Here is a 72,089-nt window from a genome sequence, read left to right as displayed (position 1 = left end):
GGATATATGTAAGGGAATCTCTATCAATGCACTGAATTCTATAGAGTTTAATGGATTGCTACACAATGATCATACTTATTATTATACTTTACATTTTTTCCCCTTAAAAATGTACTGAACTCCATAAAATTCAATAAAACATATTTAGAAAAAATCATTTTTTACAAAACCTAAACTACGACATCTACTTAAGAATAAAAAGTTCGTTTTCTACATGAAGATTTTAATATCTATTACTCTATATCTATTGAACTCTAGCTGGTGGCAAGACTGATATCCCATAATGGTTGAGTTTAATCCATTGAATGTCAACTAAACATTTCATATCATTCAACTCTTTCATTAAACTATATATTATGGATGCTCTGATATATACTTTTCTCATTCAAGGGTAATTAATTTTATAACTAACAACTGAGACATGCTAACTAATTAAAGATAAAGATAAACATCTATTTTTGAAGGGAATTTAAGTAAACTAAGTAACTAACCATTATAAACGAGGGTTTCAAAGAAAATAACCATATTCTTTCAGTTTTTGAAAAACAACCACTTTCTCCGAAATGCCTAATTCCGGAGTATTGCTACATTTCGTAATGTTTAATATCAACATTTTTCAATGAAATATCTAATTTTATGCACTTATATTGTATATAGTTCATATTACTCTGTTTATTAAAGGGAAAATGTCACTGTAGTCCCAGGAACTTACACATTTTGGTTTAAAAAGGTCCCCTATGTTATTTTTTGGTTTTATAAGGGCATGAATTCACATTTTACCTGCTTTTAAGGTCATTTTCTAAAAAGTGAAGGGGTCACCCGGTGACCCCCATCTCAATCAGCAGGTTTTCTTTTACATGTCATTAAAAAAAAAGTCACTTCATACATCCAAATTGTTGGATTAGTGTCTAAGCCAGTAACTATATTTGGTATATACTTGACTCGGTTATGCATGGTCCTTTTGGGTTGCCTTCACCAAAGCAACTTGACAAGGTAATTTAAGGAAAGAGAGATGATATTATGGTTTATTAATATATTATAAGAATAATATATTAAAAGAGAAATCATATTTATTTAATTAGTATTAGTCATAAATTAATTAGGAATTAATTTGGTGACTAAAAGAGATTAATTAAATAAACGGACTTAAACTATCAAGTGTGTGATAGTTGAGTTTTGGGCTGGGAAACCTAATGGACTAAGGGGGAACGAAATTATGATGAAGGATCATCATATTTTCGTCCAAGGGCCCTATTCCAGAAGGTTCCTTGGGCTGCTTGGTCATTAAGCTGTCCATTAGGGTTTAGACTGAAACCCTAGCAGCCTATAGTATAAATAGAGACCCTTGCATGCAATTTTCGGCCACTTGTTCCAAGAGAAAACCCTAGGCCGAAAATTAGCATCCTCCTCTCTCTCAAAGTTGCCTTCTTGCTTGTGTGGTGTTTGTGATCCATTAGAGGAATTACAATTGTGATTCTAAGCTCAAGAGAAGAAGATTCAAGCTACTATTTGAAGAGGTAAACATCTAGATCTGATGTTATATGTTAATTTTGATATTATGTATGCTAGATTAGGGTTTGTAAGTCTTGGATTCATTGCATGTACAATAGAGAAACCTAGATCCAAGCATTAGGGTTTGTATGAGCACATAGGATTGTTCTTATGCATAAAACCCATCAGTGGTATCAGAGCCTTGATTGGTTTCTGTTGTATGTGATGCAATTGTCGTTTTTCTGCTGAAAATCATTTTTCTTGCCTCTGCCCGACTCAACTCGGCGAGTCAGTATCTGGACTCGGCGAGTTGTCCCTACTCGGCGAGTTCAGGACTGACTCAGCGAGTCCGGGAGTCTGACAGAGTATGTTTCGGGATTTACTTGCTGTTTTGCTGTTGGATTGATGCCAAAATCGTTTTTTGATAATAAAATCCGAATTTTATTGTATGCAAATGATTATCCTTACCAAAACAAAAGATAATTCCAAATCTTTTGAATAATAGTTTCTTTATATGATAAATATGGATTATTTAAATTATTTGGTAATTATCTTGTGACTAAAATTGGATTAGGTCAAATATAGATAATCGCTAAATTAATTGTTTGATTTATATTATTTGTTATTTGATCCCTTGTGTTTTGAAAAGTTCAAAACTTGCCCTCAAGTTTTGAAATTTAATTTTTGATTAAAAGTTTAATTTTGAAAAATTTAAATTTCAACCCTTAGAATTTTACAAGTTTAAAATTCAATCTTATACTTTATCTATTACAAGATTAATATATATATATATATATATATATATATATATATATATATATATATATGTATAAGAATAAGCTAGTCTTATCGCTAGTAGGCCTCATTCACGAAGCCAGTCTATAAGGTGGGTATAAGGTTGCTGCCTATAAAATGACGCTTAATGGGTGTACACTCACACCCACCGCTTGCTTGACTGGTGGAGGGTCGTTAGCCGAACGGATAGGATAGGGCACTTAATTCCTCATTATAAGTATAATGGAAATATTAAAGTAACTACATTCTTTTATAAATTCCCAATCTTAGTTACTTTAGGGTAAAATGTGAAAATGATGCTATTCCATGGAATTACACTTTGTACCCCTGTCAAACGTTAGTGGAGCGTGTGTGGCTAACCGGCACACTAATTTGGGATTGACATTGGTGACAAAGGGTGGCTCGATGTTTATCATAGATCAATGGAGCGTGTGTGGCTTAACCGGCACATTGATTAGGTGATAGAGATATTGGGTGCACCATGTTGATTCGCATGGTTATTCACAACTTGTTTGCGATCCTCGGCATCCCAGTCGCAAATTTGAAGTGCATATCGAGATTTAAACATGCCATTGAAATGTTCAATGAATCTCAAAAGAAATCTAGGAATTTTCAAATACATTTAAAACTTAATCTCTATTTCGTTTTTCATGGTGAAAATTAGTGAATCGTCATTCACTTACCTTCAAATTATTTACTTTTAGATTACGACATCCCTTTTCTAAGTTGTAAATAATGTTGTTGGATCCTAGCCCTAATTTCTCATTTGGGTGTTTAATTGGGGATTCATTTCTAATCAAACTTTGTTTCTTTCTATTTCAGATGTCTAACGCAAACGCAAACAACAACACTTCTGGGTCATTCTCGTTGATGAACCTGTGTCAAAAGGTGACATTTGATGGGTCGAACTTCAACGAGTGGATGAGATACATTCGCATGATAACTCGTGACGAGGACAAAGAATATGTTCTCGATGAGAAACTAGAAAAAATCAACCCAGAAGAAGCTACTCCTGAAGAGATGGCCGCCTTTGAGGCCCACGAGCGTGATGCGACGAAAGTTCATTGCATCATGCTGGCCACCATGAACCTCGAACTCCAAAAGTCCTATGAGGACATGTATCCATATGAGATGCATCAAGATTTGTTGGACAGGTACCACCAGAGCGCGAGGCAAGAGCGCTATGAGATCATTACCAACATGATCACCGCTAGGATGGGGAATGGAGAATCCCTAACTCTCATTTGCGAAGAATGCAAAGGTATGTTGATCGTCTTCTCAAACTTAATGTTAAGTTTGATGAGGATTTGGCTATCGACATCATCCTCCACTCCTTGCCTTCCTGTTATAACCAGTTCAGAATGACCTACCACATGAACAAGGAAGAGGTCACCCTGAGTAAACTTCAAGGGCTCCTGAGGACAGCTGAGAGCAACCTTAAGGACAAATCTATTGCATCATCCTCTACTGTAGCTGCTCATGTGTTGGCAATTGGCCAAGGAAAGGGAAAGAAGAGGAAGGCTCCTTCTAAGAGCCACCATAAGGGTAAGACCCAAGATGGTTCCTCTTCTAGTGGGATCAAAGTAGGTTCTGTTAAGCCCTCTTCTGACCCCAAGGAAGCAGAGTGCTTCTATTGCCACCAGAAGGGCCACTGGAAATGAAGCTGCCCTAAATATCTGCAGGATATTAAGGATGGGAAGATAAATCCCACCTTTGCAGGTATGTATTTAATTAAATCTAATAACTCATCACTTGCTACTTCATGGGTCCTTGATACTGGATGTGGTTACCACATTTGTTCTGATTTGCAGGGGCTAAGAGAACGTAGGGAAGTGGAGCATGGAAGGATAAACTTGATCATGGGAAACAAGAAGTCTTCACCAGTAACCAAGATCGGAGTTTATTCCTTAGTGTTGAGTAATGGGTTAGGGCTAGATTTAAATAATTGTTGCTATTCACCAGATATGGCAAGGAACATCATTTCTTTTCATGGATTGTTTAGACAAGGTTTCAGATATTCGTTTGATAATAGTAATGGTTCTATTAATGCTTATTTGAATGGTGTCTTTTATTTCAATGCATTACCTTGTAATGGGATTTATGAATCTGTGTTAATTATAGATAATTTAGGAAATGATGTTTTGAATATTGATTCGTCCACAAGTTTGGACAAAGCATGCTTGTGACATTGTCGCCTTGGCCATGTTAACAAGAAACGCATAGCCCAACTCCAAAAGGATGGAGTCTTGGAGCCATTCGACCTTAGGTACGATGACGTGTGTGAGTCTTGTTTACTTGGGAAGATGACCAAGTCAGCCTTTACTGGCACATGTGAAAGGGGTGAGGGTGTATTGGATCTCATACATACTGATGTATGTGGACCCTTTAGATCCACCACAAGGGATGCTTGTCGCTTCTACGTGACTTTTACAGACGATTATAGCAGATATGGATATATCTACTTTATCAAGCAAAAGTCAGAAACCTTTGAAAAGTTCAAAGAGTTTAAGAATGAAGTGGAGAATCAACTGGGCAGTAAAATCAAGATGCTTCAATCTGATCGAGGGGGAGAGTACCTAAGTCTTGAGTTTCACGGCTATCTAAAAGAATGTGGAATAGTTTCGCAATTGACGCCTCCTAGAACGCCACAATTGAATGGTGTGGCTGAGAGACGTAATCGAACCTTGTTGGACATGGTTCGTTCTATGATGAGTCGTGCTTCGTTACCAATCTCATTCTGGGGGTATGCCTTAGAGACTGCCGCCCATATCCTTAACTTAGTTCCCACCAAGAAGGTTGCCAAAACACCTCACGAGATGTGGACAGGGAAAGCTCCCTCGTTAGCACATATTAAGGTTGGGGTTGTGAAGCTTTCGTAAGACGAGAGACTCACGACAAGCTAGAACCTCGTAGTGAGAAGTGTTATTTCATCGGCTATCCACAGAAGTCTTTTGGCTATCTCTTCTATAGACCAAGTGACAATGTTGTTTTTGTTGCTAGGAGAGGGGTTTTCAGAGAGAGAGAACTCATAAGTCAAGGAGACAGTGGGAGTCAGATTGACCTTGAAGAGCTTCAAGAGTCAGGAGATGAAGGAACCTCTAACACTGGCGCTCAACCTGAGGAGGAAACTCCTGTTGAACCAATTGACCAGTCCTTACCTCTTAGACGTTCCAATAGAGTTAGTGTTCCACCCCAGTTTTATGGTTTCCATATTACTACTGACGGGGATACGTTTATTAGTGATAGTACACTAGTAAATCTGGACGAACCTAATAGCTATAAGGAAGCCATGGCAGGCCTAGAGTATGCTAAATGGAAAGAGGCAACGGACAGCGAGATTCAGTCCATGTATGACAACCAAGTTTGGAATTTGGTTGATAATGTACCAGGTCGTAAGACAGTCGGGTGCAAGTGAATCTTCAAGAAGAAGACAGACATGGATGGGAAAGTGCACACTTACAAAGCGTGATTGGTCGCGAAGGGTTTACTCAAACTCCTGGAGTTGACTATGATGAGACCTTCTCGCCAGTTGCTAAAATAAAGTCTATCAGGGTAATGCTCGCAATAGCTGCGTTTCATGATTATGAAATCTGGCAGATGGACGTAAAAACCGCTTTTCTAAATGAAAAGTTGGCTGAGGATGTTTACATGAATCAGCCAGAGGGTTTTGTCGATGCGAAGTATCCAAATAGAGTGTGCAAGCTTGAGAAATCCATTTATGGATTGAAGCAAGCATCTCGCAGATGGAATCTTTGTTTTGACGAGAAGGTCAAAGAGTTTGGCTTTCTGCGAAACGAAGATGAGTCATGTGTGTATGTCAAGGCCAGTGGGAGTATAGTGAGCTTCCTCGTATTGTATGTCGATGACATACTGCTCATAGGAAACGTCATCCCAACCTTGCAGGAGGTCAAGTCCTGGCTTGGGAAGTGTTTCGCTATGAAGGACCTCGGAGAGGCTACATATATTCTGGGAATAAGGATAGTGAGAGACAAAAGTAAGAGACTGATAGGACTCAGTCAGGATACATACTTGGAAAAGGTACTAAAACGTTTTAGTATGGAAAATTCCAAGAAAGGGGAGTTGCCAATTCAATGCAATACCAAACTGAGTAAGACTCGGAGCCCGAGTACAGAGGCAGGGATAGCTGATATGAGCCGAGTACCTTACGCTTCCGCAGTTGGCTCGATTATGTACGCTATGACCTGTAATCACCCTGATGTGGCCTTCGCTTTGAGCATGGTCAACAGATATCAAGGGAACCCTGGTAGAGCTCATTGGATTGCTGTCAAGAATGGTGGGAGTGATGACTTAAGGGTGCGAGGGTACAGTGACGCTAGTTTTCAGACGGATCGGGATAATTACCGATCGCAGTCAGGCTGGGTCATTACCTTGAATGGAGGAGCAGTGACTTGGAAAAGTTCCAAGCAAGAGACCGTAGCTGATTCAACGTGCGAATCAGAGTACATTGCGGTAAGCGAGGCGTCAAAGGAGGTTATATGGTTGAAGAACTTCATAGGAGACCTTGGAGTTATGCCATCCATAAAGGAGCCCATGGAAATTTTCTGTGATAATGAAGGAGCGGTTGCCTTGACCAAGGAACCAAAGGATCATGACATATCTCGACATATCGACAGGAAATACCATTTTATTAGACATCGGGTAGAAGAGGGACTCCTCGTTGTGAAGAGGGTATCGTCAGAAGATAACCCAACAGATCCCCTTACGAAGGGACTGAGTAGGGTCAAGCATTTGAAGCACGCTAGGAGTGTTGGGCTAAAGGACGATATTAGTTTAGATTAGATAGGTAGGAAACTTGTAATGGATAATTTTGTATTCAACATTTGATGATTAAATAAAGGTGTGTTATTTATAAGAAAGTTTCTATCTTGTGTTGATTATTTATCTATTGTTTCGATTTTGCATGTTTTGACTTCCTGAATAATAGGATTATTCGAACAGTCCACAATCGTTCATGTGTTGGAAGTAGATATGAAAGAAGATTGTCATAAATTTGTTTGTAGATTGTCTATAAGGTTTTAGACATAGCAAAGATTTGCTACAAAGTTTATGAGTGCTTATGAAATATGTTTTGAGCATTGGAATAAACCCGCACTTGCTAGTATCACTTCATGAAAGTTATCACAAGTGATCGCAAGATGATAATATCATATAATCTTTAAACCTAGAGATATGGTTATTGTTTGCTAGTTGATTATGCACGCATCAGTAACTTGATGTTATAAAACGTATTATTGTGTGTAACTTAGCTAGTAGATAATAAAAGCATATAAGTCATGTGTGTATGAATCAGCCAGAGGGTTTTGTCGATGCGAAGTATCCAAATAGAGTGTGCAAGCTTGAGAAATCCATTTATGGATTGAAGCAAGCATCTCGCAGATGAAATCTTTGTTTTGACGAGAAGGTCAAAGAGTTTGGCTTTCTGCGAAACGAAGATGAGTCATGTGTGTATGTCAGTAGGAGTATAGTGAGCTTCCTCGTATTGTATGTCGATGACATACTGCTCATAGGAAACGACATCCCAACCTTGCAGGAGGTCAAGTCCTGGCTTGGGAAGAGTTTCGCTATGAAGGACCTCGGAGAGGCTACATATATTCTGGGAATAAGGATAGTGAGAGATAGAAGTAAGAGACTGATAGGACTCAGTCAGGATACATACTTGGAAAAGGTACTAAAACGTTCTGTTCGTTTTATTCTAAGAGTATAAAAGCGATATCTTGGCCACTCGATGATTTGGTTTGACTTATGTGCCGGGCCCGGTCAGGATGAGGTTGATGTGTTCAACTGAATTCTATGTCGAACGAATCAAAGATCGAGAAAAAAAATGCTGGACAATAAGTATTGTCGGCATGATATCTAGAACAGAGGATTATATGATCCCTTATCTGAAGGACAGGATTTTGATCAGAGTTGACAGAAGCGTATAAGAGCTACGATTGCTAACCGGATCCTGAAGTCGTATGTGAGATATAGTTACCAGACTTATCCAAGTGGGAGACTGTTGGATTAGTGTCTAAGCCGGTAACTATATTTGGTATATACTTGACCCGGTTATGCATGGTCCTTTTGGGTTGCCTTCACCAAAGCAACTTGACAAGGTAATTTAAGGAAAGAGAGAGGATATTATGGTTTATTAATATATTATAAGAATAATATATTAAAAGAGAAATCATATTTATTTAATTAGTATTAGTCATAAATTAATTAGGAATTAATTTGGTGACTAAAAGAGATTAATTAAATAAAGGGACTTTTGGGCTGGGAAACCTAATGGACTAAGGGGGAACGAAATTATGATGAAGGATCATCATATTTTCGTCCAAGGGCCCTATTCCAGAAGGTTCCTTGGGTTACTTGGTCATTAAGCTGTCCATTAGGGTTTAGACTGAAACCCTAGCAGCCTATAGTATAAATAGAGACCCTTGCATGCAATTTTCGGCCACTTGTTCCAAGAGAAAACCCTAGGCCGAAAATTAGCATCCTCCTCTCTCTCAAAGTTGCCTTCTTGCTTGTGTGGTGTTTGTGATCCATTAGAGGAATTACAATTGTGATTCTAAGCTCAAGAGAAGAAGATTCAAGCTACTATTTGAAGAGGTAAACATCTAGATCTGATGTTATATGTTAATTTTGATATTATGTATGCTAGATTAGGGTTTGTAAGTCTTGGATTCATTGCATGTACAATAGAGAAACCTAGATCCAAGCATTAGGGTTTGTATGAGCACATAGGATTGTTCTTATGCATAAAACCCATCACAAATCACATGCCATGTAATGTATCGTTAATTGAGACTAACCCTTCCTCTACAAGAAATATTCTTCTTTAGTCGGTTTCATCTGCCCCTTTCTTCTATTTTCTTCTACTGTTCCTCGAAAAAAGTCTCCCTTGGATTCTTGCTATGGCCATCTACATGAAGATCAATCTTCATTTTGCTGGTTTGTTTACGAGGTATCCAGTGATCAGTTACTAAAATGGAGTGGAGCAAAGGTTTGAGGATGTGGATTTTGCTGGAATGAACAAAAATGAATTTCTATTGTTCATTCAAAGATTCTCAAACGAGACATGCGTTAATGTGTACTTTTGCATGCCCGATATTGAGTTCCCTGATGGATTGAGGATAATAGCAACTGAGAAAGACTACCAGGAGTTGATCGAAGTAGGGTATGATTGTGGTTGTGTAATTTATGTGTACATGGATCATGTTGGTGTTAATGTTCATCAATGGATTGTTGATGAGATAGTTGAAGTATGCACCCCCGAGGACAAGTTTTCTGGTGTAGGTGAAGTAATAGAAGAGTTGCATGATGAGACAGAAGGAGGCATTGACCTAGAGGAAGTGAAGTGCAAGGTAATTTGGATGATAACATTGAAGATGGAGATTGCATTCCAATGAACAAGACCTTGAATGATGCGTTTTTGAACAAGCTCTGCCCCAAGGAGCAGCCAACTCCAGACAATCCACCTCATGAGGATCCATATGATCAGATGGATGAAAACGTTCCAATTCATGAGCAAGTAACAACTTTTAATGAAAATGTTCATTGGAAAAAGCAAAACCCTGTGTTAGGAATGATATTTGAAAGTCCTAAACAGTTAAAACATATGTTGTGTAATTATGTTGTTGCTAAAGGGTATCAATTGTGCTACAAAAAAATGATAGTAGGAGACTTTTAGTTAAATGTTGTTCAGGGCAATGCAAGTTTAGATTGTGGGCTTCATGGATGAGTGAATAAAATTCTTTCGAGATTAAGTCTCTTATAGATGAACATAACTGTGCAAGAAATTTTAAAATAGGCTCAATTGTAAACTATGCATGGATTGGTAGCCATTTCACAACACAATTCTTACAAAAACAAAAAATGAGTGTTAGGCTACATAAGGAAGAAGTGAAACAAAAATTTGGAATTGATGTGAGTATGAGACAGTTTAAGAGAGCAAAGAAATAAGCAATTGAACTAATTGAAGGCACACTAGTTGAGAATTATGCCAAGCTTTGGTCATATGGTGAGGAGATAAGAAGATCCAATCCAGGATCAACTATCAAAATGGATGTCAACAATATGCCTGATGGGATGACATATTTTAGTAAGTTTTATATATGTTTTGAGGGGCTAAAGCAAAGTTGGAAAGACAGTTGTAGAAGAGTAATAAACCTGAATGGTTGTTTCTTAAAGGGGTTATGTAGTGGAGAGTTGATATATGTCGTAGGAAGAGATGCTAACAATCATATTTTCCTAATAGCATGGGTAGTTTTTTGTGTGGAAAACAAAGAAAATTGGAAATTGTTTTTGGAGAATTTTAAAGATGATCTAGAAATGGAAAATGGTTTTGGTATTACCCTGATGTCAGATCAACATAAGGTATGTCACTTACTATAGAACTTAATGTTATTTATTAATGAATTTATATTTTCTTAACATATGAATTTAAATTGTGTAGGGGCTGTTGGAGGCTGTGAAGGAGGTATTGCCTACTGCTAAACACATACAGTGTACAAGGCATATTGTTGCCAACTTTAGGAAAAGATTCAGTGGTGTACATTATGAGAGGATGTTTTAGAAGGCATGCAAGGCATCCACTGAGCCTTTATTTAATGCAGTCATGAAGGAAATACAACTACTTAATCCTACAACATTTTATTACCTTATGGGAAAAAAACCCAAAATCATGGTGTAGAGCTTTCTTTCAAGAGGGGAGGATGTGTGATGCAGTTGAAAATGGATTATCTGAAATTTTTAACAATGTCATTAGAGATGCAAGAAAAAAACCAATAATCACAATGTTAGAAGAAATTAGGTTGTATGTTATGGAGAGGCAATTCAATCTGGCCATAAAAGGTTGTTCATGGCCTAATTATAAACCATGTCCAGCTATTACAATCCTACTAAAACAGTTGAAAAGAGCTCAAAGGTATTAACTTTAATTTTGAGTTTTAATTGATTACTTACACAATATACTAACTTGTATACAATTTAAACAAGTATTGGCAGGTTTTACCAACTGGTTTAAACCATTTTGAAACAAGAAATTTGGCAGAGTCTTATGTTGTGGATATAGATAAGAAGACTTGTTCATGTAGAGTGTGGCAACTAAATGGGTATTGATGTATGCATTCAGTTGCAACTATCTCATACCTAAATAGTGATGTTGGTAATTATGTGGATCCAATGTACTATGGAGCAATTTACAAGAATACCTACAAGTATCCAATGCGTGGGATGAATGGTAGCAATATGTGGCCATCTATGGAATTCATTGCACCTTTGCCACCATTGAAGAGAAAAATGTCAGGTAGACCTAAAGTTAATAGAAGAAAGGATGCAAGTGAAAGGGGTGCAAGACATACTGTGTCAAAGGTTGGGAAAAAAATTATGTGTAGTGTATGCAAGCAAGTTAGACATAACAAGGTTACATACTCTCAAGCTGAAAAATCAACAAAACTCAAAGTAAAGAAAAGGTAGAGAACAAATGGTAATGATGGGGAAGGAAGCAGTGGTAAGAAGGCAATGGATGGTAAAGATGAGCAAGGAACTAGGGGTAATAAGGGCACTAATGGTAATGATGGGGAAGGAAGCAATGGTAAGAAGGCAATGGATGGTAAAGATGAGCAAGGAACTAGGGGTAATAAGGGCACTAATGGTAATGATGGGGAAGGAAGCAGTGGTAAGAAGGCAATGGATGGTAAAGATGAGCAAGGAGGTAGGGGTAAGAAGCTAATTATCAAGAAAAGAAAGAAGTCTGAAAGAATAATCAAGAAAAAACTTGCTACAAGGGTTGAGGGTAAGAATGGGGAAGGCAACACTAGTGACAAGCCAATGGAACTTGAATAGGAATTGAATTTCAATGTTTGTCATTATGTACTTGTTATTTAGGATCAAATTGTGATGTTTCAGATTAAGTGTGGATGTTTGGTGTTATGTACTTGTGATGTTTCGAAATAAGTTTGGATGTTTGGTGTTATGTACAACCGTTTGTAATGTTAATGGTTTGAATGTGGTTGTGATTGTGTGTTAGTTATGGACGTGCATGGTATTGGGGTCCATTTTTGACATTAGTTTAATTGCATATGGTCCCATTTGTTCAAGTTGAAGCTATTTCCAATGTCATTATCAACAAATAAACTACGAATCTAACATGGGATCCCATCTAACATACCCATTGTTTTTTTATTAAATTAAAATAAAGGTACATGGACAATAGAGTACTTTCCACTAAAAGGAAATTAACATCAACAAACTATTACAACTTGTAAACAATTATGCCAAAGAAAACAATCCAACTAACAACTAAGCACATCTTCGACTTCCAAATCGTTGATTCAAGCTTCTTTTTTGACCTAGCCAAACCTGCAATCATAACTGCTTCAACACTCATATTCTTAGTGTTTGCTTCTTCTACCCAACAAATAAAACCATTACGAGGTCCCTAACAAAATGAATTTTCGAGTGAGAGACTGAGAATGGAATAAACTAATAAATTAGGGCTACAGTGGCCAAATAAAGAAACTAACACACACCTTAGTGGGGAAGCATAGAAGGGTCTTCCAGGGTTGGACGGAGTGGAAGACATTCTTATTATGACGACACATCCACACGAGCATTTCACCATTTTCACTTCGTTAATTCCAAGGGCTCTTTAGTTCTGAAAGAAACAATCACAGGGAAAAAGAAAGGTACTGTCGAGTAAGGAAGTGAAGTACTTATAAAGAGGAAATGACGAAAATACCCCTTTGTTTGACCTCATGCACATCTGTCATAGTTGGTGCACCAAACACACTTAATTAACATTAACTAAGGCAAACAAAAGTTACCCTAAATCAACACCAATGAAAGCAAAAAATTATAACCCATTCATTTCAATTTACATTTCACCAATATCATACCAAAATGCCTGTTACAAGTAACCAGGACTTCAAAATACATCCAAAAGTACCATTACAAACACCACTGGAGTACCACTACCTACACAAACTGGATTACCACTAACACAAACGAAACACACACAATCCTAATAACATATATAACAAGAAACACTATTAAACCTAACAGTAGATTACGAGCACTAGATTAGCATACCACTACAACCCATTTCCATGAGATTCACGTGCTGATTATCAAGTGAATGATGAAAATCATGATCAGGAGCATGACGACAACAACACCCACAACCAACAGTGCAATCGCTTTAATCTGCTTCTCAACATGGCCGAACCTTTGCTGCATGTTGAGGACATCCACCCTGGAATGAAGGTAATCGCGACCCATCTCCTCCTTCATACGCTCGACTTGACCTTGTTGCTCAGCTATCTTTTCACCACAGTCACAGAAGATTGACCCATCTCCTCCTTCATAAGCCCGTCTGTTGAGTTTATCGAGTTATTGGAGTTTATAATATCTGGTGATGGTGGTGAGGTGGGATCCATGGAAGACAGTGAAGGGAAAAGGGAGTATTGTCGAATGGTTGTCGGCTAGTGTTTGGCCGGAAATGGTAACAATAATTTAGTGTTTTGTCCGGCAGACCCTTCAATTATATACTAGGGGACCACTGAACCCTTAGGGCCCAAGCAAGCCAACTCGTTTGTGAGTCGGTGACGTGTAATCCGAGTTGGGTGAGTAGACTCGCTAACTAAGTTGGGTGATGACTAGGCAAGGAAACCAGTTGAATTTGGTCAAAATCCCTAATTAGCCGGTTAAATGTAAATTCATGCCCTTATAAAACCAAAAAATAACATAAGGGACATTTTAAACCAAAATGTGTAAGTTCGTGGGCTACAGTGACATTTTCCCTTTGTTAAATTAAAAAAAATGATTTTTTTTCTTGAAATCCCGGAATTGTTCTTCGGACTTCGGATTTGTTCTTGAAATTTCGAAGTTTTTGTTTTTCCGAAATCCGAAATTTTAGTTCGGAATCCGGAATGTCATTCTGGAGTTGGTCAAAAAAATGTTTTTTCTTGGTCCAGAATGTCTCATTCCGGACAAAGTGGTTATTTTTGCAAAAAATAAAAAAATTGGATTATTTTTTTCAGATACACACTAAAAAGTGGTTAGATTACTTAATTTCCCATTTTTTAAACATAACAGCACACAATGAAAACTAATGTAAATGGTGTCTCATTTACTACGTTTCATTATAGTTGATTATCTAATGTTGAGTATTTAATACTAGCATATAAGCAGTTTCGAAACCCATATCCAAATTCCAACCATCTTTTATTTATTTAAATCGTTTTTAACTAAAACTGAACATTTTGTTCGAAATCTTTGTTAATTATGGGCAAAAATACTGTACTAGAAGTAGATAGAGATGATTTTAGTTATCTTATACGAGATAATACTAGTCTGTTACAATTTATCATACCAAAAGGCCCAAGCTTAAGCCCAAGTCCAATATGAATCCCGCACCTTGATTGCAATGGTTGTGCCGTTGGTGCGGACTCTCGCTGTGGTCAAACGTAGAGGTGCATAAAACGATTCCGGACCAGTCCTAGGTCGGTCTCGAGATGGTTCGATCCGGTCTTTGTTCTTATTGGTCCTCAACCAGCTTTTTTTTTCTTTTGGTTTGGCCTTTTTTTGGACAACTTTTGAACCGTTTTTGTTCTAGTCTAGTTAGGTCTTGCAATATTTTCATTTGTTTTATTATGTTCGGTTTCAATTTTTTTTTTTTTTTTTTTTTTTTTTTTTTTTTTTTGTTCGGATTCTTAACGAGTCGTGTTATAATAGATAGATTATAGGTAGGAGTTAGTTAATTAATATATTTTTTTATTTGATTTTTATCATCATTTCTCATGAAAATGGATCCACTATCATTAATTCTCATAATTTGTATTCGAATATCTTAAAGTTTATTTATTTGATTTTAGGGTTTCTAACATAAAAGTCTTTAAATTTGTCAAGTTTTGATGATTTTGTCATTGCCATGATTTTTGGTGCGTTAATGTCTAATATTTAGGAAGTTAAAATTTGTGCTTCAGCCATTTTACCTTCTACAACAGGTCACCATTGCCTATTTTTACACGTTAGTAGAAAAAATAAAAATTTCGAAAATTTTCCAGTGCGGCCGGAAAAATCAGGGGTTGCCGATGCCACCATGGACCCCCTAGGTTCGCTCCTGCAACCACCACCATTATTTGCCGCACTCACCATCATTGTAACGCCCCGTTCCTGGTACGTATTTAATTTGATTAAATGTTTCTTTTTGTAAGAGCTACTCGGCGAGTTGTAGCCCTAACTCGCCGAGTAGATGTCGAATTGGACGCGGGCTTTAAGTGATCTACTCGGCGAGTCCACGCCTGGACTCGGCGAGTAGGCTAGTCAGGAGGAAACTCTAATCCTTAGGGTTTGCACCATATTTAAACGTCCTTATAGCCCCATCTCAGCCTCCATCACCCTCAGAGCATTCCTTATCGAAACCCTAGTCTCCATTGGTGAGTTTGAGTGATTGTTGCCTTGTGAAGGGACTTTTGGTGCACATTGGAGCAAGTGGAAGAAGGAAAGGGTTGAAGAGCTCAAGGAAGGGGACTTAGATCCAGAACACATTCATTTGTGGTCACCCATTCTGGTAATAAAGTTTCCATCTTGATTATTGATCTATTAGATCTTGTTTGTCCATAAATTGTTGCTTTTAAGCCCTAAAACCCCAAATCCTTGGTAGAGAAACCTTATGGTTGGGCTATACTTCAGATCTGGACCCTCATTACCTTCTAGAGTTGTAAAGTCTCAGTTATGTTCGTGATTGAGGTCCCTCTTGAGCTTAGAACCCCATTAAGAGCTTAGTTTTGACATTTGGAGCCCTTAAAGCTATGCATGCATGAAAAGTTTGCAACTTTACGTGATAAGCATGCCCTAGAAGCCTAGATCTGTGGTTTGGAGCCGCTGCATGGCTCAAACCAGGTCTGTATGGAAAAAGGACTGAATGAACTCGGCGAGTAGAACGCTGGACTCGGCGAGTCCTATGAACATAGCCGTGAACTCGACGAGTTGGTTGAGCAACTCGGCGAGTTCGTTGAAGATTGCCTTGAACTCGGCGAGTTGTTAGAAGACTCAGCGAGTTGGCTAGGGTTTCTTCCAAATGTTGGCCACGTATGAACTCGACGAGTTAAAAAGGGAACTCGACGAGCCAATCAAGGATTTCACGACTTCTCGAGTTCAGGAAGGACTCGACGAGTCGGTGATCTGCACTCGACGAGTCGAGTCAACATAGACTGTTGACTTTGACTGTGGACTTTGACTTGGACCAAGGGTTGACCAGTTGACTTCTGATGGTTTCTGGTAATTGGGAGATTTATGAAAAAGGTTTGTATGGTACCTATAGGTGGTGGGGTTCGTGTTGGACCCAGGAGTTGAGCCTTCTTATTTCCGACGACAGTTGCGAGGTGAGTTATCCTCACTATACTAAGGGGTCTAAGGCACCAAGGCCGGCCCATTGGATATGATATCCTAGTAGTTGTATTATGTTGAGTATGAGTTAGTTATGCATGCTAGTTTGATACGCTAGAGGGTAGGTCTGTAGGACTACCTGTGATATTGATTGATTGTCTGCATGTGCATTATCTGTTACATGTTGATATGTTATGTGGGATGGGTTGAGGTTGTATTGCTCCGTGCGGTAGCCAACAAACCCTAGAGTATTCCAGATATGAGCTGAGGGCCCGATAGGCATTCCAGACTCATACTGAGGACTTGGGAGCATTCCAGATACGAGCTGAGGGCCCGGTAGGCATTCCAGACTCGTACTGAGGGCTCGGTGGCATTCCAGATACGAGCTGAGGGCCCGGTAGGCATTCCAGACTCGTACTGAGGGCTCGGTGGCAATCCAGATGTGAGCTGAGGGCCCGGTAGGCATTCCAGACTCACACTGTGGGCCCAGGGGTATTCCAGTCTGTAAAGCTGTGGACCCGTTATGTGCTGTTCTGCTCAGTTTGTTATGATATGTCATGGTGTGACATGGTTATGTGGACTGTATGTGTATCGGTATTTTGGGGGTAACTCACTAAGCTTTCGGGCTTACAGTTTCAGTTTATTGTTTCAGGTACATCAGGGGATCGCGGCAAGGCGAAGGCATGATCGTACAGCTCCTCCCATTATGTTATGTTTCTGGGAAAACTCTGATATAAATGTATTTTGAAAACAAAGTTGTAATGTTTTGATAAATTCGACATGTTTTGAAAGTTTAAATTTGGCTTGAATTTTTGGGTGTTACAAGTTGGTATCAGAGCCTTGGTTTGAGTGAATTGGAGGAACACTCGTGTGACTCCAGTCTCAAATCAAGGAAAGGATTTTCAAAATGATTTTTCAAAAAGGTTTTCAAAATAAATAAAGGAGGATGCAGGGCGTACGATCAGTCGGAGCGAGTAAGTAGACCCCAAAATACCATACAAGTTATTTGATTATACGATATGATAGAACAACATGTTAGTGCTAGGCTAGGGATGTTCAGGAATTGCATGATAGAATTGCCTGAATACATGATGCCTGCTAGCCTAGGGTTTCCTTTATGTGAGATTGACATCATTACTGTAGTTGTCTAATGTATGCATCCCAGTTGTACATAATTAAGATCTTATAGCCTGAGAATGTTTGATTTGGCCTTATGTTCTGTTCTTGTTTGATTGGGAGCTTGGGGTAAGATTGGATATTCGAAAGTCTATAGGGTCCAGCGTTATGCATGGCTAGCATACATTAGTGCTGCAGGGTTGGTGGAAGTTTCATGGATAGGAGGGATTGAGTGAGACCGGGAGGTCAGTTATAAGATATTTAGCATTCCTCTAGGAGTGAGGATTGAGCGCTCGCCATGTTGTGCATATTGTTAGGGTGTTGTGGTGATACTTGGGACAAATATGGGTAGGTGTGGAAGGTAGTAGGGGCCCATGCTACTGAAAGCACAGGACCTATACGCGTGTCAAGTAAGTCGCAATCCCTAGGGTTAGTAGGGAGTTGGCTCCCAGTGATTTATATGAATTATCTGATATCTGGTGATATGTTTCAAAATGGTGATGACGAGGCGCTTCGTGGCTGGATCCGGTTCGGGATCAGGATCAGGGGACAGAGGCCAAGAGGGGCCGACAGCACCTGAGCCAGTGGTGCAGATGGGTACAGAGGAGTTGGATGCCAGGATTCGAGAGATCATGCATGATGAGGTTGCTGCTGCATTCCGGGCTCAGTTACCGGAGATGTTCGGGTCGATCAAGACCGCCATGGTGGAGTATTTTGATGAGCGTTATGCAGCCCTTGCAGAGACAGCCGCCGCAGTAGCTGCATCAGCTGTATCAGCGACGGGAGGAGGAGTTGGTAGAGGTTTTCAGTACAGGGACTTCGATAACACGAAGCCCCCTACTTTTGATGGGACGCAGGATCCCATCAAGGCTATGAGGTGGATTTCAGATGTGGAGGGGTGTTTCTTCACCTGCTCGTGTCCTGCTGACCAGAAGGTCAGGTGTGCTCTGAACCTGCTTAGGTCTGGGGCCAAGGACTGGTGGAGACTTGCAACTGGGTCGTACTCTGATGATCAGAGAGCTGCTGTTACTTGGGAGCAGTTCAGGGATATGTTTCGCGCCCGTTACATTCCACGGGTTGAGCGGGAGCGATTGACACAGGAGTTTTTGAGTTTGAGACAGGATGGGGAGTCGGTGACGGAGATCACCCGGATGTTCACTGAGAGGGCGATGTTTTGCCTGGAGTTTGCTTCAGAGCAGGCCCAGATGACCCGTTATCTGAGCATGCTCAAGACGGATATCCGTCAGTTTGTGTCTACCCAGCGATGTGATACTCTTCTAGAGTTGCAGGAGGCCGCCAGACGGCGTGAGTTGGAGATTGAGCAGCAGTTGAGAGAACAGCGGCAGGCCCCGACACATTCTCAGCCGGCGCCGAAGCGGTCTAAGACCGCTGATACTAGGACCGGGGGTCAGCAGAGCCGCACATGTGGGAAGTGTGGCAAGGGTCATTCTAGTGTGTGTCGAGCTGGTAGTGGATGCCACAAGTGTGGAAAGGAGGGGCATTACGCGAAGGACTGTCGCCAGACCGCTCCAGTTCAGAGTATGAGTTTATGTTACCATTGTGATCAGGTTGGCCATTTGAAGGCCAACTGCCCGTTACTCGCCGCCAAACCGACGCAGGCTCCAGCGCCGGCTACCTTGAGGATCACGGATGGGAGACCAGTCAGGGCAGAGCCTCCAAAGGCTCAGGGTCGTGCCTTCCAGCTTACAGCGGAGGAGGCCAGAGCAGCACCAGATGTGGTTGCTGGTACGTTTTTAGTGAACTCCTTGCTTGCTTTGGTCTTATTTGACTCGGGGGCGAGTCGGTCCTTCGTATCTCAGACATTTAGTAGGGAGTTCAGTGCGCCAGTGGGCGAGTTAGAGTGTCCGTTGCGAGTGTCTATCGCCAACGAACATGGGGTTTCTGCTTCTTCAGTTTATCGAGGGTGTGACTTGGAGATTTTCGGGGTGTCATTTCCGATAGATTTGATTCCGATTCCCATGGGGGAGGTATGCATGATTGTAGGCATGGATTGGCTCAGTCGATTCGGTGCCATGATCGACTGTGAGGGGCAGCGAGTAGTAGTTCGAACCCCAAGTGGGGGAGAACTGATTGTATATGGCGAGGGCACAAGAGTGGGATCAGGGTTTTGTTCAGCTGCCAGGGCACGACAGTACATTCAACACGGGTGTGCATGTTATCTAGCGTATGTGGTAGATACGCGAGCCAGGGATCAGATTTCGGTTTCCGACGTACCGGTGGTCAGGGAGTTCGCAGACGTATTCCCGGAGGAGTTACCAGGGATACCTCCAGAGAGGCAGGTCGAGTTTAGGATCGACCTGGTGCCAGGTGCGGCCCCTATTGCTAAGGCGCCGTACCGATTGGCACCGCCAGAGATGCAGGAGCTGTCATCACAGCTGCAGGAACTGGTGGGCAAGCAGTTCATTCGACCTAGCAGTTCTCCATGGGGAGCACCGATACTTTTCGTCCGGAAGAAGGACGGTTCGCACTGGATGTGTATCGATTACCGGGAGTTGAATAAGTTGACGGTGAAGAACCGTTATCCACTCCCGAGGATAGACGATCTCTTCGACCAGTTACAGGGTGCATCTTGGTTTTCCAAGATAGACTTGAGGTCTGGGTATCATCAGGTCAGGGTCAGAGAGGAGGACGTAGAGAAGACCGCGTTCCGAACTCGTTATGGACATTACGAGTTCGTGGTGATGCTGTTTGGGCTCACCAACGCGCCAGCGGTGTTCATGGACCTGATGAATCGGGTCTGTAGACCGATGCTTGATTGCTCGGTCATAGTGTTTATAGATGATATCTTGGTGTATTCCAAGACCCGAGAGCAGCATGAGGAACATCTGCGAGAGCTGTTGGGAGTTCTAAGACGGGAACGACTGTACGCCAAGTTCTCGAAGTGTGAGTTTTGGTTACGGGAGGTCCAGTTCCTCGGACATCTCGTTAACCAGGAGGGGATTTTGGTCGATCTGGCCAAAATCGAGGCGGTTATGCAGTGGGAGGTTCCGAAATCTCCCTCAGATATTAGGAGCTTTCTGGGGTTGGCAGGGTACTACCGGAGGTTCATACGGGACTTCTCCAAGATTGCAGTGCCCCTCACTCGTCTGACAAGGAAGGGAGTGGATTTCCGATGGGGTCCCGAGCAGCAGAGGGCGTTTGAGACCCTCCGTCAGCATTTGTGCAAGGCTCCAGTATTGACACTCCCGGAGGGAGTCGAGGATTTTGTGGTGTTCTGTGATGCATCCATCACAGGTTTAGGGGCGGTCCTCATACAGAGAGGACGAGTGATAGCCTACGCATCGCGGCAGCTGAAGCCGCATGAGACGAGATACCCTACGCATGACTTGGAACTGGGGGCGGTGGTGTTCGCCCTCAAGATATGGAGACACTACCTCTATGGGGTCCATTGTACCATTTACACGGATCACAAGAGCTTGAGACATATCATGGATCAGCCGAACCTGAACATGAGGCAACGCAGGTGGCTGGACGTAGTCAAGGACTACGATTGCGAGATCCTTTACCATCCTGGTAAAGCGAATGTAGTGGCGGACGCTTTGAGCCGCAAGTCAGCGGGGTTTTCCACCCCAGCGGTATGTATGAGGATAGCGGTGGATTCTCCGCTGGTGAGTTTGATCAGAGATGCCCAGGTTGAGGGCATCCGCCCGGAAAATTGGAAGCTGGAGAGGATCAAGGGCGAGAACACCCGGTTTGTTGGGGCGAAGTTGGGCACAGGGTGATGGGTAGTACAGAGGTAGTCTTGCAGACTACCGAAAAGATGCAGCAGGTTAGACAGCGTTTGCAGACCGCTCAGAGTCGGCAGAAGAGTTATGCCGACAAACGCCGATCCGAGTTGGAGTTTCAGGTGGGTGACATGGTCCTCCTGAAGGTATCACCCTGGAAGGGTGTCGTCAGATTCCGAAAGAGGGGCAAGCTGGGCCCCAGGTTCATTGGTCCTTTTAGGGTTTTGGCCCGGGTGGGTCGGGTCGCCTATCGATTGGATCTCCCAGCAGAGCTTAGCCAGATCCACAACACTTTCCATGTTTCTCAGTTGAGGAAGTGTTTGGTGGACGAGTCAGCAGTAGTACCCATGGAGGATATTCAGGTTGATAGCAGCCCGAATTATATCGAGAGACCAGTTGCGATCTTAGATCGAAAGGCGAAGACCTTGAGGAACAAGGTGGTTCAGTTAGTGAAGGTGCAGTGGCAGCGCCGGAAGGGTTCAGAGTGGACGTGGGAGTCCGAAGAGGAGATGCGGGGGCCTTACCCGGAGTTGTTTTCAGATGCAGCAGCAGCAGACTTCGAGGACGAAGTCTGAGACAAGTAGGGGAGAATTGTAACGCCCCGTTCCTGGTACGTATTTAATTTGATTAAATGTTTCTTTTTGTAAGAGCTACTCGGCGAGTTGTAGCCCTAACTCGCCGAGTAGATGTCGAATTGGACGCGGGCTTTAAGTGATCTACTCGGCGAGTCCACGCCTGGACTCGGCGAGTAGGCCAGTCAGGAGGAAACCCTAATCCTTAGGGTTTGCACCCTATTTAAACGTCCTTATAGCCCCATCTCAGCCTCCATCACCCTCAGAGCATTCCTTATCGAAACCCTAGTCTCCATTGGTGAGTTTGAGTGATTGTTGCCTTGTGAAGGGACTTTTGGTGCACATTGGAGCAAGTGGAAGAAGGAAGGGGTTGAAGAGCTCAAGGAAGGGGACTTAGATCCAGAACACATTCATTTGTGGTCACCCATTCTGGTAATAAAGTTTCCATCTTGATTATTGATCTATTAGATCTTGTTTGTCCCTAAATTGTTGCTTTTAAGCCCTAAAACCCCAAATCCTTGGTAGAGAAACCTTATGGTTGGGCTATACTTCAGATCTGGACCCTCATTACCTTCTAAAGTTGTAAAGTCTCAGTTATGTTCGTGATTGAGGTCCCTCTTGAGCTTAGAACCCCATTAAGAGCTTAGTTTTGACATTTGGAGCCCTTAAAGCTATGCATGCATGAAAAGTTTGCAACTTTACGTGATAAGCATGCCCTAGAAGCCTAGATCTATGGTTTGGAGCCGCTGCATGGCTCAAACCAGGTCTGTATGGAAAAAGGACTGAATGAACTCGGCGAGTAGAACGCTGGACTCGACGAGTCCTATGAACATAGCCGTGAACCCGGCGAGTTGGTTGAGCAACTCGGCAAGTTCGTTGAAGATTGCCTTGAACTCGGCGAGTTGTTAGAAGACTCAGCGAGCTGGCTAGGGTTTCTTCCAAATCTTGGCCACGTATGAACTCGACGAGCCAATCAAGGATTTCACGACTTCTCGAGTTCAGGAAGGACTCGACGAGTCGGTGATCTGCACTCGACGATTCGAGTCAACATAGACTGTTGACTTTGACTGTGGACTTTGACTTGGACCAAGGGTTGACCAGTTGACTTCTGATGGTTTCTGGTAATTGGGAGATTTATGAAAAAGGTTTGTATGGTACCTATAGGTGGTGGAGTTCGTGTTGGACCCAGGAGTTGAGCCTTCTTATTTCCGACGACAGTTGCGAGGTGAGTTATCCTCACTATACTAAGGGGTCTAAGGCACCAAGGCCGGCCCATTGGATATGATATCCTAGTAGTTGTATTATGTTGAGTATGAGTTAGTTATGCATGCTAGTTTGATACGCTAGAGGGTAGGTCTGTAGGACTACCTGTGATACTGATTGATTGTCTGCATGTGCATTATCTGTTACATGTTGATATGTTATGTGGGATGGGTTGAGGTTGTACTGCTCCGTGCGGTAGCCAACAAACCCTAGAGTATTCCAGATATGAGCTGAGGGCCCGATAGGCATTCCAGACTCATACTGAAGACTTGGGAGAATTCCAGATACGAGCTGAGGGCCCGGTAGGCATTCCAGACTCGTACTGAGGGCTCGGTGGCATTCCAGATACGAGCTGAGGGCCCGGTAGGCATTCCAGACTCGTACTGAGGGCTCGGTGGCATTCCAGATACGAGCTGAGGGCCCGGTAGGCATTCCAGACTCGTACTGAGGGCTCGGTGGCAATCCAGATGTGAGCTGAGGGCCCGGTAGGCATTCCAGACTCACACTGTGGGCCCAGGGGTATTCCAGTCTGTAAAGCTGTGGACCCGTTATGTGCTGTTCTGCTCAGTTTGTTATGATATGTCATGGTGTGACATGGTTATGTGGACTGTATGTGTATCGGTATTTTGGGGGTAACTCACTAAGCTTTCGGGCTTACAGTTTCAGTTTATTGTTTCAGGTACATCAGGGGATCGCGGCAAGGCGAAGGCATGATCGTACAGCTCCTCCCATTATGTTATGTTTCTGGGAAAACTCTGATATAAATGTATTTTGAAAACAAAGTTGTAATGTTTTGATAAATTCGACATGTTTTGAAAGTTTAAATTTGGCTTGAATTTTTGGGTGTTACAATCATACTCTGAAAATCATCAAAACACACACAAACTTGGAAATCGCCACTACCACCTGCCACCACCACCATCACCATTTGAAATAAAAAGATATAGCAAAGATGGCAGTGACGACATCAACACCACCACCACCATCTGAAATTAAAACACATATTAGAGGCGGCGGAGGCTAGAAGTGGTAGTGGCAACACGAGCGACTAGGGTTTACGGCGTAAATGATGTTGGCGGCGACAGCTAGAGGTGGCGGCTAGGGTCTACGGTAGCATCTGAAAGTGGTGGTGGTAGAGGTTATGGTGAAATCAAAAGAGAGAGAGAGAGAGAGAGAGAGAGAGAGAAAAGGGTTTTTGGTTTTCTGGCGGAGGGAGGAAGGTGGAGTAGGTAGGTTTGGTGGTCAGAAGGCGATGATTGTTGGTGGGGTTTGATGATGGTTCCAGCGGTGTGTACAGATCCGAAAATGACGACGGTTTGTTATGGCTCGACGACGGATTACAGCTGCACACGTAGGTAATTGGCAAAGGGGTGATAGTTGCTTCTTGTAGTGGTGGTGGTGACCTGTTGGTGAAGGTAAAAAATGGTTAAAGGGTGAATTTAAACAAATCATCACAAATATTAGTTATTAACGCACCAAAAATCATCGCAGAGACAAAACCGTCAAAACTTGAAAACCTTAAGGACTTTTATGTCAATAGCCATTGATTTTATAATAAATGGTAACTAATATCTAATATAAAGAAATAACCATTGTTAAGCCTAGTATACATAACTATAAAACATAACATTCACTTTTGCAATTCCAATGAAGAATTAAGATATACAAAACGAAACCTTTCGCACAAAGACTCAAACACAACACCTAAGAACTGCGAGACCTGACAATCTCCTTCTTTTTGTTGAGTCAAGAAAGAAGTTTTTACTTTACCTTTTCAAAAACTCGTGGAACAAAATTTAGAATCACCATTCCTGCTGTAATCCGCCACCTCAACATCTCAAACACCTGCTTGATCTCACTCTTCGGATTTATCTTACATAGCTCATTTTTTGTAAGAATCACATTGAGTGTCACAGTCTTGAAACAGTGTTTATCTTGTAAATACATCATACAATTTTTCATTACATTGTTAACCTTTGCTTTGTAAACAAAACCCCATGGATCTTGTTGAATTAGTCCATCTCTCATCTCATTAATGCCATTTGGTTGATCGCAAGGGCCAACAAAAGTCTTCGTCTTTAAAAAATCTGCCATCTCCACATTCATCTTACACAACTCCATACAAGTAAAACCTGATCATCTTCTTTAAGTGTAGAAGTTGATTCATATACTTTGACTTCTCTTTAGAAAGAATTGAATACAATACCAACATGTCATACGGATTCATTTGTGGTAGATCAGCAAAAGAAAACAAATCTTCGTTTTCACTTCCCTTAACACTTTGAATTTGTGATTCACAAACTCATCATTGAATACAGTTTCAGCTTCACACTCGCAAACAAATGATATCTTATTCAAATTCCAAACCTTGTATTAAGGTCTAGATTGTGATGCATAACACTCAAAACATTTTCTGTTTATTGCACTATTGTTCACAACAACACCATATGTGTCCCGAAAGCTTCTAAACAGAAAAGCCTTACTTTTCCAGGGGGGTCATGATTGGAGTAGATTGTGGTATGGAAGTTATAGTCGGTTGAGTGGTAATTGGTTGGGTTTGAATAGGTTTAGGGGTAGGAATTGTTTGATAAGATGAAATAGGTGGAGTCATAGTTGGTAGAATTGGAATTGTTTGAACAACAGGGGATTACGATTGGGGTAGATTAATGATTGGTTGATTCAGAACATTTTGGTAAATCTCAGTGTCCGTGGGAGTTGCAATTAGAGTAGTAGTAGGAATAGAAACTGATGATACCTGAGGTTGTGAAGTATTGAGATTTGCAGATGGATTTGGTATCACAACTATTGTTGTTGGAGTAGTGGTCTTGGGAATTTCTGATGACCTCGCAGTATCAGCCATATCTGTATCCATATGAAAATCACTTATGGTTATGGTGGCCTCATAATCTTCAACCTGGATCTCCACCTCATCATCATCATACCTAAGATAAATATTCTTATCATTCTTTTTCTACTTTTTTGGTTTCACAACGAAACCTCCTCAATTACCTTGGCTTTTCTCTTAGCATCCCCTCTCGTCCTCCTTGTATTCACACCAGTATCGAGAACATTTTACAGTTCAACTGGAACATGCCTCTTATCGAATTTGGGAATCTTCTTGTAAATAGATATCACATCATTTGGTAATGGTACCTTCGCAAGCATTGCCTATGGAATGTTACTAATATAAGAAAGATTGGTATCTGAAGTGAATATGAAATTCACAACATTCAATTTTTGAATCTCAACCATACGGGACATTTGAGGCACTTTGTAATGGTCTCTAGCATGCTTGACCTAAGCTAATTTTATCATCGGTATAGATACCATACATCAAAGTGTGAAATTACTTGCTCGCATTATCATATCCATACGTCCTTTCCGAAAAACATTTAAAGAAAATCGTAAACATTGCATTCCAAAAAGCTAGCAAGCACGATTTCTTAAATCTGGACAGTTAAAGAAGAACTAGAGAATAGCCCACTTATGTAATACCTTGAGCATATTTGCATACGAGACATGGTCAGGATTGGAATAACCCCCACCAACAGGTAATCCCAAAAGCTTGCAGAAACTTGCCTTTGAGATTGCAGTCTTCTTTCCTTGAATTTCAAAGCTCATCACATATGTCGATTTGTTATAACTGGTAGTGGAGTAAGCCAAAATCAACGCCGATAAAGGAACTTCCTCATAGTAAACAAGAGCCTTTCTCAGGACTGAATGATGGAGAAATCAAGATCAGCGATTAAGTTCTGATTCTGCTTGACAACTAGAGTGATGCTTGATGTAGACCGGTCCATGACAATAACACGATCAGTTGAAGTTGCCATTGATGATTGCAGACGACTGAGCACAAGAACACTCTTAGAATCAAAGGATTTTATGTGTATTGTTTGATCGCATAAATAGGTGAATGGGAATAGAATTGGGAATTTATATGAAAAGTGAAATGTAAACGGTTCAATTTTGAATTCGAAAAGCCCGGAATAAGTAGAGAGAAAAATCGCCAAAGATATGCATTAAATGCCCGTCCAATCCCACGTCTGTATAACCATCTTGCAACACACGGTCATCATCACGTTTTGAATGGCCTAATCACTTCCTGCCAGCTCATCATTCTTGTAACAAATAAAAAACAATTGTCTCCTAGTACTTTCGTAACGACCCATTCGCAACTTCAAGCAAAATGTGATCATCAGAGTAATGATCATAATCACATGAACACCTTCATAGTGAAATACACTTTCACGATGTGATTGGTTTTCGGAACATGAACTAGGGTAAGGTTTTTCGTGTTTCCACACAACCATGTTAATAATGATTGGAATCATAACCAGTGACGAGTCTAGACTAGAACGTAAAATCATGTGGTTCACTATTTAAATGAAAATAATATATATATATATATATATATATATATATATATATATATATATATATATATATATATATAAGTTACGGGTTTAGATCGGATCGAATTGTATAAGCAAAAAAAATCAAATTATTTTTAAACACATTCTTGTTTTTGATTTCTGAAATAAACAAATATCAAATAACCAATTCACATTGAAATTTTGAAAAAAAAAACCTAATATGAACTTATGGAATAATAAAAAAATGAAAACTAAATTCACTAACTATTACCAAACATTCAATAGTTGTGCCTTTGATGCTTATTGAATAAATATCAACAAGCAATAATTATAAAAAGAAAAGAAAAGAAACCCAATAGTGAATGCAAATAAACCTACAACTAAATTATGAATATTAAATTCACGAATTATAATAGTGGTTTTGTCGACTTTTTGATGCTAATGGAATACTAGAATTGGAAATAGAATTTCCACATAGTTTAATCATTTTCACATAGTTAACAAAGTAGAATATAATTAACGATGGTTGCAGATTGGATTGACAATTATGAAGAATTGAAGATCGAAGATTAACGTGCTGTGAAATGATTTATTTATGACTCAAATTTTCATGGATTTTTTATTGTAAATTGTATTTGGATATGCATATTGAATTATACATTAAAAGATATTGGGCTATTAAAATTTATGGAATTCAAAATTTTAATTTTTACACTTTTTATTGCCAAATATATTAAGGTGGTTCATTTGTATTTTTTTAGATAGGTCACAATTTTTATTTCATATAATTTGTTATACAAAATTTTTTTAAAAAAAAGGTGGGTCAAGTGACCCACCATAGTCACACATAAACTCGTCACTAATCATAACACTGATTTTGTAACGCCCGCAGATTCGGGCTAATCAATTTAAAGATAATAAACGTTAAAAATGACTTTTTGATAGAAGATTATTTAGAATAAATAATTTCAACCAAAGTATAGTATATGTCACAAGGATTCCGTACATATAAATAACGTTGAAATCCGATTTATAACGAAGAAGTTATGACCCGTCGAAGTTTCGCGATTAAACTAACACGACTCCGCGTATCGTAAAAAGTAAACTTTTAATAAAATAATTTTTAGCCTTAGAAACCTAAATGAAACTTGGAGTAGATGTTAAACCAAGAGCGCATATAGAGAACGTCCAAATCTGACTTCGTTAGAGGAAGTTATGATTTTTCTAAGATTTAGCGTAGTAATATACAACCCGAAAATCGAATTTTAGATCGATCGAAAATTAGTCGACACAATCTAAACGAGAATTGAAGATCTCGTTAATAGGAGCTCAACGATATAAAGACAATAGAAAAAGGACGTCAGATGACAAAGTTAAGAATTTTTAACGGACTTTAACTGTCTAAGCTTGTTAAAATACAAATTTAAAAATAAATTCAAAATTAGCCGACGGAGTCTATACGAAAGTTGTAGATCACGTCACTACCTACGTGTGGATATAAAAAACGTCAAAAACAGAGCTCGTATGTGAAAGTTACAGAATTTAGAAGATAATTAATTTTTGGATTAAACCTCGAAGTGCCACGTGGCAAGATCTGGGCCAATACTTCCTCCCCACGGCTTTGCAAAAGATGTAGACACCTGGAATGAGTACGCCTAACATACTAAGTGTGCCCAGCGTACCCATTTAGTATGCCCCGTGTATGCAAATTTCCCAGCCTATAAATAGAAGGCGTTTTCCCCTCATTTCCTCACACCTTTCTAACCCATTCTCTCTCAAACACCCCCAAACCCTCTAAGACTTTCCCTAGCACCTCTTAGGTGTTAGAAGCGAGTCCCAGAGCGCCATAAGGTGCCGATAGAAGAGCTTTTGCCTCAGAAGTTCTGCCCACATAGAGTCCGATTCCTCGCTAAACCCCCTTGTAAGTAAGTTATGTTTACCATAATTTAAGTATAACTTATGTTTAAGTTCATTATCGTTATTATGAACCTATAAACAAGATTTATCAGTGATTCCAAGTCGTTATACTGATTGATCTACTTACAGGGATGATTTCTAGGATGTGATTTAGTGAGGTGTTTAAAGTGGGATTTCCAAACAATATACTTCCTATACCAAACAGACCCTACCTCTGATATGATCCTACCTGGTTGTTCCTTGCTTGATAGATCATGAAAGTAGACTTTGAGTTCATGATGAATCTAGACTAATAATTAGTCGCAATAAATAATATACTAAGACTTAGTGATAATGATACTAGGTTTCGTCGAAGGAAAATACAATTGTTAGAAGCGAAGCGGTGCCCGAATTTCGAGTCGTCACTTTAACAAGTGAGTGCATAGTTACTTTCATGTTATATATAGATATGAAGTATTTAATATTAATACATTCTATATGCGCTTATTATTTGTGTTCCTGATATCTATGCTAGATAAACGATTTATACATGTTTTACGTGATTTAAACTGTATATATAATTTTATACGTATAAACATATTAGGTAAAGATAGGTAGATGGATGACGAGAGATGAAAGATGATATAGATGATGAGAGGAGAAAGATGATTAGAAGCCTTGACTTTGAAGTTGATCCAGTCATCTAGCAGAGTATAGATTACGACCACAGACTATTCTAGACAGTCCAGTGCAATGCTAGCAGGCTCGTAACCTGTAGGTGTTTTTGAACTACGTGTTCACCAGATGTACTCTAAAAACCCTAGCAGCTATGGACTTAGTGCCTTATAAATGAACATTGGCAGCTATGGACATAGTGCCTTACAAAATAACATTGGCAGTTGTGCCTAATAGATAACGTCAGCCGCTATGGACTTAGTGTCTGTTGGATAAACCCTGGCAGCGATGGACTTCGTGCCTATTCCTTAGGACAATCCTTAGGAATAAATAAATGAAGAATATATGATTCTTAGGGTAGATCCTTAAGAATAAAGAAGATAATGGGGATGAGAAATTGGGTTAATTGTTTGATGATTAAACATAATAATTATATTATTGTGGGTTGAAAACCCTATGTACTCACCAGGTTTCCCAACCTGACCCAATCAGTTTATTGTATCATAGGTGGCTATATGAAAGATACATTCTGCTGAGAGATTCAAGGAGTATTAGGCCACTAGTTTAAATACTATAAGGCTTGTAATATTTCGTTATGCTTATGTTTCTGTATTTATGATGACATCCCAATGTTTTAATATAATATAATACATTTCTTCGGAAATACTTTGATAACATCTTTATCATGTTTTTGATGGGTTTTGAGCATTTCTAACACTCCTAAGTGTACATGCAACCCTAGAAAACCTTGGATATATGTTTGTCTATAATACATGCAAAATACTTTTTTCCAAGGTTCATAATCCTATCTAGCATACATGGGGAACTTTAAACTTAAAGATGGCTAGAATTACATACCTTGTAGTTGATTTGATTCCTTGAAAAACCTTGAGAGCCTAGCACCCCAAGTGTGATGCCTCAAATGTTTCACACAACACCAAATTCTCTTGGAATGACTTTGAGAGAATGTATAACACTTCTAAATTCGGCTTGCCCTCTTGTCTCACTAGTGTAGCCGATTTTGGTTGCTAAAAGCATGCTTATATAGTATGTTGCATTAGGGTTACACCATGTAAACCCTAATGTAACATGGCTCTTCATTTCCATGACCCATGGGTTTGTAACTCCCATGGAGCATCCTATGGACCTTATCCCAACTAGATCATCCATGGAGCATCTAGCCCACTATACAAGTATGGATGATTTACACAACCAACTCATATATTTAATTAGTCTCCTTTTTGATCACTTAATTAATTCTAGATTAATTCTTGATCAATACTAATAAAATAATATTATTAATATATTAGAACTTATAATATATTAATAAACCATAAGTGTTATTTCTCTCATTTTAGTCTATCCAATTGCATGATGCCATGCAACCCAAATGAACCATGCCGGGTCGGGTCAAGTACATACCAGAAATAGTTATGGACTTAGACACCTTATCCAACAGTCTCCCACTTGGATAAGTCTAATAACTATAACTGCAAGTATGACTTCAGGAACCGATCAGCAATCGTAGCTCTTTTCAAGGCCTCTCGGAACTGAGAAGATGATGATACGTCATTTCAGATAAGTGATCATATAATCCTCTGTTCTGATATCAGCCGGACAAATACATGGAACAATGTCTTACTTTTGTCCAGCAGTTTGTTTACCGATTTTCGATTTGTTTGACATAGAACTTAATTGAACACATCAACTTAGTTCTGACCGGGCCCGGTACATAGGTCAAAACGAAATCATCGAGGGGCCCAGATATTGCTTCTAATCTAAGAAGGAACAGATAAACTTCGACTCATATGCTTGTTCTACTACTTGTTAAATCACACACAAACGCACGTTTTGTAACATCGAGTTACCAATGCGTTTTCGCACGATCAATGCATAAACAACTCATAGACAACAAGTCATATCTCTAGGTTTGAAGACTTATATGATATTACCGTCTTGCGATCACTCGAGATAAATTCCATGAAGTTGGTTCCTCTTCTGTGAATATGGTGGATGGAGAAGGATCAAAGAATCAAAAGAAGTCTAATGGAAAAAGGAAGTTTAAAGGAAAGGATGACAAGTCTTCCAACAAGAAGACTAAAGTGGTGTGTTAGAATTGTAACAAACCGGGTCACTTTAAGAAAGATTGTCGTTTTCGTAAAGTGAACAAGGATGGTGTTGGATCAAGTGGATCCAAGGATCCAGAAAAGCAACAAGGCCAGTTTTCTGTTTTCATGCAGAATTCTAAATATATTCAGAATTATATTTCTGTGATTTCTGAATCATTTTACGTGCAGGATGATAATGTTGCATGGTGGGTTGATTCGGGAGCAACAAGTCATGTTTGCAAACATCTATATTGGTTCAAGGACTTTCAACCAATTGAAGATGGATCTGTTGTGAAGATGGGAAATGTTGCAACTGAACCAATCAAGGGCATAGGATCTGTTTTACTTACTTTTACTTCTGGGAAATGTTTGTGTTTAAACAATGTTTTATATGTTCCAGGGATTCGTAAGAATCTCGTGTCTGAAATTGTATTAAATAATTGTGGTTACAAACAAGTGTTAGAAAGTGACAAGTATATCTTGTCAAGACATGGTTCTTTTGTAGGATTTGGCTATGTATGTAATGGAATGATTAGGCTTAATATTAATTATCCTTCTAGTGATAATTCTGTTTGCATGGCCTCTAGTAGTACTAGCAATAATTTTAAGAAATCTGAATTATGGCATGCTAGACTAGGACACATTCATTACAAGAGATTAAAAGACATGTCTAAAATGAGTTTAAGTCCTGCTTTTGATATGCAACATAATGAAAAATTTAAAACATGCATGCTAACTAAAATCACTAGACAACCTTTCAAAGATGTTGTTAGGGAAAGCAAGGTGTTGGATCTTATACATAGTGATTTATGTGATTTCCATGCAACACCTTCCCTTGGAAACAAAAAGCATGTTGTTACTTTTATTGATGATGCATCTAGATATTGTTATGTCTATTTGCTACATTCTAAAGATGAAGCTCTTGATGAATTTAAGATTTATAAACAAGAGGTTGAACTTCATAAAAATGAATTAATAAAAGTCTTGCGTACTGATAGAGGTGGTGAGTATTATGATCCAGTTTATTTTGAATCAACTGGAATAATACATCAAACCACAGCTCCTTATACACCACAACAAAATGGTGTAGCTGAAAGGAAGAATAGGACTTTGAAAGAAATGGTTAATTCCATGTTGTCATATTCTGGATTAAGTGAAGGGTTTTGGGGTGAGGCAATGTTAACTGCATGTTACATCTTGAATAGAACTCCAAATAAAAGGAGTAAGAATAATCCTTATGAATTTTGGTGTAAAAAGGTACCAAATTTGAGTTATCTCAAAGTTTGGGGCTGTAGAACAGTTGTAAGGCTCACTGAACCTAAAAGGAAAACATTGGGTGAGAGAGGTGTAGATTGTATCTTTATTGGATATGATGAGCATTCCAAAGCATATAGATTCTATGTTTTAGAATCTAATGACTCTGTGTCTGTAAACACAATGATAGAGTCAAGAGATGCTATCTTTGATGAAGAAAGATTTACATCTATACCTAGACCGAGGGACATGATTCATCAATCTTCCAGTAAGAGTACTACTCAGGCTGAAGATGTTTCTGGTGATGCAACTTCTGTACCTGAACCTAGGAAAAGCACAAGAGCCAGAAAAGCTAAGTCTTTTGGATCTGATTTTCAACTATATCTAGTTGAAGGAACAAGGAATGAGACTATATGTCAACATCAATATTGTTTTAATATTGAGGAGGATCCAAAGACTTTTAGTGAAGCTATGGCTTGTAGGGATGTTCATTTCTGGAAAGAAGCAATTCAGGATGAAATTGATTCTATCATGCATAACAATACTTGGGTATTGTCTGATTTACCTCCTGGTTGCAAGGCATTGGGAAGTAAGTGGATCCTCAAAAGGAAAATGAAGGTGGATGGAACAATTGATAAGTATAAAGCCAGATTGGTTATCCAAGGCTTTAGGCAAAAGGAAGGCATTGACTTCTTTGATACTTATGCTCATGTTGCTAGAGTTTCCACAATTAGATTATTGTTAGCTCTTGCAGCTATACATAATCTTGTGATTCACCAAATGGATGTGAAAACTGCATTCTTGAATGGTGACTTGGATGAGGAAATTTACATGAAACAACCTGAAGGGTTTGTAATGCCTGGTAATGAACATAATGTGTGCAAGTTGAAGAAATCATTATATCGTTTGAAACAAGCACCAAAACAATGGCATCAAAAGTTTGATGATGTGATATTGTCTAATGGTTTTGCATTAAACCAAGCTGACAAATGTGTATATAGCAAATTTGATTCTTCTGGTAGAGGAGTTATAATTTGTCTATATGTTGATGATATGTTAATCTTTGGTACTGATCAATGTGAAGTTGATAAAACCAAGAAATTCTTATCATCTAGTTTTGATATGAAAGACATGGGGGAGGCTGAGGTAATTCTTGGTATAAGAATTAGAAAAGGAAGCAATGGGATTTTAATTTCTCAATCTCATTACATTGAGAAGATATTAAAAAAATTTAACTTTGAGAATTGTTCTCCTGTTAGCACTCCTATAGATCCTAATCTTAAGCTTCTACCTAATAAAGGATCTCCAGTGTCTCAACTTGAATACTCACGGGCTATTGGTTGTCTAATGTATGCCATGATTAGTACTAGACATGATATAGCATATGCTGTGGGAAGGCTTAGTAGATATACTAGTAATCCTAATTCACATCATTGGCAAACAGTGAATAGAGTATTCAAGTATTTGAAAGGAACCAAGGATTTTGGTTTGACTTATAGTGGATATCCTTCTGTTTTGGAAGGTTATTCAGATGACAGTTGGATTACCAACTTAGAAGATCACTCTTCTACAAGTGGTTGGGTATTTCTTCTTGGAGGAGGAGCCATTTCTTGGGCATCCAAGAAACAGACTTGTATTACTAACTCAACTATGGAGTCTGAGTTTGTAGCATTGTCTGCTGCTGGTAAAGAAGCTGAGTGGCTAAGGAATTTGATTTATGAAATTCCATTATGGCCTAAACCGATATCTACCATTTCTATCAGATGTGATAGTGCTACTACCTTGACTAAGGCTCATAGTCAAGTGTACAATGGGAAATCTGGACATTTAGGTGTTAGACATAGCATGATTCGTGAGCTCATCATGACTGGTGTGATATTTGTGGAGTTTGTAAGAACTCAATTTAATTTAGCCGATCATCTAACAAAAGGCTTAGCAAGAGATCTTGTGCACAAGGCGGCTGTAGGGATGGGTTTAAAGTCCACTTAAATTTTTTTATATTGAGATACCCAATTCCCATCTAATGTGATATTAGATGTTGAATTCAATGTGGAAAGCTTGGTATTTGAAGATTTGAACACATTATTATCATCATCCCAAGGTATGTGTTCAGTACTACAAGTTAAGGAGGTTGAATTTATATTCTTAATAGTTCTTTTGAAAAATTGCATTTGCAGGTGCAAGAATAAAAGAACTACATATATAAGCATGAAGTTTAGCTGCTTCAAGAAGTTAGGATTTGGCTTTGATATGCTTATTGAAGGATGGGACACAAGCTAGTAAAATATAGTGTCAAGTTAGAACTTATGAGAATGTAAACTGTTGTGTGTATTATCTTCATGTATTCACTATGGATAGAAAGGGTTCAATCCTTAGTGACACCCTAATATTCGAATATTTGGATTATATAATATACTAATGTGAAATTCAATCGTCACGACATTTCATTTATGCATCAGTTTTGTTGGTGTTATGTTTCATTTTAAGTTAATCAAGATTACACTTAAATGGGGGAGGTTTGTTGGTGATTTTGTTATCATCAATGTTATTTAAGTGTAATGGGATTACTTTGTTGACTAAAAATGATCTTGATAAATATTAAACAAGTAAGGAAGGTGTGGAGTACACACTTGTTTAAGTTTGATCAAGTATCAAAGTATACTGTCATTTAGGGGCGAAGCCCCTGAACGAACGGGGGTCCGGGGGCAGCGCCCCTGGGAGCGGGGTCCAAGGGGCGGCAGCCCCTGGCGGGGTCCAAGGGGCAGAGCCCGTGGCTGGGGTCGAGCTGTATTAAAAATGCATCAGAAAATCCAAATTTTGAATATTTGACCCGTTTTTTTTTACTTTGCATTAATCCTTATACAAAACCCGGATTTATGACAGTTTTGACTGTTGAGAAAAACTGTTATATGACAGTTTTGACAGTTTTTCAGACAAGGAAGGTTTATAACCAATTTTTAGTCAGTTTTCTGGTACTCACGAAATTACACCATCTCATTCTCTTTCTTTCTCTCTTATTTTCTCTAAGTCTTATCTAATTGAGGATTTGGGAGTACCACCCAAATACTTCGATTTGAAAGTGATTATCACGATTTTCAGATTTTCAAGTCCCACTAAACCATATTTCTAACACTTACTATATATTTCTAATGTTTTCCATACAACCTTTGCTTCCCAAGTCACAAATTTAAAGAAATAATAAGTAGTAGCGAATTTGTTTAGGGGCTTGTTCAGCAACGACTTATGAGAGCTTAAATTTACAAGCCTTTAAGAAAAAGTTCCAATAAATGAAAAAGCTTCGTTCTGGATTACAACCATAAGCTACATCAATTATTATTTATAACCAATTTACTAGAATACACTTGTATTTCACTTTTATTTTTTTATACAAATATCATGTAATGTATATATTTCAATAATTTGTTATACATTAAAAAATTATAGTTTCCAACTAATTTTGTTAAAACGTTTTAAATCTTCTATTGTCCTAAACGAGACCTAGACACAAAACTGTAATCAATGAAAACAACATTGACGGTGAATAGTTTTGACTTTTGATAAGTTAAAAAAGGGCATTTTAGGATAAATCATATGTTTGGTGGAGATCAACTGAAAAGTTGAATGAAGTTGTTATTTCCACGATACTGTAGGGACTGTTTCTGTCATTTTTGTTCTATTGTCTCTCTCTCTCTCTCTCTCTCTCTCTCTCTCTCTCTCTCTCTCTCTCTCTCTCTCTCTCTCTCTCTCTCTCTCTCCACACAATAAAATATAGAGCGAAAACTTATGATCTCCCTCTGCACAACGCACAAATGGAGTCACTTTTGACATTTCTTGCACTAGCTCTCATAACTCTCTTGTTCCTAATCCTTTTGAAAAGGCAACTTTACTGCACATGCGATATCTGCCATTGCTACCTCAAATCTCAATGGTCAACAAACTATAACAATCTATGCGATTGGTACACTCATCTTCTCCAAAAGTCCCCATCTCAAACAATCCGTATTCATGTGCTACGTAACACCATCACTGCTAACCCTACCAATATTGAACACATTCTCAAAACCAAGTTCCATAATTACCCAAAAGGGAAACAGTTCTCCATGATTCTTAGCGATCTTCTTGGCAACGGCATATTTAATGTCGATGGTGATTCATGGTTATTTCAGAGAAAGATGGCAAGTTTGGAGCTCGGAAATGTGTCGAATGCCTTCGCTGATGTCTGTTACCACGTTCAAAGTCGACTTCTCCCGTTGCTATCTTCGGCTGCTAGAGAAACAGATGGAGGTTTAGTGGATTTACAATATGTCTTTAGACAATTTTCCTTTGAATATATTTGTAGATTTTCGTTGGGTTTAGATCTAAATTCACCCGAATTACCTTTTCATATTTCTCAATTCTCTGATTCGTTTGATCTAGCCACAACATTGTCGGCTACGAGAGCTTTGTCTGCTTCTCCACTGATATGGAAGGCGAATAGGATATTGAATATGGGATCGGAGAGAAAGCTCAAAGAAGCAGTTCAAAATGTTAACTTTCTTATAGAGCAAGTCATTCATCAAAAGAAGAAAGTTGGGTTTACAAAGAACCAGGACCTTTTGTCAAGATTCATGGTGGTATCCGACGACCACACCTTTCTTAGAGATGTGATCATAATCTTCGTTCTTGCAGGACGAGATACAGTTGCCTCAGCCTTAACAAGTTTCTTTTGGCTAATCTTAAACCACCGAGAAGTCGAGTCCAAAATAAGGCTTGAACTTGATCAACTGATGAATGAGAATCAAGAATTTGCAACGTTCGAACAAGTGAAAAAGCTGGACTATCTTCACGCTGCAATATACGAAAGCATGCGACTCTACCCCCCGATTCAGTTTGACTCCAAATTCGCAGTTGAAGACGATAAATTACCCGATGGAACCCTGGTTAAAAAGGGAACGAGGGTCACATTCCATCCATATGCAATGGGTCGGATGGAAACCATATGGGGCAAGGATTGCAAGGAGTTTAAACCGGAAAGGTGGTTGAAGGGTGGGATCTTCAATCAAGAAAGTCCATTTAAGTACCCAGTTTTTCAAGCCGGGTTAAGGGCTTGTTTGGGGAAGGAAATGGCATTGATGGAAATGAAAACGGTGGTACTATGTTTGTTACCTCGCTTTAGCTTTAGACTTGTAAACTCGGATGGTGAGCTTCAGTTTGAACCGGCGTTAACGGCCACTGTGAAGAATGGGCTTCCAGTTATTGTTAGCGAGAGAAGTGTTGCAAGTAATTGATTTTTATTTTTTTCTTTTAAAAAAAATAATAATCCAGAGTATTATCTCCGATTTCCATCTTTTATCTTTTTTATCTATATAAGCATTTATATTGTATTTCACGGATAATAAATATTATTCTATCAAAGTTCTGCTTAAACGTACTTCTACACATATTGATCAGTAACTTGCCATGCATGTCATATTACTGTGATCATCTTTTAAGATAAAGAAACAATACTAATATGATTATCCAGAATGGAAGCCAAATTACGTGCAACGTACATTTATATAGCATATAACAGTACAGAAAAAATTATTTAATAATAGTCAAAGTAATAAGTGAAACAACAAATTTGGGCCGATATATGATTAATTAGGTGCAACCGCCATGGTTTTTTTTTTTAATTACTTTCAAACCATAACCGTAATTTTATGTATAAATATGTATTAGTTATACAAAAACCATATTTTATATTAAATATGCAATTTAAAATGAGTTTGTAGGTTTGGAGGCGTGTAGTCGATCAAGCCAGAGGTTAGGTTTGCAACCCGTGAAATTTTTACATCTTATTTGAAGCTTATGGTTAGTTTTGTTCTCGTGATATAATTAATGCATATTTATGTATAACATTATGCTTTGAATGTAAAAAAAAAACCGTGTATTTATATAAAAATGTGGTTTTTAAATAGAAAAAATATATATATTTATACGGTTTAAAATGTAATAAAAATATATTTTTACGGTTTCAAATGAAAAATTAATCAACATTGAACAAAATTGAATAAAATGATGTTTTAGCTGGAACAAAAAAAGAGAATGTCAAAATTGAAAAAAAAATAAACTTAATGTCAAAATCGAAAAAAATGAAAACTTAGTGTCTTTTGTGGGAAAAAAATTCAATTTTGATACGTCAGCATGTCATGTCAGCATACCACGTTATCAAAATTGGCATGTCATCATGCCACGTCAGCAGGTAACCCGCTTGACCGGTCAAGTGATCAGAATTATAAAAAATTGAAAAAACACAATGTCAAATTAGAAATTTTGTGTAAATTTAGTGTCTTTTATGCTATTTACCCTTAAATATATTATAAAAAATTGAAAAACACAATGTCAAATTAGAAATTTTGTGTAAACTTAGTGTCTTTTATCCACGTCATATAACAAAAATCTATAGATTTGAGTAGGATTTACATGGAACAATGTTAGGACCACCTGTGTTGCATCACGTGAAGTAAAAAAGGCCAACGACATGCATATCATGTCACTTGCCTTTTTTGGCCATCTGCAATCTTTGAGTAATAAGCAAATTAATCGCATGGTGAACAATGGAACACATGAACGGCTGGTGGTTGTCCTGTCGTTGTGGTCACATGTTACTATAACGGGGCCCTTTAGACATGGATGAACGTTTAAGAGGCTGGAAAGTTGATAATCAATGTGACATTAATTATCAATGGGATACCACGTTTATAGAAAAGGTATTGCAGCATGAGTTTGATATCTTTTTTTTTTTTGTGCCCAATGTGTCTGAGAACAGCTTTTTAATTAAAGAGTGAACTATAGAATTAATGTGTTTACGGTTATGAAATCATTTTAATAAATGTTTGTTAATTAAATGTTACAAATCTGAATGATGCAATTTTACTATAGATATTTTTACATTGACCACTAACAAAGATCGATGGCTACTTTCCATCCTTGTAATGCACCTACGTAGGTAGGTACATATCTACCTCTTTAATAAAAGAAACTTTTTTTTGCCATGTGGCGTATTTTCACCCAAAAAATTTCAAAGTGAACTTCCGAATTTGCCCTCCTTAACTCTACATTCCGTTTCCCCGCTGCTTCTTGGCATTCAGGAATCAGGAACGATAAATCAGGGTGCTCCTCACCGAAAATCTCGACTAAATTAACATTATTAAGGTAATCCATTCCAAATTTATCGAAAATCAAATCACCCAACTATATTTGAGCATTGAAAATCAAATCACCCAAACTCCATTATTTACACTCAAATTTTTTCCGTTCATAGAAACCTAATCCCAATTTATCTTTTTCATTTTTCAAAACCATGATCGCACATAATCAGGGACAGAAATGCAAGAAATCACACACATATTTTCTTTCTCTTTCTCTCGATCTCTCAAACACCTGGATAGGAAGTTCTTCATCTTCGTCTTCCTCGGAGCTTTTTATTCAAACCCTAATTAACCGAGGCTAGTGCTTACGAGACATCGATCACCTTCAATTCAATGGAGGTATGATTCTCATTTGATTTCTCCCAACTTTCATCGATCATAAACTACTAGAAAATAGTGGATTCTTATGTCCATGGTGTTTAATTCGTTACAGGGCACTCGGTTCAATTGAGATTGTTTCTTCCAAGAAGAGAAAAGTAAATTTTCTTCAGTCCATTAGTGGCATTGTCAAACCATCAAGGTATTAATTTTTCTTCTGTTACGATTTTGATTCCTCATTTTGCCTTTTCGTCGTGTTCATGATCTTAAAGTAAGTCGTTTCTTTGGTTTTATTCATTTTTTTTTTCGAAAAACTTCAACTCAAACCACCTATTTTTTAGAGTTTTCCCTTTTATTGCTGCAGGTTCGTAGCATATTGTTTTTACTGGGTCCTCTTTTTTTTTTACCATTTAGGTCATGACATAGATCACGGTCTTTAGTCTTGATTTGTTAATGTAGTTGTTTGTTTGATGATGTCTGACAGGTGTCTAATGAACGTTCCAAGAGGATCACGATGTTATGGAAAAGGGGTTAAAGCATAAACTTACATCCTTTTGGTCTTATTTTTGGTTTGGGTTTTTAGAGATTATGTTTTGAGGATTTCCTATAATTGAGGATCAATGTTTGCGTTTCATGCTTCAGTATGAGATGATGTCAAACCCACTGTCATCGTTTCGTATAAATTTCCTTTATAATGTCATCTAAAAGAGTTCTATTGAGTTTATGCTCGATCAAATGTAGCACGTTTTACATGTAGGTCATCATTGCAGATGGAATGGCAGGGTATGCTATGTATCACTCGGACAAGTCAAAATTGCTATAGGTATGGATGTTTTTTTTCAAGATTTGAGCACACAACTTGGTTTATTTGCAAATAAACTCTCATATAATCACATTGTCTCATGATTATCTTGAAAAATGTGAAGTAGGTGGGAGGGAAGACCCACCATCTAGCTTCCCGTTCAAAATTGGTTTATGTTAAATATTTGTATTTAGAAGGAATCATCTAAGTGGGTGAGTGTGGGTGTGATTGGAATGAAACTTTTTTTCTTTATATTTTTTCATATTACAATATCATACTTTACAAGTGTTTTTGCCAAAATAAGTGCTACTGAGGTGTTACACTGTTGTTGATAATCATATGCAAGAATATCATCACATCACAAAAAGAAGAAAAAATGTTAGAAAGTTTCATCCCTATAAAATTTCATAATGAGATGATGATCATATCTTATTTTCTCATTGATGTGACTTTTTACTTGAAATAATATTTAGCCTGATTACTTAACAGGTTTGCCGGTGCATGTAGGATGCTTCTACACCAATGTAAGAGGGTTCTGATGTGATTATGGATGATATTCATTTTTTTTGTAGTTTGATCTTAAAGAGGGATCCTCTCTACTACTGTGAATTAGTGACAAATATCTTAGTTTCTAATTCTGTTAAAAAATACGCAACAACTCACCAAAGAGGACAAGAAACTCATCCTTTAAAAAATCAAAAGGCAAGAATAGAGGTTTGCCATGAGGCAAGGAGTGGTAGTCTTTAATTAGTTTTTAATACAATAGGAAATTTTCATATAGGTATAAATGTGTTACTTCTTCTGTTAATAAAATATAATCCATTAGTTTTGGGAAAAATGGCTTTTTAATTATTCCTCTATTAGAGCACAATAATCTGATACCTTTTTAGGGTGATTAGGGGTGGGGGTTATATATGTATCCCTTTTTGCTAATATATATTTCGTTAAAACTAAGTTATCAAGCATGAACTTGCTTTTCATTCTATAATTTATATGTGTTGTTTTTTTGTTTTGGAAACAAACATAAACTAAGGGAAGCTCAAAGTGTGATAATATAAAGTATACAACATTAGAACGTATCAAAATTCAAGCCTAGAGCCAATACACAAATGATTATCTGAAGTTAGTAAACATGTAATTTCAATATAAAAATCTAAATAAAACTTATATTTTATTCGTTTAGTAAAATTTTATAAATATTTTACCCGTAGTTTCCACGGGTTGTAACCTAGTAATATATATATATATATATATATATATATATATATATATATATATATATATATATATATATATATATATATATATATATATCCATTGTTTCTTCTTCGCCCTGACCATGCTTTCTATTCTATTTAATTTATAATGTGGTCCTAGAGATCCATCCTTGTCAAAGACCACGTTGAGGATAGGCAATTTTTATACGGCTGATAATATCTATTTTAGGAGATAGTTAGATATTTGCCACATGTAATACACGTTGTAAAAATGTTCAAAAAGGCCTAGATACAAGAAATAATTAAGAGTTGTACTTGGATTGAATCATTTTAACTTATGTTTGTTAACTTTTTTTTATCGACCATGGTTAATGTCAGTGATTTTAGTGTTATCAATACATCTAATGTATTAATGATTATCTTCAAGACAAGCTAAGTTCATTTTTATATTCCGAGATAGGAGATGTGAAGTGCACACTCGGATAACTAATGAGGATTTGGGAACATGAGGTTTGGGACAACTCCCCTGGTGGGGTTTTGACGGGCATCACCCCTGACGGGGTCTGGGGGGGCTCCCTTGCGGGGTGCGGGCCAACGCTGTTGACGGATTTTCGACGCAATTAGTGGCGAATTTTCGACGGAATGGTTGGTTGCAAATACACCCAGGAAATACTGACAAAACCCCTCTGTAACGCCCCAAAAATTACAGAGTGATTTTTCATTTTTAAAATAGGTTAACCAATTAAAAATATTTTGCTTGAAAACAAATAGTGACATTCAAGTGTTGAAAACCATTACGTTGACAGAGTTGAATTATGGTAACATCGAAAATCAATATCTTCGATACGTGTGTACAGTCCCGCCAAAATCTTCTCACGAACAACTTGCAAAACATTTAATCCATAACTTTAAACATAAAGCTTAGTGAGTTCCCCAATATACCACATATTCCATCATATATACACTGCATCCACATAAAGTCTTCGACTCTAGCGCCAACCTATCAACATACATACAATATTCATATCAGCACGAAACGTGTGAATGCTATGGTCCTCCCACGGTCTTACAATCACTCATTGTTGCATTCTTAATTATTATGATCTTCCCATAGTCTTACGTACAGTGGCCAATGTCCTCCCATGGTCTTCCTGCCATGGTCCTCCCATATCTTTTATACAAGTGTCATGGTCTCCCATGGTCTTTCATACAAATGTCATGGTCCTCCCATAGTCTTTCATGCGATTGTCAGGGTCTAAATCCTGGTTTTTCAAACATTACATAAAGTCATATGGAGTTAGAAATCAGATAAACAGTTGAACAGATGATTCGAGAACGAACAATCAGACAAGAACATCAAAGTAAGGCATTAGACCAAGAGTTCTCAGGCTATCCAACTTAAACTACATAAAGCCAAAGCTATCATTACCACATAATCATGTAAAATAAACACATAACATATACCAACATATTGTTGGATTAGGTGTCTAAGCCCATAACTATAATTAGTATGTACTTGACCCGAGAGTAGCATGGTCCATTTTGGGTTGCATTCACAAGAACAATCTGATAGGATGGATATTTGAGAAAGAGGTTATTTATGATTTATTGATATATTATAAGTATAATATATTAATTGAGGAATCATATTATTTAATTAGTATTGATCAAGAATTAATTTGGAATTAATTTAGTGATCAAAAGATGCTGATTAAATATACAGGGGGTTGATTGTGTAAATCAATGATACATATAGGTTGGGCTAATAATCCATGATTGATTAGTGATGGGCTAAGCTTATGTAAGGATCCATAAAGTGTTAGTCCATTACAAGCCTAAGTGTAAGAATTAGGGTTTACACATAACCCTTGGGATTATACACTATATATAATATATATATATATATATATATATATATATATATATATATATATATATATATGTAACCCCTTGGCCTAAAATCGTACACACTAGTCTTCTTAGAGAAACTATAGCCGATTTTGAGTGCCTTCATCTTTTATCTCAAGTTCTCTAGTTGTTGGTGGTGTTTTGTGAACCATTTGAGACATCACACTTGAGGTGTTAAGCTCTTGAAATTCCAAATTCTACAAGCTACAATATAGAGGTATTCATCTAACTTGATTTTATGTTGCAAATGTCAGAATTGTATGCTAGTTGTAGGCTTCATGCTTTAGATAATTTTATTGCATGTATAATTAGAGAAAACTTAGATCCAAAGCATTTGGATTGTATGTGCACCATAGGGATGTTAGAGTACATAAAACTCAACAGTGGTATCAGAGTCATGGGTGTTTTCTGTTATATAGATGCTTTGCTTAATTGTTCAAAGCTAGAAAAAGTCGAAAAACTGCACTCTAAAAGAGGGACTCGACGATTCCATACATGAACTCGATGAGTTCATAGTGAACTCGACGAGTCCATAATCTGACTCGACAAGTCGGATAGCATGTTTGCAGTTTTTTGGGGTTTTTGGCCAGAATTGGATTTGCATCATTACCTTAAACTGTTTTTGTATCATAAAATCTGTTTTTTCTGATATGGTAATGGTTATCCCATCCAATTAAAAGATAGTTGTCAAAATTTTAAGATAATTGTGAGTTTGAAACTATCTTACTATAAGAGTTGCATTAGGTCAAATTTGTGAGAAATAAAAAATATATGATAATTTTATTAGTTTAAAATTTGATCTAAATGTTTTGAAGAGTTACAAAACTTGTCTTTAAGTTTTGGAATTCTAAAAGTTTTTTTGAAGAGTTACAAACTTGCCATCATGTTTTGGAACTCAAAAAGTTTTTTAAGGAGTTACAAAACTTGTCATCAAGTTTGGAATTCAAAGGTTTTAAAAGAGTTACAAAACTTGCCCTCAAGTTTTGGTATTTGAAAAGTCTCAAATCAAGAAACATTGAATTCTAAAACTCTTGTAAATGAAAGGTTTGAAAAGATGCACCTCTTGGGTTCATAACTTAAAAATTAATTAAATAGGTTTTAATTTTGAATTTTTATATTTAGCACTTTGATGTTTTGAATAGTTCAAATTACATCTTTATGGATTTCATTAAATTAATTAAATGTTTAATTAAAAGAGAAGATTAATAAATCCACGTTCACATGGCTTAAGTTTAATTAAATTAAGAGTATAGTTTAATTAATAGATTAAACCACAAAGTATTTTAAAAGTTTAAAATACACCCTTATATTATATAAAATTAAAAGTTTAATATATTATATATGTATAAGTTAAAAAGTCAGTATTACCGTTAGTAGACCTCATTCACGAAGCTGGTCTATAAGGGGTGTTTAAGGAAGCGGCCTGTAAAATAATCGTCATTGGGTATCCATTCTTACCCACCGCACTCTTGACTAGTGGAGGGTCGTTAGCCGAACGGGTTTGATAGGACATTTAAATCCTCATTAAAAGTATAATGAAATACAAAGTAACTAAACACTTTATAAATTCTCAATCTTAGTTACTTTAGGAAAAATGTGAATTTGATGCTAACCCATGAAATTGCACATTGCACCTTATTAGTCAGTTAGTGGAGCGTGTGTGGTTAACCGGCACACTAATGTGGACTAATGAAGGATGGCAATGGGTTTCTCGTAAATTATCATTGATCAATGGAGCGTGTGTGGTTAACCGGCACATTGATTAGGTGATTAATGACATCGAGAGTACCAAGCTAATTTGCATGGTTATTCACACATTGTTTGTGATCCTCGGTATCCCAGTCACAAACTTGAAGGGCATAATCGAGATTAAACATGCCATTGAAAATTTCAATGAATCTCAAAAGATTCTAGGAATTTCAATTCATTTAAAACCTAATATTCATTTTCGTTTTTCATGGTGGAAATTGGTAAATCGTCATTTACCTACCTTCAAATATTTTGCAATTGGATTACGGCACTCTTCTGGATTGTAGAATATTGTGTTGGGTCCTAGCCTTAATATTTCATTTGGGTGTTATATTAAGGACTTAAATCAATTAACTTGAATTTCTCCCTTGTAGATGACTAGTTCTGACAACTATGGTCTACCTTATCCTTTTGGAAAAGACTTTCCTTATAAAGATGGTTTTCCACAAGACGATCGAGGTGAAAGATTAATCCCTTCTTCATGTTGTAGTGGAACTTCTCTTCCTCCACCTCCTCCAATTATTCTCCCTGACCCACATGTTCGTCGACTTGAAAAGTTCAAGGTCACTCAAACCCTATTGGCTAGTAAACACAAAGATGGAAAGTTTGTGTGTGCACACGTCTTGGAGATGAAGTCACACATTGACAAGTTGGGAATGTTAGGTGTCGTTGTCTCGAGGAAGTTGGTTGTTAACTTGGTTCTTCAATCACTTCCTAAGTCATATAGTGAGTTCGTTAAAGATTACTATATGACAGACCACAACGTGACCCTTATCGATCTTACCTATTTTCTAATTGCTGTTGAATCAGAAATGATTTGGCGCACTGGTAATGCAAATTTGATTGGAAGATCTACTTCCCAAATTTCCATGGACATTGACAATGGCGACATTGGAAGTCAAGAAAAGTTTTCTCTTCCCAATGGAAAGGGATCGGCCATGGTCGAACCATTAGACCAAATGGTAAAGAGAAAGGCTAAGTCTGAGATTGTCCCGTGTACCATTCCGAGAGAGTCTATTTGTTTCTATTGCCAAGAGAAGGGGCATCGGTTGCGAAGCTGTCCTGACTACCTGAGAAATCTAAGAGATGGTAAAATCAAATTGTATGATTCTACTTCAGGTAAGTACACTATCTAACTCTATTAAGTTCCTACTTATAGATTCTTAATAACATGATGTGATAAGATTACATTTTGATGTTTTATAGAATCAAAGAAAAGAAAGGAAGCTTAAAGGAAAAGCATGCTGAGTCTGATCGCGAAGAGATGGATTTCGATCGAATGATTCGATGATCAAAATTGTGAGCTGCTACTTAGGAGTTATGATAAATTGCTTAGAAATATGTAGTAACATAGTTTTCATTTGTAATTGCATTGTAAGGAGACGTTTTTCCGCAGTCTTATAAATAAAGAAAATTTTGATTTTATCTTATTTTATAATTCATTGCAATGACATTTGTGAAAATTGATGTTTGTATGTTTCTATTTTTAGCAATATGGATTTGATTCTTTCGTTTGTGGTAGTGTCTAAATTTACCAATTTAGGAAAGATTCTCATCACCAAGTTTCAATTGGACAGAAACTTGGAATCACGCAACTTGTATTGTGTGATGAATGAGAACCTTCGTCTTTGGGAAATTAAGACTAATTCCTTGTTCACATATAGATGTGAGTCAAGTGAAGGACTAAAGGATCTAATACACTTTGTTGTGTACTGGTAAGGTCCACCACAAAGATCGATAAGACTATTCGTCATGATTTACTAAAAGTTTAGTAAATATGGTTATGCTTACAAGATTAAGTGTAATTCTGAATCATTGAAAAGTTTCAATGTATGGCAGAACGAATAAGAAGAATCAAATTAGGCAGAAAGATAAAAGTTTCTCCAATCTGAAAGGAAAGGGGAGTACTTTAGTATCGTGTTTTATGATCATCTTAATGATTATGAAAACCATATCATAGTTGATCCTCTAAGGACGCCTTAGTGCACTTGTATGGCTAAGAAGAGGAATCGGGAATTGTTGAAATGGTTAAATAAAAAAGGTGAGTCATACTTCGTTCCAAAATCAAGCCTTAGAGTCATACTCCAAGATTGTTCCTTGAGTGACATATCTTAAGTAGCTTTATAACACATTTAGAATTGGTAGTTGTGATGTCTTTAAGACAAAGTCTAACTAAGACCAATTATATGAAGTGTTTTTCCATGATAAGAATCCGCACTAACTCTTGAATATTTGTTTGTCAAGAAATGTTTCTTGACAAGAGAATCTTATATGTCAAGAAGTCAGTAGGAGTCTTAAAGATCTTGAAAAGTTTCAGGAACTAATCAAGAATAAACCTATTGTGTATCACTAGCTCACGACTTGAGGTTTGTAACCTATCGTGTTGACATATTTTTGTTTCTGTGCCCATTCCAGTTAAAAGTTGACTATGCATGTGAGTTCTATGAGTTCTCAATTGTTTGCATAAGGCGAAGTACCTTGATCAGTGAAAGTTCATTGATCTGTATTGGTGAGCTGCTTAACAACTTGGAAGACATGGTAGGCCCTTGTGCTACTAAGTGGCAAGAAATTAAGATTGAACAAGTTCAGTCCATATGAGTTTGAATTTGTCATAGATCTTGTCTTATGATAATGGTTGGGAATGACAGATTCACATGGATAGGAACACATACACCATAAAATCTAAGTGTCATAAGGTTTCTCTCAAATTCATGAAAATGATTGTGAGGAAACGCTTTCACTAAGTAGATTTTAAGGAGATAGCAGTTGTGTTAATTGCGTTCTCAAATTCGATTATGACTACGACATCCCTCTTCGTAGATCGAATTGTGAGAAATGGCAAATAGTTTGAACATTTGGAACTTATTGCTGTAAGTTCTGAAATAGTTTAGACACACATATGGGCTTTCTAATAAAAAGTGTATGAGCTTAGATAAAGGCTTATCGAAGCATCTTGTATCAGAAATCTGAACTTTGGTAAGAAAGTCAATAAAGTATTGATTTCTAAAAGTCCAGCTGATTTTGGATACATGTCAAAGCTAGTGGGAACATAAATGTTATGCTAGTAAATAAATAATTGTTATGGTTGTGGGAGCATAATTTGTAACATCCTAAAATTCAAGACCAAAAATTTCATTTTTATATATTAGAAAAACACTTAATAGCTTTGTTCCGAACATTGAAAACGTTTCATTTAAAATAATTATCAGAGTCTAATCCCAAAGATCACATAATGCGGAATACTATGGGTGAATGCGATGCGATCGTCCCGAGCTCCTTTTCCGAAAACTGAAGGTACCTGAAACCAAAACTGTAAACCGTAAGCACGAAGCTTAGTGAGTTCCCCAAATACCACATACCATACATATCAACTGGGCTATACATGCCATACATACTGTGAGCCATACATATCAATCATATATCAAATAAGGTGCTATGGGCCGCACATAGTCTTACTGTTATGCCACGGGCCGCCACGTGGTCTTTCTTGCCAAGCCAGGGGCCACCCCCTAGGTCTTACAGACAAGTGCCAAGAGCCGCGTCTTGGTCTTCCATGCAAGTATCACAAAGAGAATTAGCATACATACTACTCTACTTAGCTAATGAGCATACAGTATGCCAGGAGCCACCTCCTGGTCTTTCATGCATATTGCCTAGGGCTAACCCCCAGGTCTTCCTGTCATTCATAATAGCATACTGTGTGCCAGGAGCTACCCCTGGTCTTTCATACATAGTGCCTAGGGCTAACCCCCGGGTCTTCCTATCATACATAATAACATATTGTGTGCCAGGAGCTACCCCCTGGTCTTTCATACATAGTGCCTAGGGCTAACCCCCGGGTCTTCCAACCATACATAAACTAAATGGGCCGACATTGTGGCTGTAGACCCATACACACAGTGAGGAGACTCACCTTGCACTTTTGAAGACTTGCAGATAATCCTCTGGCTGCTAACTGGCAATTCCCGAACTGCTAATTCTTCGGCTCCCCGAGCTATCAATACCAAATAACACTTACTCCAAAACGAATAATCCTTCTTAGGGTAAATGACCATTTTACCCCTGCTCTAATCTGGACCATGTCCAAGGCCCAATTCCATCTAATCTTTCTAAGCCCACTAATGGCCCAATTTGCTAAATTGGGCCCAATCCCTCTAATGGGCCTTATCCTAAGCCCAAACATATTCTTGGCCCAAATTATTTGACTTCTGATGGCCCACTAAGGCCCAAAGAACTAAAGTCCAATGCATGGCCCAATCTGAGGCCCAATATCGCAAAACCCACTCTGAATAAGTATGCGGGGCGTACTCAGCTGTACGCAGGGCGTACTAGGCTTGTGACATGTACGCTGCGCGTACCAGCTTGTACGCCCAACGTACTCCCCTGTTAAGCCCTTTCTTCTATTAAGTACTTAATGCTTCTATCGAATGGTCCAAATCATAGATCTAAGTTCCTCTAAACGTCTGAATCCATAAAGTCACCAACTTGGTGACTTTGCATACCCTAAAAAAGCCCAAACTCCAAAAATGGTATTCTACTTCAATAAAAATGGTCTTAACTCTTGCATGAGCCCATTAAGACCACCAAGATGACAACTTTCTGTCTTAGGTAGTCATTTAGCACCAAGGGTTGCAACCCTTAGTCTAGGAATCAGATTTGGACCATAAAGCTTCATCCTTGGGACCAAAAAGGTACAAAACTCCATCATAATAGATCTAAGCGTTCAATAGACAAGTTCAAGACTTTATACCTCAAGAAAGTCTGAAATGAAGCAATAACCCCAGATCTATATCTTCTCCTTTAAACCACCACCTTGCTTTGCTCTTCACTTCCTTGAGAAATGGATCCAAAACACCAAAATGCTCTCTAATGGCCTTCTAAGCTCCAAGAACACTCAATGGAGGATTAGGGTTTTGTGGTAGTTGCTTTAAGGTGAGAGGGAGGCTGATCCTTGAAGCATTATGTTCTTTATATAGTGGCATGCCTTAAAATTAGGGTTTAGTGACTTTGAGCGTACGTTGGGCGTACGGCTCTCCGTTAAGGATGTCAAAAACCCCCCGCGGAACCCCATTCCCACGGGACCCCAATACCGTATGGGACTAATTTTTAAAAAAATTCGGGAGCGGGGGCGAGATTAACCCCCGTTTATTTTCGGGACCGGGGCCGGGAGTGAGTATTTCCGTCCCGTACTCCCGTGGGGGCCCCGTTTATATTTATATAAAAAATATACTTATTTTATGTAAAATAGAAATGGGTTATGGGAAACTAATTTTAGTTTTAGGGCTTCACAAATCACCGCTTCAGGCCTTAAGCTTTATTCGGTCTTCCTCTTCCCAAAGACCCAAACAGTGAACGACGAATCGAGTCAATCGATGATCGATTAGCAGCTAGCTTTGAGCCTTCAACTGGAGAGTGGATATTGACGAGAATAGGACCGACTCCGAGAGTATGAGTCTTCGACAGTTCGTGTAACAACGTAATTTCCAAAACAATTTTTCATTTTAAAACATACTTTTATTCATAAGATAATATCAAAACATAATGTATCCAATGTTATCATAACAAAACATATCCCAGAATCTCAAGACATAAGCTCCATAAGTGTGTACGAATCATGTCGGCGCCTTCCCGCGATCCTCGCTAGTACCTGAAACACATAACACAACAACTGTAAGCATAAATGCTTAGTGAGTTCCCCAAAATACCACATACGTACATACGCCACTCAAGGCTATAAGACCTTCCGGTCGCTGTGTCTTAGAGGACTTCCGTCCCACAACCCTGGTAGACCTTCCGGTCCTACCCGTAATGACCTTCCGGTCCATATCATCTTGACCTTCCGGTCCTTAGCATTCATAACATACATAACACATCCATATCATATAACAGCATACATCACATACATCTCATAGCATATAAGACCTTCCGGTCACACATAGGTACCACTCTAGGTACAGTATAGTGAGAAGACTCACCTCGTACGAAGTCGGATAAACTCTCGTGCTTGACGTCCCGACCTAGCCTCCTCCTATCATACGAATAACATTCCTGATCAATACCCTCTCATAGCCTCATCTCTAAAGATTGGGTAGAAGGCCATCCTACCCCTCCCTGAGCTCTCCTGAATCAGCTTGACCAAAACCCTAAGGTCAACTGAAGTCAACGGTCAAACTTTGACCCGACTCGTCGAGTGCACATGGGCGACTCGGCGAGTCCATGCGGGTCCTCAGAATCCTTCTAGCCTCACTTGGCACGTCGAGTCATCCCTTCACTCGACGGGTTACACCTGTCACAAATCGCGGGGCAACCCCGACTCGACTCGTCGAGTCCACTTATGAACTCGGCGAGTAGCGTCCATGGCAACACTCAAATGACCTTCTGAGGTCAGATCCGCTCCTTTAATCTATAGATCTGCCCTCCTCATCTACAATAATCACGTAAAGGTCCGACCTTTACGCTCATGCAACACACATAGGGCTCTCTTTGGTGAAATCATCTCTAAAAAGGCAACCTAAGATCATTTCTTCCATAGAACAACATAAAGCAGGTTGGATAAGGCTCTTTGGACCTCTAAAGGTCCAGATCCAGAGTCTAACACTCAAAGGGACAATATACTCATCATTTCAAGCCAATAAAAGGGTATAGAAAACCCTAAATTCAAGGATCTCATACTAAACAGAAGAAGGGATCGATTTACTACCTCAAAGTTGCAGATCCAAGCTGGAAATCCACAGAATAGCAATCCCCTTGACCTCCTCTTGCTGGAAACACCTTCTTCTTTGCAAAAACCACACTAATAAGGATCAAAAAGGCTCTCTCTCTTATACCACTCGCTCAAGCTCTCTAGGGTTTCTCTCTCTGGACTGGTAGCCGCAAATGAGAGCTATAAGGACCCTTAAATAGGGCACAGGCCCAAAGATTTAGGGTTTCTGCCTACAGCGCGGACTCGTCGAGTCCACCCATCGACTCGTCGAGTCCCTTCATTAGTCCAGTCAGCAAATCGCGATCCTACTCGACGAGTCTAGGCGTCAACTCGTCGAGTCCCTCCTCATAACTCAAAATAAATGAATAACATAGAATACCTGGGAATCTGAATGTTACAATTCTCCCCCACTAGAATCAGACTTCGCCCTCGAAGTCTCGCTCGACAAACAACTCTGGATGCTGCTCCCGCATCTCCATCTCCGGCTCCCAAGTCAGCTCGGACCCTCTCCGATGTTGCCACTGGACCTGAACTAGGGGCACCTCCTTGTTCCGCAGAACCTTGATCTTTCGATCCAGGATCGCGATCGGTCTCTCAACATAATTCAGTCTCGCATCCACCTGAATATCCTCCAGCGGCACCACCGCCGACTCGTCGGCTATACACTTCATCAACTGAGACGCGTGGAAGGTATCATGAATCTGGCTCAACTCCGCAGGTAGCTCCAAACGATACGCTACCCTGCCCACCCTCGCGGTCACCCTGAACGGACCAATGTACCGGGGCCCCAGCTTGCCCCTCTTCCTGAATCGGATCACTCCTTTCCAAGGAGACACCTTCAGGAGTACGAAGTCTCCCACCTGAAACTCAAGCTCGGATCATCGCCTATCCGCATAACTCTTCTGGCGACTCTGAGCTGTCAACAACCTCTGCCTGACCTGTTGTATCTGCTCAGTCGTCTGAAGCACTATCTCAGTGCTACCCATCACGCGTTGCCCTACCTCTCCCCAGCAAATGGGAGTCCGACATATCCTCCCATACAACAACTCGAAGGGAGGCATACCAATACTCGAATGGTGGCTGTTCTTATAGGAAAACTCAGCCAACGGCAAGTACGTGTCCCAACTTCCTCCGAAGTCCAACACGCATGCTCGAAGCATGTCCTCGAGCGTCTGAATCGTCCGCTCACTCTGCCCGTCCGTCTGTGGGTGGTATGCGGTACTGAAATGCAGCCTCGTACCCAACTCCTCATGAAACTTCTTCCAGAACCTGGAAGTGAAACGTACATCTCGATATGACACAATCGAGATCGGTGCTCCATGACGCGATACCACCTCTCTCACATACAACTCGGCCAGCCTCTCTACGGAAGAGCTCTCACTGATAGCAAGGAAGTGAGCGCTCTTCGTCAGCCGGTCAACGATCACCCATATTGCATCGACGCCCCTCGCGGTCCTCGGCAATTTGGTGATAAAATCCATAGAAATCTTTTCCCACTTCCACTGGGGAACCTCAAGTGGCTGCAACTTGCCATGCGGACGCTGGTGCTCGGCCTTAACCTTGCGACAGGTCAAGCACCTCTCAACAAACCACGCGACATCCCTCTTCATACAGGGCCACCAATACTCTCTCTTCAGGTCCAAATACATCTTAGTGGCCCCGGGATGGATCGAGAACCTCGATCTGTGCGCCTCCTCCATCAGAATGGTACGTGCCCCGCCTGCGTACGACACCCAAATCCGACCTTGGAAGGTCATAAGACCTCGGCTATCGGTAACGAACTCAGGTACCTGCCCAATCACCCGCTCTCTCTTACGGTTCTCCGATATCACGGCCTCTGACTGGGCCTCCCGAATGGTGTCCAACACCGGAGTCATCACCGTCAACCGCCTACAAATGTCTCGAATCGGGGCACTCTCTGCCCTACGGCTCAGAGCATCAGCTACAACATTAGCTTTTACCGGGTGGTACAGGATCTCACAATCGTAATCCTTTACCACATCCAACCATCTCCTCTGGCGCATATTCAGGTTGGCCTGATCCATTAAATACTTCAAACTCTTGTGGTCCGTGTATATGGTACACCGAACCCCATACAGATAGTGACGCCAGATCTTGAGGGCGAACACCACTACCCCCAACTCCAGATCGTGGGTGGGATACCTTGTCTCATGAGGCTTCAGCTGCCTCGATGCATACGCTATCACATGCCCTCTCTGCATAAGCACCACACCCAACCCCGATATCGATGCGTCGTAGTACACCACAAAATCCTCCATTCCATCTGGAAGGGATAACATCGGGGCTTCGCACAACCTCTGGCGAAGAGTCTCAAACGAGGTCTGCTGCTCCAGACCCCACAAAAAAGCAACGCCCTTCCGGGTCAACCTGGTGAGAGGCACGGCAATCTTGGAGAAATCCTTGATAAATCTCCGATAGTAGCCGGCCAACCCCAAAAAACTCCTGATCTCGGTGGGGGATCTCGGTACCTCGCAACTCATCACAGCCTCAATCTTGGCCGGATCGACCAATATCCCATTCTGGTTAACGAGATGCCCCAAGAACTGGACCTCTCGTAACCAGAAATCACACTTGGAGAATTTCGCGTAAAGCCTCTCCGACCTCAATACTCCGAGGATCTCTCTCAAATGCTCCTTATGCTGCTCTCTGGATCTCGAATACACCAGTATATCGTCGATGGACACGACAACCGAACGATCCAGCATCGGTCTGTACACCCTGTTCATGAGATCCATGAACGCTGCCGGTGCGTTGGTGAGCCCAAAAGGCATCACCACGAACTCGTAATGCCCATAACGAGTCATGAATGCCGTCTTCTGGATATCCTCATCTCGCACCCTCATCTGGTGATATCCAGACCTCAAATCTATCTTGGAGAACCAAGATGCTCCCTGCAACTGATTGAACAGATCATCAATCCTCGGTAGTGGATAACGGTTCTTGACCGTCAACTTGTTCAACTCCCGGTAATCAATGCACATCCGGTGTGAACCATCCTTTTTCTTGACAAAAAGGATCGGCGCTCCCCAAGGTGAGCTACTCGGTCTGATAAATCCTTTCCCCAACAGCTCCTGAAGTTGTGAGGATAACTCCTGCATCTCTGGTGGCGCAAGGCGATAGGGCGCCTTGGCGATAGGCGCCGCTCCCAGAACCAAATCGATGCGAAACTCCACTTGCCTCTCGGGAGGCACACCCGGCAACTCCTCGGGGAAAACATCCGGGAACTCACGCACTATTGACACATCACTAACCGATCTCGGCCTCTCCGCTGCTACTCGTGTGTCCATCACGTAGGCCACAAACCCAGTACAACCCTGTTGTAGACTCTGCCTCGCTCTAGCAGCCGAACAGAACGCTGACCCAGAACGGGTACCCTCGCCGTACACCGTAAGTACTCCCCCACTAGGGTCTCGTATCGTCACCAACTGTCGCTCGCAGTCTATAACAACCCCAAATCAGCTCAACCAATCCATGCCCATTATGACACACACGTCCCCCATCGCAATCGGGACTAGATCTATCGGGAACTCAACACTGAAGATCTCGAGTACGCATCCTCGAATCACATCCGTAGCATACACCGCTCACTCGTCAGCTATGGAAACTCGTAGAGGTCGACTCAACACCTCCCGCTGGATACTGATGTGCTGACTAAACGCTAACGACACAAAAGACCGACTCGCACCCGAGTCAAATAACACCAAAGCAGGTACAGAACTCACAAGAAAACTACCTACGCATATCATAATATAAACACAATATCTCAAACTCAGCATAAATAAATGAAGGAATACATACCAGCCACGACATCGGGCGCTGCGCGGACCTCCTCCGCTGTCAACTGGAAGGCTCTCCCGCGAGCCTTCGGTGCCTCGGCCTTCATCGGCCGAACCTCAATAGCTCGCACGGCAGCAGGGGCAGATCCCTGCGGTGCTCCCAGTGCTGTCCCCCGCAGCTGCGGACACTCGGCCTTCCGATGTCCGGTTTGGTTGCAATGAAAGCAAACCATGAACCCCTTGGGGCAATCCTTGGCTATGTGCCCCTCCTTGCCACATTTGTAGCAAACACCTGATCGACAAACCCCATCATGTCCCTTGCCGCACTTCCCACAAGTGCGGCCCTTCTGGCCTCCAGATCTCGAATCGGCGGGCTTTGCCAGCTTGGCTGCCGGCTGAGACTGTGTCGGCCGCCGGTCCCTCCCCTGAGACTCGGCCTCCTCCCGGGCCTGAGTCTCCAGCTCAATCTCCCTCTTCCGGGCATTTTCCTGGAGCCCAGCAAATGTCCGGTATGATGAGTTCGCCACGAACTCCCTGATATCCCTCCTCAAAATGCTCAAGTACCGACTCATGTGTGCCTGCTCAGACGACACGTGCTCAGGGCAAAACAACGCCCTCTTATGGAACATCCGTGTGATCACGGTCACTGACTCCGTCCCCTGCTTGAGGGACAAAAACTCTTGTGCCAACCGTTCCCTCTCCACCGGGGGAACATACTCGTCTCTGAACATGATGGTGAACCTCTCCCAGGTCAACTCTGAAATCTCTGCAAGAGTGTAGTTCGCCGTCACAAACTTCCACCAGTCCTTCGCTCCCAAGCGAAGCTGGTTCAGTGCAAACCGAACCCTCAAATGCTCCGGACACGAACAGGTGTAGAAGCATCCCTCGATATCAGAAATCCATCTCATCGCAACAATCGGATCATGCGCCCCATCAAACTCCGGTGGCTTCGTGTTGCTGAACTCCCGGAACAACATCGAGTCACCCCCCTGAGGTCTAGCAGTAGCAACAGCTGCAGTAGCTGCAGCAGCCGCAGCCTCAGTAACCGATGTGTACCGCTCATCAAAGGTCTCAATCAGTGTGGTCTTGATAGACCCAAACATCTCCGGAATCTCGGCTCGGATCGCCGTAGCCACCTCATAGTGGATCATCTGACGAAGCTCCTCGTCACTCACGCCGCTCGTCTCAGGTCTATGGCGTGTCCCAACCATGATGTCTCTGTAATACAAACATAAAATAACGGAGACTCGCTCGAGTATACTCGCACTCGATCACTCAACCCTACTTGTTCCCTAGTACCCTAAGGATTCTTACTTGGACTGCGCACTGATCCGGTGTCTTCAGTAGTACGGGCCCTATACTACCGTCCACACCGCATCAGTATTCACCCCAAGTCCTCCTCCTAGGATCCCAGATCACAAGTACTCTACATCTCGCTAGCATAGGCTACCCTTCGGTAGACCTCTCATAAGCTCCTCACTGTTACCTACTCACTCTCAAGCATCTCATAGCAGCATAAATCTTCCTAGGCTAAGGCATCACAAATCAGGCCACTCTAGTCCTAATATGAATACCTAGCCTACTCTAGCATGCGTAACATATCATAACATAACTCATAACACATAATGTAAGGGTATTTTGGGAAATCACCGTTCGGGCGCTGGCTGATCGTACACACTGCTTCCTTCTGCTTTTCTCAAATTCTTTTACTTTTTTGAAAAATTGTTTATCTTATGAAAAACTCTCTCAAATCCTCAGTTTGAGTTCAAATACACCCGAAGGTGCATCCGAATCCCTCAAACCAAGGCTCTGATACCAACTTGTAACAACGTAAATTTCCAAAACAATTTTTCATTTTTAAAACATACTTTTATTCATAAGATAATATCAAAACATAATGTATCCAATGTTATCATAACAAAACATATCCCAGAATCTCAAGACATAAACTCCATGAGTGTGTACGGATCATGCCGGCGCCTTCCCGCGATCCTCGCTAGTACCTGAAACACATAACACACAACAACTGTAAGCATAAATGCTTAGTGAGTTCCCCAAAATACCACATACGCCACTCAAGGCTATAAGACCTTCCGGTCGCTGTGTCTTAGAGGACTTCCGTCCCACAACCCTGGTAGACCTTCCGGTCCTACCCGTAATGACCTTCCGGTCCATATCATCTTGACCTTCCGGTCCATATCATAATGACCTTCCGGTCCTTAGCATTCATAACATACATAACACATCCATATCATATAACAGCATACAACACATACATCTCATAGCATATAAGACCTTCCGGTCACACATAGGTACCACTCTAGGTACAGTATAGTGAGAAGACTCACCTCGTACGAAGTCGGATAAACTCTCGTGCTTGACGTCCCGAACTAGCCTCCTCCTATCATACGAATAACATTCCTGATCAATACCCTCTCATAGCCTCTCATAGCCTCATCTCTAAAGATTGGGTAGAAGGCCATCCTACCCCTCCCTGAGCTCTCCTGAATCCGCTTGACCAAAACCCTAAGGTCAACTGAAGTCAACGGTCAAACTTTGACCCGATTCGTCGAGTGCACATGGGCGACTCGGCGAGTCCATGCGGGTCCTCAGAATCCTTCTAGCCTCACTTGGCACGTCGAGTCATCCCTTCACTCGACGGGTTACACCTGTCACGAATCGCGGGGCAACCCCGACTCGACTCGTCGAGTCCACTTATGAATTCGGCGAGTAGCGTCCATGACAACACTCAAATGACCTTCTGAGGTCAGATCCGCTCCTCTAATCTATAGATCTGCCCTCCCCATCTACAATAATCACGTAAAGGTCCGACCTTTATGCTCATGCAACACACATAGGGCTCTCTTTGGTGAAATCATCTCTAAAAAGGCAACCTAAGATCATTTCTTCCATGGAACAACATAAAGCAGGTTGGATAAGGCTCTTTGGACCTCTAAAGGTCCAGATCCAGAGTCTAACATTCAAAGGGACAATATACTCATCATTTCAAGCCAATAAAAGGGTATAGAAAACCCTAAATTCAAGGATCTCATACTAAACAGAAGAAGGGATCGATTTACTACCTCAAAGTTGCAGATCCAAGCTGGAAATCCACAGAATAGCAATCCCCTTGACCTCCTCTTGCTAGAAACACCTTCTTCTTTGCAAAAACCACACTAATAAGGATCAAAAAGGCTCTCTCTCTTATACCACTCGCTCAAGCTCTCTAGGGTTTCTCTCTCTGGACTGGTAGCCGCAAATGAGGGATATAAGGACCCTTAAATAGGGCACAGGCCCAAAGATTTAGGGTTTCTGCCCACTGCGCGGACTCGTCGAGTCCACCCATCGACTCGTCGAGTCCCTTCATTAATCTAGTCAGCAAATCGCGATCCTACTCGACGAGTCTAGGCGTCAACTCGTCGAGTCCCTCCTCATAACTCAAAATAAATGAATAACATAGAATACCTGAGAATCCGGATGTTACAGTTCGACTGCTAGTCTGCGACTTCTCCACCTAAGACGCCACCGGCGACCGCCTGTGACTTCACGATTTCTGTTTCTCGCCTCCGAGTCGACTTCTCCACCAGAAATCGGAGGTAAGTGGTTTTAAATCTGTTGTATTCTATATCTCAATTTCTGTATCTCAATTTCTGTATTTAAATTTCTCGCCTACAATTTGTGTATTGTATGGTTTGCTGTTGACTGTTGTATTCTATATCTTAATTTCTTCACTGTGATAGTTGAAATTTGTTCACTGTATTTCATGATATACTCATGTTTCTTTTGATTGGCTGCAAATATGAATTTGTTCACTGCTCACTGTAATTTTGATTATGACTTATGAGGCTCTCTTGGTTGATTGGTTGAATGATGATTAGGTTTTATAGTGGTTGTTTATAGACTGTAGTTGTGTACATATTGTAGCTGTGTAAAGATTTTAGTTGTGTACAGGTTTTATAGTGGTTATGTACAGATTATGGGATCTTACTGTAGTTGTTTACAGATTGTAGTTGTCTACAAATTTTGCTATTTCTATGAAAAAATAATGTTGATTAGTATATTTGTGTGAACCATTTTCAGATTTTTGTAGTTATGTCTTCAGCAGAGCCGAATCAACCCAATGATTCAACCACGGTTAATGATACCGCATCGGTTTAATTATGACGATTCGCGAACCACGGTTAATAATACTGCAAAAGAAAGTTGATGATTTTCAGAGTCAGTTAACCGGAAAAAGATCTAAGACGGATGAAAGTGGGGGATCATTTTTAGCAACACATCGGTTTAATTATGACGATTCGCGAACCGATCTTGCTAAAATGATCACAAAACATGATTACCCACTTAGAATTGTTGAACACGAAGGCTTTAGAGATTTTTGTCAGGGGCTCCAACCACTTTTTAGGCCTATTTGTAGAAACACAGCTAGATCTGATGTCATGAAGTTGTACGGTGAGGAAAAGGCAAGGATGATACATTTTTTGGAGAGTATTCAAGGTAGGATTGCAATAACTACTGACATGTGGACTGCCAACTACCAAAAAAATGATACATGACAGTGATGACCCATTTTATTGATGATTCTTGGCAATTACAAAGTCGTCTTTGGAGGTAATACTTAATTTATATTAATTTGTTTAATCTATCAATATGCATTCTTTAATTAAATTGAATTTATTTTGTTAACTGGTAGGTTTATATATGTGCCATGTCCCCATACTGCTGAGAAACTAACTAATGTGTTGATGGATAGTTTGTTGGACTGGAACATAGATAGAAAATTATCAACTTTAACTGTTGATAATTGTTCAACAAATAATTGCATGATAGATTTGATTAGGGGTGAGCATCGGAATAGGGTACCCGCTTACGGTACCGGAACCACCTTGGAACCGTCGGTTTTGGAACCGGAACCGGCCTAAGCGGTTCCGGTTCCTCAAATTTTGGAACCGCCTCAAGCGGTTCCGGTTCTCAATATTTTGGAACCGCTACCCGCTGGGTACCCGCCGGAACCGGTTTGTATAATATATATATATATATATATATATATATATATATATATATATATATATATATATGTTTTGTATTTCTTTGATTTTTAGGCTCTTTGTCTGTTGCCGACCCTTTATCCATTACAACAACTCATATCTTGTATTTATATTCAGTGCAAGTGATATTTGAATTGTTCATCAACAAACTTTTGTTCGAGAGAAATCGTCACATATTCTTCACACAAAATAGTTCTAAAGCGTGTGAATGTGCAAGGAATCAAATATTTAATTATTTTTTTCTTTATCAAAGTATACATATAATGTTCATGTCCTTCGAAGCATTATTTTTTTCTTTATCAGAGTATACATATAATGTTCATGTCCTTCGAAGCATTAACGGTGTTAAATTTTCGTTTGATTTAGATATGTTTGTTAAAGTGAATTTAAATGAAATTATGTACTGTACTAATATTTTTACTTGTATTCCACCATTTTCTTGTAAAGTATTAAAAACTAGTATCTAGTTAAGTAAAACCACGATAAATACTATAGGTTTAATTATATCTAAAATCAACTGAAAAGAGAAAGTATGTATTATAATATTGAAGGTTGAATCCATCCCACATCGACAATATGTAAAGAATGGGAGGGTGAGTCTTTTCTATATAAAGGGATAGTCACCATCTTCGGCTAACATAAATTCATTATGCAAAGTCTACAATGAAGAGGCTATGGCAATGAACGCTCAATGCTCAATTGGGTGTCTCTTAATTTATTTAATTTTTTAAAAAGTTTAAATTTTATAGTAATAAAATCTTGTTTTAAGAGTTAAGAGTGGGTACCCAGAATTGAAACCGGAACCGGCGGTTCCGGTTCCAAAATATTGAGAACCGATAGTATCGGTTCCGGTTCCAACATTTTAGGAACTGCTGGTTCCGGTTCCTGTTCCTTCAAATTTAGGCGGGTACCCGGTTTTGCTCACCCCTAGATTTGATAGTAGACAAACTTCCTTTTGATAGCTTGATTTTGGGTAGAAGCTTGTTTCATATGCGATGTGATGCGCATATTTTGAATTTAATTGTGAGGAGTGGGTTGGATGTTTTTGGACATGAGATTGAGAAAGTGCGTAACAGTTGTAGTTTTTGGAGAGCTACACCAGAAAGACTTGATACATGTCAAAAAAATGCAAAGTTTGAGAATGTTTCTTCTGAAAAAAAACCTAGTTGTTGACTGTAAAACACGATGAAATTCTACGTATTTAATGCTTTCTACGGCTTTGAAATACAAGAAGGTGTTTTATTGGTTACAACAACGTGAGCCCCAATATAAGAGTGTGTCTGATGAGAAAGAGTGGGCTTTGGCAAGTGAGCTGTGTGATAGACTAAAAATCTTCTATAATGTCACAGAATTATTTTCGGGAACAAAATATCCAACAACCAACATTTTTTTCCCCAAAATATGTGAAATAAAGATTGCTCTAAAGAAATGGGATACATCTAGTTTCATTGAAATAAGCGAAATGTCTGAAAATATGATTACAAAGTTGGATGAGTATTGGAAAGAAAGTCACGGGGTGTTGGCTATGTCGACGATATTGGATCCAAGGTTTAAAATGAAGCTCCTAGAGTATTTTTTTTTTCCTATTATCTATGGAGTAGATAATGCAAAAGATGAAATTCAGAAAGTGCGTCAAATTTGTGAAGATATATATTTGTGATATGAGTCAAGCGTTATGAGTCAAGCAAGTAATGATGATATTACTAGTAAGCCCACTTCTAGTCGAGATGCAGCTCCTGGAAGTGACATGGACTCATTAGATTATTTCTTTTCATGGACTTCTTCTACTAGTGAAGTTTTTATGAAAAATGAATTAGAAAGGTACTTAGAGGAAGACACTTTACCCCGGATTCATGAGTTTGATGTGTTAGGTTGGTGGAAGTTAAATGAGGTTAATTATCCTACATTATGTTTGATTGCAAAAGACATATTAGCCATTCCTATCTCCACTGTTGCTTCAGAGTCTTCTTTTTCTACAAGTGGTAGAATCGTTGGTCCACATAGGAGTAGACTTCTTCCGTCAACAATTGAAGCTATCATATGCACTCAAAATTGGCTATGGGCGGGTAAAAAAGGTATGTATGACTTTGCTTGAACCATTATTTTTTTATTCATTTTAATATATTTTTCTTATTACCTTTATTTATTTTTTCTTTGTTAGGTTGTGTTCTTGATGGTGATGATGTACATTTCGATGAAGACGACGATGGAATTGAGGTAAGATTGTTCAATTTGTGTTTGTATTGAATAAACTGATATAATAATTTATTTTATTATTATTTTTGTTATTTATTTAGGGAGGATATTCAAATGTCAATGAATGGAGTGTTGAAGGAAATTAATGGATACCGAAGATGTAGTGAATTGGTCATATCTTTTTGGACATGTTGTTATTTTATATTTGTAATTTTGGATTTGTCGTATTTTGCATTTGTAATGTTGGATTTGAATTTGTAAGATTGTTGGAATTGTTGCTTTGTAATTTCAGATTCGTAATGTTGGATTTTTAATTTTTTTCGTTTCTAAAAGATTAAGTTTTAAGCTTTTAAAGTTATTAAAAATAGTATTTTTTGCCTAAAACAAAGCAGTTTTTCAGCAAAAAAAATCCAATTTTAAGCCTATAAACCGGGGGAACCGGGGGAACGGGGGCCGGACCGGGGGCGATGGAGGTAGCCGGGGGCGGGACCGGGGGTTGTCTAAATGGGGGATCCGGGGGCGGGACCGGGGGCAGGGGCAACAACTGATTTCGGGGGCGGGGCGGGGGCAACTATTTCCGCTCCCGTTTGCCCCCGTTGACATCCCTACTCTCTGCACCCGCGTCCATAAGGCCTTATATGTTGGGCGTAACCTAGCTTACATTGGGCGTACCTTCACGCCTACCACCTTGCATGCATGGTACTTACTTGCCAAACATTTCCATTAGGGACCAATATTGTCAATAACTTCAAAGTGCTATAACTTCTTCGTTCTTAGTCCGTTTCCGACGAACTTTATATCCACGAAAAGGTGACGAGTAGCCCTACGCTCCTAGCTACACCCTCAAGCCTAAAAACCTTCTAAATAGAACCCGAGACCCATAATAGGCTGAATCATCAGATTACGCTTATGCCCTTGTCCTCCGAAGCCACAACCGAACATTCTCAAAACCGGGTGTTACATAATTATTATGGTAAGTGTTGCGAGTTAGCAATACTATTTATAAGAAACAAAGTTCTAATTTGCAAAGTTGCAAAGATTGAAAAGTTGTTTCGCTATAGTAAGGAAGAGGATACTTATACTTTATTTCGAATCTAAAGGTTTAGATTGAAGAACTAATCAAACTTAGTCATGGATATATATGAATACCATGTTGAAATATTTCAACATTAGAAATTCTATATAAGGAAATATTATAACAAAAGACTGGCCAGGTATCATGTCTTTATGTAAGACATTATGAATCGTGTCCCATATGCTTCAGATATAGGATTGATTGCATATGATATAATATTCACGTGTTCTAATTTTTCAAATGCCTAGGGCATTAAGAGAGAAAAATGACTAGAGTCGGATATGACTAAAGTGGTTAAATAACTATCAAGGTCAATCTAAGGTTCGCTAAGGAGTGTTTGCTTAAGGACAGTTGGAAGTATAGTAATGGATGGACCATATTGACATTATTATGAATAGACAGAATTCTATTAATAATGCATTGTCATATGGCAAATATGGAAATATTTTCATAATGAGAGTTGGATATTAAGAATCTATGTGTAGGTTAGAAACCTTTATGCAAGAAGGATGTTCAAAGGAATGTACTTTGGATATGAGACTTCGTACCTATGGAATTCTCTTGTAACAATCTCCAATAGAATGTTTTGTAATTGGCAAAGTCTTTGTGACTTTTGTGCATAGTCATTACAAAAGGATCATTTCATGATAGTTTAGAATCTAACACATTCTAATAGTGGCAAGAATTTTGTATTCTTACACTTACGATAAGGATTTGGAATTGTGAAATGAGTTTCATTGGAAATGTCTTCTATTGATCTATTTCACAAAGAAGGACCATAGTTAAACATAGCGTGCAAGCTTCGAGCATAGGATAACTATTGTTTTAATTCAAGTATTAAGTTGATTAATCGAAACATTATACAATGAATAATGTGTAATCAATGTGGTAATTAAATAAAAGGTGTTTTATTTATATTTAAAAGTTTTGAGACCATATTGAATTCGATTATTCTTGTGTTTCACTTTGCATGTTTTTACTTCCCGAATAACTAGGTTATTCAAACATCCACATTCAATCATACTATGGAAGTAAGTAAAGAGGTAAGACTATCATGAATCCAACTGTAGATTGTCTAAGGTTTTAGACATAGCACAAGTTTGCTGCAGTGTTCATTAGTACTCCTGTAATAAGATTTGAGTATTGGATTAAACCCACGCTCATCTAATCACTTCATGGATTTCATCACGAGTGATTGTAAGATGATAATATCTTATATTCTTGAAACGGAGACATATAGCTGCAGTTTACAAGTCGGTTGCACATTGATGATATGTAAATGCACCAGTAACTTGGTGTTATAAAACATGTTGTTGTGTGTGATTTGATGAGTAAATAGAGCAAACATATGAGTAAAAGTTTATCCGTTTCTTTTACCCTAAGAGGGATAAAAGCGATATTTGTGGGCCCCTCGATGATTTAATGATGACACCCTAAGCGCTTGGCCAAGCCTAGACTGGTTTGATTTGTTCAATTAGTCGGTCGTCATAAATCGAAAATCGGGAAACAACACATGAACAAAGAGAATGATTATAATCCATGTCTCAGTTCGTACGATATCTTGTAGAATGGAGGAATATATGATCCCTTATCTAATGGATGCGTCAGAGTTCGACAACGGCTTTTGAGAGCTACTTGCAGTTATAGTTATTAGATTTATCCAAGTGAGTGACTGTTGGATTAGGTGTCTAAGCCCATAAATATAATTGGTATGTACTTGACCCGAGAGTAGCATGATCTATTTTGGGTTGCATTCACCAGAACAATCTGATAGGATGGATATTTGAGAAAAAGGTTATTTATGATTTATTGATATATTATAAGTATAATATATTAATTGAGGAATCATATTATTTAATTAGTATTGATCAAAAATTAAGTTGTAATTAATTTAGTGATAAAAAAAGACTAATTAAATATACAAGGGGCTGATTGTGTAAATCAATGATACATATAGGTTGAGCTAATAATCCATGATTGATTAGTGATGGGCTAAGCTTATGTAAGGATCCATAAAATATTAGTCCATTACAAGCCTAAGTTTAAGAATTAGGGTTTACACATAACCCTTGGGCTAGGCGAACATCGGACTTGACATGCTCGGCGAACACCGGGTCGAACCCTTGGCATGCCGAGCTCAGTTCTGCAACTCGGCAGAAGTGTGCCGATAAGAGAGAGTCTAAGGTTTGGGGAAAATAGAGAGAAAGAATGGATTAATTTTTGATCACAGGGTTGCAGTGCATAAATAGAAGAAACAACAAAAATGGAAGAAACTCGTCCATATTCAAGGAGAAGATAACAGGTTTTTCAAAATTTGACATAAAAGGTCCCTAGGGTTTGGTCTACTAACAAAATATACCTCTCTAAATTCTCTCTATAAAAATAGTTTCTGAAATTACAAAATTAACCCTTAACTTATAAACCTTAATTATTATTGTAGTTAAATAAAATTTTATTTTTGAAAAACAAATACTATGTTTGATATGTTTATTTTTTATATTAATTATTTAAAAAAAATTGGCATGTCAAGTGTGACAAGCCACACCATGTAAATGGCAAAAATTAAAGAGAGTGTGACAAATCCTAAGTGGCGTTGATGTGGACCGTGACAAGTCTGACATCACACTCACCAGCCTTACCAGTTTAGTTTTATTTGAATTGAATATAATTAATTTTCTACAGTTAAAGAAAAGACATGTAATAATTTTTTGTAACAAAAGAACTGTATTTGACTAGAATCTAACATATAGTTTTCATAAATGTTATTTATTCAGTTTTGTTAATTTATAATCGTTGGTCTGAAATGTTTTTTTTTTACATTGAAATTTAAATTATATTTTTCATAAAACATTTTTTAAATCATAATTTTATGCGGATTTAATGAGTTTTATCATTGGGGCGTTGAGGTGGCAAAGTGAGCAGCTGTACAAGACCCAATTTCTTTATTATATATATTTATTAAAAAATAAAAACTAATAATAACGATAAGGACCATTTTTATCTAGCTCGGGGCATTTGAGAATATTTAATTCCTCAGTACCAACCATGAGTTTTATCTTGTATATTTCTTAATATCATTAATAAAATTTTCGTCAATCATAACTTAATAATGGATAAAATATAATTAAAACCATACATCGTGTTTGTTGTGTTTTATTTTATAGAAGGGATTTCATGATGAATTATGCTAGTGTTCAATATGTCGTTGTTGTTGGGATATTATCTCAGATTTTTGTTATGTAATATTTAAAACTAAAAAAAAAAAAGATTGACGAGGATTTGTTTAGAATATATTTTTTTTTATAATATTATCTATATTATTATCTTTTAGACATTTTCTCATTCGAATTGGTATTTTAGTTCAACATAAACTTTAGATTTTTGGCATTTTAAATTTATTTGGTATTTTGTAGGGGTGTTCGTTTGGATGGATCGGTTTGATCCGATCCAATCAAGTAAATCCAAATTGATTTCGGTTTCTAAAACATGAATCCAAATTGTCCAAACTAAATTCAAATCCGATCCGATCCGATCCAATTACAATTCGGTTGGATCGGTTTTATAATTCGGTTTTTCAAAACCGAAACATTTTAAAACGACATATAATTATAATATTACCCAACTTTACACAAGAAGCAAAAACAAATAATTTTGTTGTGATTTGAAATTTATAAACAACTAATAAGAAGATATATTATAGTTAAATATTTTATAGATACAAAACTTTTGAGAGAAAATGCATATTAATGTTTTTTTTTATCGGGTCAAACGTTTTGAACATATTTGAAAAAATAAATTACAAAATTAATAAATAACTATAGATATATATTATAAATAGATAAATAATAAATGTTTATTCGGTTCTTATTTTATAAACCAAAACCAATCCGAAATCCAAAATAATAATTCGGTTTTGTTAAAAACCAATCCAAAAATCCAAATATCTGAACCAAATAGTCCAATCCAAATTGTCCAATTGGATAATTCGGTTTTATCCGAATATTGAACAGCCCTAGTATTTTGTATCTTTTGTATTTCTTATAATTTAAAATTTAGTTATGATGGCATGATGCAAAAAAATTAATATTTTTTCATTAATGAAGATAATAGATGGAAATAATAAATTAACTTTAATATTTAATCATTATATTATACAATCAATATTTTATTGATTTATTCTTAAACAATAATATTAATATAATTTAAATAAAAAAGTAACATGTGTATAAAATATAGTAAACTACAGTGGAGTGTGTGTAACTAACACCCCATGTAAAATACCATATGTAGTGATTTACAATGAGGAAGAAAGTATCGTTATTTATACACCAATCTTTTTATACCACTTATATGTTGTCAAACACATGAAAACTAACCATTTTATAAACCTCCTCCTGCTTTAACTGATGGTTTCGATTATAAAAGCGCCCTCATGCTTTAATGGCTGGTTTCGATTATGAAAGGGACCTGAGACCAAAAATATCGAGTATCATAAGTATAAAACCATGCACTAAAAGTTAATTATGTTAAAAATAAATTTAGATCCAGGCAAATACGTTTTGACAAAGGCAAGGTGTATAATCCATTACATAAAAAGTGTAAGGCGGCCTTATTTAAATGACAAATACAACCCGTTTGTAACTACATTCTGTGAAGAAGAACCCATTTTCAAAGTGTAATAAATCCTAAATTTTGGTTTTGCAAAAAATTAGTAAGATATCAATAGAAAAAGAGCTGAGTTTTCAACTCTACAACCATTGAGGGCCAGTTTAAACATATTTTAGGCCCGGTGCTAAGAAGAAAAAAATCTCCAAAATCTATTATTTTAGTCTTTAAATTTTGTTACTGCATATGCCCTTATGTTTGATTAAAAAATCATCATTTCTCATTGAAAATTATTCTAGCTAGTATTTAAATTTTTTTTAAAACTTTTATTATGACGTAACTACAATTAAATTAGGTTTTTTTGTTCCATCTTTTATTGTAGATTGTTTCATACATCAATAACAATCCTAGGTGGAAACTTTGAAACATTCTTAAAAGAGTTTTTTAAACTGAGAGGGTGTTTGGATAGAAAAAAAAAGGGTGCTTATTGCTTATTCTCACCACAATAAACTAAGTTTAAGTGTTTGGATAAAATCCTTAAAAATCAGCTTATTGTGTTAGGAATAAGTTAAATAAGCTGATTTTAATAAGCATCTCCCCCTTATTGCTTATTCACATCACAAATAAGCTAATAAGCAATAAGCTAATAAGCAATAAGCTAATAAGCTAATAACAATCCTAGGTGGAAACTTTGAAACATTCTTAAAAGAGTTTTTTAAACTGAGAGGGTGTTTGGATAGAAAAAAAAAGGGTGCTTATTGCTTATTCCCACCACAATAAACTAAATTTAAGTGTTTGGATAAAATCCTTAAAAATCAGCTTATTGTGTTAGGAATAAGTTAAATAAGCTGATTTGAATAAGCATCTCCCCCTTATTGCTTATTCACATCACAAATAAGCTAATAAGCAATAAGCTAATAAGCTAATCCAAACACCCTGAATAAATCAGAAGATAAGTGTTAGGACATTACTATGTTATAAATATCGAGAATAAATCATAAGTGGATACGAACACAACTACACTTCGATGTATTAAACTACATGGGGGAAGGGGGAGGGTTTGGTTTTGTTAGTGGTTGCAAATGTATAGGTGAATAAATAATGATACCAAGGATGCTTGTTTATCAAACTAGAATAAAAAAAAACTTTCTCCAAATACAAGCATCCATTTCCCTAAAATAAATGTCATAATTTCTATTGGTTATTCCAAACAATGTATATTACAACTTTCACAAGGTTGTAATCGATTCAGAACAAGATCAAACTTTTAAGCTTTGAGAATCAAGTTACTACCTAATAGATTCACTTATTCAAAACCGATTCAAGCTGAAAGAGACGACTATATCTCCTAATCGATTCAGAACCAAGATCAAACCTTTGAGACTTTATCTCCTAATCTAAAACTTCCGGCATTTGATCAGAACCAAGAATGAGAAATAAATGAATCAGAAACAAACAAAAAAAAACATAAATAAAAGTAAGAATTAAAATCGAAAGCTTTCATCAAACCCATTCCTAATAGATTCAGTAGCTCCTTGCTTGAGTTTTTGTTTTGTGCTAATGTCGCCGTTCAAAAAAAAAAAAAAATAAAATAAAATAAATAGATTCAGTAATCAGATCCAAATACTTTGCAAGAGAATCAAGATTCAGAAGCAGAGAAGGGGAGAGTATTAGGAGAACTATAATGATATTGTCAAACCAAGAGAGAGATTTGAGCCTTATAATGTCGATTCACGAGGTCACCAGGAATAATGTGGTAATTGATTCACGAGATGTCGATTCGGTTCCCTCCTTATGTGAATTGTCGATTCATGTG

General features: G+C 38.7%; 1 protein-coding gene, 1 long non-coding RNA gene and 1 pseudogene across 3 annotated transcripts in view; all 3 read left to right on the top strand.

The window, feature by feature from the left end:
- LOC145128872 (GDSL esterase/lipase At5g03610-like) overlaps positions 1-27 on the top strand; it is a 1,749-nt gene extending 1,722 nt beyond the window's left edge. For both annotated transcript variants that reach the window (XM_079063652.1, XM_079063651.1), the window contains exon 4: positions 1-27. This exon is cut by the window's left edge and continues 375 nt beyond it. The gene's annotated coding sequence lies outside the window, so the exon portion shown is untranslated.
- Positions 28-37,459: 37,432 nt separating this feature from the next.
- Positions 37,460-39,078, top strand: LOC145129105 (cytochrome P450 94C1 pseudogene; annotated as a pseudogene).
- A 1,697-nt stretch (positions 39,079-40,775) lies between these two features.
- On the top strand, positions 40,776-42,635 carry LOC145128421 (uncharacterized). Its single transcript, XR_013716890.1, has 5 exons — positions 40,776-40,859; positions 41,026-41,194; positions 41,289-41,375; positions 41,658-41,996; positions 42,465-42,635. It is a non-coding gene; the product is annotated as an uncharacterized LOC145128421 (long non-coding RNA).
- Positions 42,636-72,089: the final 29,454 nt, after the last annotated feature.

Source organism: Lactuca virosa, chromosome 8 (genome assembly GCF_052849685.1).
Source record: "Lactuca virosa cultivar CGN04683 chromosome 8, Lactuca_virosa_CGN04683_v6, whole genome shotgun sequence".
NCBI lineage: Eukaryota > Viridiplantae > Streptophyta > Magnoliopsida > Asterales > Asteraceae > Lactuca > Lactuca virosa.
The sequence above is the reverse complement of the archived record's forward strand: the minus strand, read 5'-3'. Positions and strand labels throughout refer to the sequence as shown.